Source organism: Cinclus cinclus, chromosome 3 (genome assembly GCF_963662255.1).
Source record: "Cinclus cinclus chromosome 3, bCinCin1.1, whole genome shotgun sequence".
Lineage (NCBI taxonomy): Eukaryota > Metazoa > Chordata > Aves > Passeriformes > Cinclidae > Cinclus > Cinclus cinclus.
This window is the reverse complement of record NC_085048.1, coordinates 763273-833173: the sequence shown is the minus strand read 5'-3', so window position 1 is coordinate 833173 and position 69901 is coordinate 763273. Positions and strand designations below refer to the sequence as shown.

The following is a 69901-nucleotide window of genomic DNA, read 5'->3' as shown; positions in this document are numbered from 1 at the left end:
TCCGCTGGCAACGGCGGCTGTGGCGCAGGGGACAGGAGAGTTGGCTTCCCCTGCACAGCCCACAGGGAGCACAGCTCTCAGTGCCACTGCAGACCCGGGATGGCAAACTGGAGTGCAGCAAAACACTCCGAAGTACAGGGGGCTGGCTGGGGGATTGCTCCTTTGAACGGCTCACCGGTGATGGCTGGTCCTGAGGGCAGGCCTGGTGGGCTTGGGGGTGCTCCCGGCTCTGGGCTCCCATGTAGCTGAGGAGCAGAGAAGCAAGCTGGCAAGCCCTGGTCACAGTGCTGAAGCTAGGAAAAAAAAAAAAACAGGAGGGGAACAAAAGAAAAAAAACCATAGGGCAAGAGGATTTCAGGTCAGACACGCTGTGCTGCATGGCCCCTGTGTTGGTCACCCCTGCTGGAAGGAAGAGCAGCCCCTGGCCCCAACCCCACACACAGTCCTGGGCCACCCTTCAGCGATCGTGATGTTCCTCAGTGGGCTGGGGGAGAAGGGGAGGGTGGAAACAGCGACAGCTCCAGACACAAACCAAAACCAAAACCAGCCTGGCTGTGGGATAAGGACCATCCCCAAGACAGGACTCCAGCACCTTGTAGAGCCCTTTCCCTGGGGCCCTCTGAAACTCTCCCCTGAGCAGCCTGAAGTCTGCTCACCTCAAGGCCAGGGCTGAAGGTTTGCAGGAACTTTTCCTCCTGCCACCAGAGATTTCAAGCTCAGTGGCTCCGTGATGGCCGTGGCTGAGATGACCACCAACGGTCAGGTGCCTAACGAGACCCTCTGTGGTAATGAGCAGCAGATGACGGAGGACACCCATCCAAGTCTATGTGTGTCCCTCTGTGTCTGTGTGTCTCTGTGGGCATCTGTGTCTGTGTGTGTCTGTGTTTGTGTGTCTGTGCGTGTGTCAGTGTGTCTGTCTGTGTGTCCCCATGCGTATCTCTGTGTCTCTGTGTTGTCTCTGGGATCCACGCTCATCTTCAGGGTTGATCCTGCAAACAGGAAAGCAGCACGCACATCCAGGCTGCTGGGAAGGAGACCCTGGCTCTTGTGCCATCCCAGGCCAGGCTCCAGCAGCCGGGTGGGAGCAAGCCCAGAGCCTCTGCCAGGAGGCCGGGGCCTCTGACAACACCTTCAGGAAGATCTCTTTTCTTCCTCCACAGCCATGGATTCGCAGGAGGACACACAAGAGGAGGATGCAAAGGCACAGCTCCTGGCAGAGGCGTTTCAGAAGGAAGGACTGGATGCTGAGTACTGGCTGCCCAAAGTGTCGCAGATCCACGGAATCGAGTGCAGAGAAGCCTTGCAACATCTGGAATATAAAGATTACCTCAAGCTGGAGTGTGAGGTACGGCACCCCTGGGAGAAAAAGGCGCTCCAGAAACTCCTGAAAATAACAGATGACAAAACAGCCTCTAAAGAGCAGCAGAAAGAGCGCTTGGAGAAGACAAAGCAAAGGCAAGAAGTGGCCAAACAAGTCCTGAAAGATCTGACAGAAATGCTCAACAGCCACAGCCAGGATGCACTGAGGGAGCAAGCAGAGGCTCTGTGGCGAGCCATGGAGATTCCCAAAGAGTTCTGGCCATCACCAAAGGAGCCCTTGGCGCAAATGCTGGAGAGCATCCATAAGAAGCTGGAGCAGCAGCAGGAGTTGTCAGCAGACAGGAGGGAGAACATCCCTGACACCGAGGTGCTGAGGCAGGCGTCAGGGGGACTGGCCCTGCAGGGCATCTACAGAACCAGCAGAGCTGGAGATGTGCTGGCAAGGCGAGAGCAGCTCCTCAGGGTTCCTGAGGAGTTCCAGCTTGCCGGGCCAGTGCAAGGATCGGTGCTTGAGAGGAAAGAGTTCTCCTCCTCTGCTGCAGAATCCACTTTCACCAAGTCCATGGAGCAGCTGGGGTTCAGCATGAGCGTTTCTTCCAAATTTTCATTCTGGGGGATTAATCTGGGACAGAATGTAAATCAGAGCAGTTCCTCGCAGTCCCAGGACACCCAACAGTCCCACTCTGAGCAGAGCTACTTCTGCACCACCAAGTACCAGTACATCCCCCTGGCCTCCTGCTACTTCCAAAGGCAACAGCTTCACCTCTCCGATGCGGCTCTGCGGGAGCTGCAAGACATGGAGCAGATTTTGGGCTTCACGAGGAAAGAAGACAACCCCATTTTTCTGAAGATGTGTGAGAGCTTCTTCAGCAGATTTGGATCCCACATAAACCAGGGTCCTCTCCACTTTGGGGGGATATTCTGGTGGAAGGCATACACAGAAGGATTCCGAGCCGAGCAGCGGGAGGAGGTGAAGCGACAAACGTCTCAAGCACTGAACAGCTTTGTCGGGGCCAGCTGGGGTGGCTTTGGGGCTAGTGTAGGAGGGACTGTGGATGTTTCCACGTCCACCTCACAAGCTTCTGTCCTGGGAAGAGCCGGAGAGAGTTCCCATACAGCCATTCAGCTCTACGTGGTCAACACAGGGGGCCCAGCAGACACAACTTCTCTTCCTCAGTGGAAAACGGGGCTCGTGTCTGATAACACAACGTGGTGCGTTATCGACCGCGGCTTTGAGCTGATCCCAGTGTGGGATGTCATCCTGTGCAATCACGGTGGGGATTTTAAGTCTGTTGGTCAGTTGAGCGGAGCCCTCAGGGATGCGTACAAAGCACTGACAAATCAGAGCGATGGCACCATTTTTGGAGAGGAACTGGGCAGTGCAGTGCAAGAGGCCAGAGATTTCATGGAGACTGTGAAGGCCTGGGAGGTGACGGTGGATGAAAAGAAGCTGCTTGTGCTGATGGAGCTCAAAGATGATCTGAATGCAAAAACCAAGAACCACAGCGTGTGGATCAACGTGTGCCTGTCACACAAAGCCCTGCAGGACTTCCTGGTGAACATCGTGCGGAGCTGCCAGGAGTCACCTCCAGAAAACACCACCTCTATCAAGGTAATGTTGAAAATCCTCCTGGATCCTCATATCTACGCTGTCAAGGACTTCCCTGAGGCTTCCTTTGTTATGCAATGGGTCTTCCGGACTGAGCACTCGCTTCCCAGACCTCCCAAAATCTCTGAGCTTGAAGGCCTGATCAAAACACTGCAGCAAATGAAGGAGCACATCTATGCTGTCACCTACGCACCAGAAAGCTCTGCTTCTGCTGTTCATGAAGCAAAGATGAAAGCCACCCTGACCAGCAGCCTTGCCATTTATTCCTTACTCCAGTCTCTCCAGGAACGGGCTGAGAAGGACCTGGAACTGTTGGTGCTCTTGATTGCCACCAGCACAGGGTACCAGGTGGAAAGCAGCAATTTTCAGTACCTCCTTGGACACCCAGAAATTCAGTACATGGCCAAAGAAATGAAAGAAGCACATGAGGAGTACACGAACCTGAAGGAGCAAGATGCTGACAGAGCTGAGGCCTCCCTTCTGCTGATGGGTCTGACTGTGACACCAGAAAGTCAAAAGCTGTCCCCTGAGCAGAAGAGGGAGCGTTTAGTATTCATGGAAGAACACATGAGAGACTTGTGGTCCACACAGATAAAGAACCTCCTCCAAAAGCACAGTGCAGGCACGGACTGGGAGATGCTGGAACGGGACTTGCATTCCTTGGTCAGTGCGTGCTTGGATGACAGATGGGATGAAGAGAAGATCCAGAACATACTCACAGACCTGGAAGACACTTTTCCAACACCTGAGCCACCCAGTCAGTCCCAGTCCATCTCTGACAGCAAAGCAAATGAAGCCATTGCAAACCAGGAGTTCCTCCAGTTGCTCAAGCGCCTTGGACTCAAAAGTCACTACCCAAGAAAAATGGGAATGGAAGATTTCCGCACCATCTGCAAGATAAACCTGAAGGACAGCCAGCCCAGCAAGGACAAGGAACTGCCATTATACTTCTTGCAAAAGCTGTTAACTGTGGATTACCAGGTGAGGTACCTGACTTGTTGGGAAGAGAACAACCCAGGCCTTGCACCCATGCCAGAAACCCAAGAGCAGAAGGACCAACAAACAGACTCCTTTGAAAATTTCCTTGATCATTTGATGGGAGCAGCCCCAGAACGTGCAAGCAGGGATGGCCATGTGCACCCCATGGACCTGCAGATGGCCATTTTCCACTGTGCCGACGACTTCCTGAGACAGTCCCTTGCAACCAAGCTGGCGTTCTGCCAACTGGCGCTGCCTCTGCTGCTGCCCAACCCGTGCACTTCACACATCGAGTTCCTGCTCTACGCCCTCAGCCAAATCCAAAGGAGCTGGAAAGAGGTGGACAGCTCAGGAATTCAGGCCCGAACAAAGAGTTACAACAACAAACTCATCTTCCAGGCACAGACACCCATCGTGTCCTTCATCCGCATCGGCAGCTCGGCCTCCTCTTCCAAGTCTCAGCTCCTGAACGCTCTGCTGAGCAAACGCAAACACGACACTTTCTTCCACCGCCACTGCAGAGGCAGCACCAGAGAGCGGTTGCTGATGGAAGGGGTGGTGGAGATCGCCTGGTACTGCCCCCGTGGAAGCCCTGATGACACCTTTGACTGCTGCGTGGCTTTCTGTAACCTGCATGGAGACGCCAGGGATCACGGAGCACAGCTGCAGTTCCTGCAGGACATATCTGCTGTCCACGTGGCTCTTGTGTCCGATTCAGAGCACATGGATAACAGGGGGAAAAAGCTTCTGCAGGACCTCTGGCAGTCACAAAGGCCGTTGGTTTGTCTTCTCACAGAAAAAGAGAACATTGCAACTGGACAATCCAGCAAAACCATAACAATAGGGATCAAGAACAGGAACGAAGCAGAAGTGATGGTCCAGCTGACCAAAATTATCAGGGATCTCCTGGAAGGGTCGAATCCACGTTTCAGCCTGGACGCCTGCGCAGATAAAGCTCGCCAGCACGGATTCGTGGTGGATGCAGATCAACCCGCGTGTGTGACAGCCAAAACCAAGGCAAAGGAGCTGGTGGACCTTCTGAAGAAAGAGAAGCTGTCTGAGATCAAATCCCAGCTGCTGCCACTACAAGGAAAACTGTGGTACCAGTGGTGCAAAAAGGACAAAGAACTCACTCGCTTGCAGGAGAAGGGGAACAAGAGCATTGAGCATCATCGCAGCCAAATTGAGAACGAGAAGAAAGCAATAAGAAGAAAGCAACTTAAGCAAGCTTTCCCTCTCAACCCGCTGATGAAATCATTCCTTGGCTTTCTCCAGGCCCAGACAGCAGATACCAAGAAATATTTCCTGCAGTGGATGAAGATCTTTATGGACGAGCTGTCCTGTGGTCGCCTTGAAGAACTGAAGAGAGACTATCACAAGTTATGGACTGAAATCCTGTCAGTAAAGAAAAGCAACAAAAAACCCAAAGCAAATGCTCCATTGCTGAGTCGCTTGGATGCTGTCTCTGATGAAATCAACGATTCATCCATCGGCCTGGAGCACCTCCTGAGAGAAGTAGGGCAGATTTATGAAGCTCTGGAATTGATGAACTCCAAGAAAGACAATTTTGCCAAACTGCCGGAAATTGCAGCCGAGATTATGGTTTCAGGCTATCCTGTGGAGCTGATGGATGGGGACGCTTCTTACCTGCCCCTGCGCTGGGTGGGAGCAATCTTTGACAGCTTGATTGAGAGGCTGGGGGACAAACGAGTGTTTGTGCTCTCCGTGCTCGGCATCCAGAGCACAGGCAAGTCCACCCTACTGAATGCCATGTTTGGTCTGCAGTTCAACGTCAGCGCGGGGAGATGCACCCGCGGAGCCTTCATGCAGCTCATCCCAGTGGGCCAGGAGCTGCAGCAAGACCTGGGCTTTGATTTTGTGATGGTGGTTGACACAGAGGGACTTCGTGCCATCGAGATGGTCAATAAGCAGTCCTTGAACCATGACAATGAGTTAGCCACCTTTGTCATTGGTGTTGGCAACTTGACCGTGATCAATATCTTTGGAGAAAATCCGTCAGAAATGCAAGATGTTCTCCAGATCGCCGTGCAGGCTTTCCTGAGGATGAAGAAAGTCAAACTTTCCCCAAGCTGCCTCTTTGTGCACCAAAATGTGGGAGAAGCAACTGCCAAGGAGCAGAACATGGAAGGACAAAGGCGTTTGCAACAAAAGCTGGATGAAATGACCGTGGTAGCTGCTCAGCAGGAGTTCTGTGACATCTCCTCCTTCAGTGACGTCATTGGCTTTGATGTGAACACCCACATTCATTACTTTGCTCACCTGTGGGAAGGAAACCCCCCGATGGCACCACCCAACCCCACCTACAGCCAGAACGTCCAGCAACTGAAGAGCAAAATCCTCCAGGCTGCCGAGCAGCAGTCGCAGCGCAGCATTTTGACGCTCTCGAGCCTGAAAGATCGTATTGGTGACCTCTGGAATGCTTTGGTGAATGAAAACTTTGTTTTCAGCTTCAAGAATTCCCTGGAGATTGCTGCGTACAGGAAACTGGAAAGTGCCTTCAGTCAGTGGACCTGGAGGCTGCGGAGTCACTTCTTAGATGTACAGATGAGACTGAACAACAAAATTCGGAATGGAGACTTGCAGCATGTCACCAGAGAACACCTTAACGGGCTGGTGAAAGAGACAAGTGATGCCATTGAGAAAGAAATGGAAAAGTATTTCAGGGAAGACAAAGACCATGAGACACTGGTCCAGTGGAAATCAAGCACAGAGCTGAAGCTGAAAGAACTCAAAGAGACTCTTCTTCATGAAACGAAAAAGAAATGTGAGAATCTTACTGAGCTACAGAAGGAGCAGAATAAACTGGATTCAAGGAAATTGGAATATGAAGCTGAGCTCCTGAAAAGGAGTAGGGAGCTGGCTGTGACTCTGAAAGGGAAGAGCCTCAGTGACAGAGAACTGAAGGACAACTTTACTCATGTCTGGAACAACTGGATTGCTGAAGTGTCCCGTGCCGCTCGTCCGCCGGAGCGGGTGGATATTGATGCGGAAATCGAAGATGTCCTTCTAGAGCACTTTAAGGAGCCAGGTTTCCATGCACAGATCAGATCATTTCCCAAAGGCAGAGGATTTTCTTTTGACATGGAGAAACACATCACAAAGAAAAAGTATTTACGCTTTTTCCCAGATATCAGGAGCATTTGCGATGATGATGTGATCAACTTTCAGCACATCACAGACAACATCATAGCATGTGTGAAGGCAAACATTGATAAGAAGGAACAGGAGAAACGGGATTACAGTCGAAATTTCATTCATGAAATACTCAATGAAGTGCAGAAAGGTGTGAACTCTATCCCCAGCAATGCAAAATGTACTTTTAACAGAGAGTACAGCATGGATTTGTCTCTGTATCTGTGCAAAATGGCAGCAGAAAGGTTTAAATCCATGCACAAAGCATTCCAAAAGGCAAATGACCCAGTCGTGTACCTGAGCAACAAGAGAGAAGATTTCTTCCAATGTTTCCAGATTTCCTGCCAAGGAGCCACTTCAATCACAACTTTTACTGTTTTCCTTTGTGACAAGATTGAACCAGCTCTTCGCCGGGCAGTCTTTGAGAGGACGGCTAAAGCCATTTCTGCGGACATGAAGAGCAAATTCCCAGATTTCAGGGGCAGCAGAGCTGACCTGGAAGTTTGCATCCTGAGATACCTGGCAGAACAAGAAAATTTTGAGGATTTCAAACAGTACCTTAAGTTTCCAAAACAGTTTTTTCAGAGTTACATTGAGAGAAAAGTTAAGAGTTATTGTTTAGATGGGAGTAAGCGGCTGGGGATGTTTTTCAATTCCTCCCTTGAATCTCTCTATGGAAACATCCTGTCAGCTGTTTCTGTATCAACCCAAATTGTCAAGGACAATGTAGACAGAGAAGACAAAATCTCTTTTTGGCTGGATAAATTTTGTAGTGAGCTGGCAGAGATGATCTACTTGCCCAGAAGTGACCTGAAGGGCATCGAGCACCAGGAGGTCACAGACATTGAGTTCCTGAGCAGCGCCATGGCAAAAGCTCTGGATGACCTGAGGGACAGGCTCCTGAAAGAATTGGCTGATGCTGACATGAACTCATTTTCAAAGCAGCCTCACACCATCCTGGCGGAGCATTTTTCAGGGTGCTGGGAGCAGTGTCCTTTTTGTGGGGCTGTCTGCACAAACACCATGTGGAATCACGATGGAGACCATCAGCTGGTCTTCCATCGCCCAGAAGCTTTGACAGGATTCAAATGGTATGGGACAAACAACCTGGTCATTGATATTTGTTCCAGTCTTGTTGCAAGTGACTGCCGATTCAAATTTCCTGGTGGCTCGTGGTTCCCTTACAAAACATACCGGGATGCAGGACCTCCTGTTTCCACTTGGAGAATTCTTCCCGATTCATCCATGCAGGCCTACTGGAAATGGTTTGTGTCTCGTTTCAGGACACAGCTGGAAGCTATGTACAATAAGAAATTTGAGGGTAAAGGAGAAATCCCTGAGGCGTGGCACAGAATTACCAAGTGGGAAGCACTGGCCGAGCTGGACAGGCGTTAGGCCACATCCATGGGAAGGAAGAATCACAGCAGCTTTGCAGTTTAGGAGAACTTTGTACCAGGCTCTCCACAACATGCAGTTGCAATGACAACGCTGTCAAGCCCAATGAAGACAATGGTATCCAATTGTTCCCAAATCTGGTGAAATAAGGCACATTACTGCAGCCATCGCTCTGCAATTCCCTCACTTCATGAGAAAGCCAGAATCCTCCTGCCTTCTTGCCATAAAAATTTCCCTCTGCTTTGTCCTAGAGCCAAACCAAACCCCTCCTTTGGGTGATCAGCCTGGTGGCCAAACCTGAGCCCAAGGGCCAGGGCAAGGGCAAAGGCAGCACTCAAAGCACTCCTTGGCTCAGCTGCTGTGAGACAAGAAGGGGCTGGTGGAGTGTGAAAACATTGGGCTCTCTGAGTCCCTCAGAGAGAGAACTGTGTGCAGGAATTTAATTAAACTTTTTAGAGATGATAAAGTACATTAATTTTAAAATTAAATTTCTTAATAAAAATGAATTTCTTAAATAAAATTTCCTAATAAAGCCACAGAGACATAAAATAGAGGTGCCAGCTTTAGTTTTAAGTAAGCAGAAATAGTATTAAGTTGCATAGATATGAAGTAAATTATAAATCTTAGTTTTAAGTAAGTAAAAGTATGCTTTAAGTGCCTTGAACAGCAAAAGGCTTAGAATCTGATGTAAAATCCAAGTTTCTAAAGAAGTTTCAGTGAGAGCTCAAAACCATAGTTTTAGACATAATAAAAACATAGTAAGAATACTACTTACATTTTTCACATAGAACAGATAGGCTACATGTGTAAATTACACGTAAACTTTATTGTTATAGAACCATAATTCTAATAGGTTTAGAAGAAATGCTTTGTGTTTTTAGCTCATTGGGTAATTTGTCAATAAAAACCCGTGCACTGGGGAGGGGCGCGCTCTCTCTCTTCCTCCACCATCTTCATCATCACTACCACCACATAAAAGAAGAGGAAGAAGAGGAGAAGAAGAAAGACCAGGGAGCTTTTCCCTCTACTCAGGACTTGGTACCAGACTGCAGTTTCTGCCTCTGCTTGAGACTCTGTACCAGGTCGTAGCTTCTGCCTCTACCCAGGATTCTGTACCAGAGAACTGCTGCTCCTGCCTCTGCCCAGGACTTTGTACCAGAGAGCTGCTTCTATTCAGGACTCTGTGCTGAAAGCTTTAACACGGACTTTACAGCTTCAGACTCTTGCATTTGACACCGATGTGCTCCTGTAATCAACAACTTCGCAGCAACCAACGGCTGCTCTGCTCTTTTGAAGACACAAACCCGTAATCCCAACAAGGGACAGTGCCCCCAGAAGCAGTTTTCCTGCAGCAAGGTGCTGTCCTGCTCGGAGAAAGGGCTGCGGGACCTCTGCAAGCTGGGCTGCTTGGCTTTTGGGTGTCACCCTTCCCTTACTCACTGCAGCCTCCTGGATCAACTGAGGCTGTTCTCCAGCCGGAGCTGTTGTGCCTCCGGGCTCAGGAAAGCAGTGACCCGACTGGCCTGGGGCTCAGGCAGTGCTTTCACTCCCTGTCTCGGGGGTGCTGTGTCTCTGCCCAGGGCAGCTGCTCCTGCTCAGGTGCCTGGGGCTGCTGCCCTTCCTCCAGGCCTCATCCCCGGCAGGAGCTGCTCCTGCCCTTGGCCTCGCTGTTGAGCAAAAGCCTTTGGAATGCCCCGCGTGGAGAATCCCGTGTGCCAGCACCTTCCTCAGCAGCCCTCGGGGCAGGGCTGGTGCTGTCCGGGCAGGCTGGTGGCACTGGAGCCGTGCTCTGGAGAAGGTGGCGGGAGGGGCTTGGGCTGTGCAGGTGCTGCAACCCCGCTGGCAATGGGAGAGGAGGAGGCAAAGCTCCTGGAGAGCTGGCTGAAGGGCTGCTTCAGCCTCATCCCCTGCAGGCTCTGCTGATAAAGGAGTTGGTTTGGACCGTGCTGCTCTGCGTCTCCTTTGTGTTCAGGGCAGCCACAGCTGGGGCTGACTCGAGCTCTGTTATAGGTACCTAGTATAGTATTGGCTTTTTGCAAATATTAAAATGAATGCTGTATGCATCATGTTGGAAAACTTCGCCGTATGAATATAGATGCTTTTAGTTATTAACAAAATTCAGAAATAGTAGTGTGATAAATATATTTTTCTTGGACTACAGCATGGTGATGTAAAAAGCTTTTGATCATGTAACTAACTCAGAGAATAGTAAAAAGGTAATCAGGAAGCTCTTGGATTATCCTATCTGGATGAAGGTAGCCAGAACTCCAGGGAAGGAATTTATTGATCAGGCAGTAGGTGACAGGGATGGCGCCACAAAAAACTTCGATTTACAGGTTGGTGGGGATGATTTTGAATAACGCATAAAGGGCTATGAATATGCAGCATGCTGATGTAGTTAATGAAGTGTGAATGGAAATGGAAATCTGATCACTATGTAAAAATCCCTTCCTCAGTTTTCCCAAAACTGTTATTGAGGACCATATCAGTTTATGGGGCCCACTTTAGGGATTATAACAGTTTAAACAAAAGCTCTCTTCATCTTTGAAAGTGGAGATCTTTCTTCTTGTTCTTGTTCTTCTTGGTCTTCTTGTTCTTGTTCTTCTTGTTCTTCTTGTTCTTCTTGTTGTTGCTCTTGTTGTTGTTGTTCTTGTTGTTGTTCTTGTTGCTCTTCTTCTTCTTCTTCTTCTTCTTCTTCCTTCTTCTCCCTTCTTCTTTCTTCTTCTTCTTCCCCCGCCCAGGGAGCAGCAGGGATCCTCATCTCCTCTTTATTCAAACTTATGGGGTCACAGCCATTTCAACATCTGCTTCCTTTAGCAGCAATGCCTCTGCTCATATCTACAGTTAAAACATTCACCCACCCTATAAATATCTTTATGTGTTTAGAGAAACAAGAGTCTCTTCTCTATAGCATAAAAAAAAATTTCCATCCACAACTCTCCTCTTTCCCCAGTCTGGGACGTGACATTTCCTTTTGTCTGACCTCGGTGTTTTCCTGTTTCTGTTCATCTTCATCTTGGTCCTTTTCTTTCACTCAGGAGAGAGAACAAAATGTCTGCAAGCCTCATTTTGGTCAGTCAAAGAGTTCATCTCTTACCTGGGACTGCAGACGGTCATGTGTTCTCTTCCAGGTGGTGGCCAGAGCTGTTTAGGATGAAGAGTCTTTCAAGGCCAGCTTGGGGCTGGACTAGGATTGTAAGGGCCCAACCAGAAAGCTCTGGTGGGTTTTCTGGCTCAACGGCTGTTTTCCGGTGTTTGCTACATTCAATTCTGGCCATGGCCTGGTGGTCTTCCCTTCCCCTGCCAAGCAGGCAAAGGAGTGGGCTTCCCTTCCCTGTGGCTATGGCGGTCGTTGGTTGAAAACGGGTCCCGGCGTTTTTCTGAGCCCTGTGTCGGAGATCCCACCCGCCCCTGCCGGGCCACGCAGAGTGACCCAGGCTGGTGTTGCCTTCTGAGAGGCCAGAAAGGAAAGAGAGCTTTCCCAGGGATTTTCGTCTGTACGCGTACGTTTCACATTGGCGCGTTCAAAAACTTTCTCATTGGTGTAACAAAGTGTCAGCATTAAAAATCCGACACTGATTGGTTCTTGTCGGGTCCAGAGGAGGCTGCTTAGGTCTGGGCAGGGAAAGATTTCAGGAAATTTTCACAAACCACCACAGTATGACGGCTCAAAGGATGAATTGCCTCAAATAGCAACTCAGGAAGTCCCATACATGGCTACTAAATTAGCTACATTATAAATGAATATGGTCGAACCTTGTACTGGTTTGGAAAGCAAAACCAGTGAGACTTCAAGTCAGTAATACAATTTTTAATAGGGAAGAGGAAAAAAAAAGAAGAAAAAAAAAAACAAAATACATGCAATAATAAAAATAAAACCACTGACAGAGTCAGAATACAACCTGATACCCTGTCAGTCAGGGTGCTGGTGCAGTTTTCCTCCAAAGGGTCCAGCGATGATGTGGATAAGAACCTGGTTCTTCCTCTGGAATCCAGTGGAGAAAGGCTGCTTTTGGCGTTCTAAACCTCAGTTTTTTATCTAGGTAGGAAAGGCTTGGCTCATCCTCCTGGCTGGAGCATCTCCCAATGGGATGATGTAATCTTATCAGTTCTACAGTAGGACTCAATGGCCCATTAACAGAAGATACTTCCCACAGAGATAAGGATGATCACCCTTATCAGTGATGGCCCATCAACAGAAGACATTTCCCACAGAGATAAGGATGATCACACTTCTCAGATGGTAATAGAATATGTATGTTGTATTGTAAACCAGGACATAATCCACCCCTTATTCTATTACCATCTACATTATACCCAAACCAATACCCTATATATTTACATATAATACAGAATGAAACCCTACACACAGTTCTCTCTTAAAATAAGGTTTCCTTGCGGTACACAGTGGGTTTCTCCATCTTTCTGCATTACCCACCAAGTGTAACCAGGTCCTTGAGCAAAAACAATCCCACTGATTGGTTTGCCTTTGCCTGTGGTGGGATTGATCCAAACAGTCTTTCCTAAAATACCTTTCATGTGTACCACAGGGATTTTGTCTCCATCCACTGTGTGCAGGGGTTCAGATTGGGCAGGACCGGCTCGATTGATGGACCCTCTGGTGTTGACCATCCAGGTGGCTTTTGCCAAGTTCATTTCCCAATTTCTGAAGGTTCCCCCACCGAGTGCCTTCAGGGTAGTTTTAAGGAGTCCATTGCACCGTTCAACTTTCCCGGCAGCTGGTGCGTGGTAAGGGATATGATATATCCATTCAATACCATGTTCTCTGGCCCAGGTGTTGATAAGGCTGTTCTTGAAATGGGTTCCGTTGTCTGACTCAATTCTTTCGGGGGTACCATGCCTCCAAAGGACTTGTTTTTCTAGGCCCAAGATGGTGTTGCGGGCAGTAGCATGAGGCACAGGGTAGGTTTCCAACCATCCTGTGGTTGCTTCCACCATGGTCAGTACGTAGCGCTTGCCTTGGCGGGTTTGGGGAAGGGTGATGTAGTCAATTTGCCAGGCTTCCCCATACCTGTACTTTGACCATCGTCCACCGTACCACAGAGGCTTCACCCGCTTGGCCTGTTTGATTGTGGCACAGGTCTCACAGTTCTGGATGACCTGTGAGATGCTGTCCATAGTAAGGTCCACCCCTCGGTCACGGGCCCATCGGTATGTTGCATCTCTCCCCTGATGACCAGAGGCATCATGGGCCCAACGAGCTAGGAATAATTCTCCCTTGTGCTGCCAGTCTAGATCCACTTGTGATATTTTTACCTTGGCAGCTCGGTCCACCTGCTCGTTGTTGTGATGCTCTTCATTAGCTCGACTCTTAGGTACATGCGCATCCACATGTCGAACCTTCACGGTTAGCTTCTTTACTCGGGTGGCAATGTCCTGCCAAATCTCAGCAGCCCAGATGGGTTTCCCTCTGCGCTGCCAGTTGGCCTTTTTCCAGCGATCCAACCATCCCCACAGAGCATTAGCTACCATCCATGAGTCAGTGTAGAGATAGAGCTTTGACCACTTCTCCCGTTCGGCAATATCTAAAGCCAGCTGGATGGCTTTTAACTCTGCAACCTGACTCGATCCACCTTGTCCCTCGGTAGCTTGTGCAACTTGTCGTGTGGGGCTCCATACTGCAGCTTTCCATTTTCGGTTAGTGCCTACAACTCGGCAGGAACCATCAGTGAAGAGGGCATATCGTCTTTCAGTCTCCGGTAGCTCATTGTATGGTGGGGCTTCCTCGGCACGTGCCACTTGCTCCTCCTCTTCAGAAGATAACCCAAAAGTCTCACCTTCCGGCCAGTTTGTAATTATTTCCAGAATCCCAGGGCGATTCGGATTTCCAATACGGGCGCGCTGAGTGAGGAGGGCAATCCATTTGCTCCATGTAGTGTCAGTGGCATGATGTGTGGAAGGAACCTTTCCCTTGAACATCCAGCCCAGTACCGGTAGTCGAGGTGCTAGAAGCAGCTGTGTTTCAGTGCCAATTACTTCAGAGGCTGCTTGAACTCCTTCATAGGCAGCCAAAATTTCTTTCTCTGTGGGAGTGTAGTTGTTTTCAGACCCTTTGTAGCTTCTGCTCCAGAATCCCAGTGGTCGACCCCGAGTCTCACCAGGTACCTTCTGCCAAAGGCTCCAGGATAGACCATGATTTCCAGCTGCAGAGTAGAGCACGTTCTTTACCTCTGGTCCTGTCCTGACTGGACCAAGGGCTACCGCATGAGCGATCTCTTGCTTGATCTGGGTGAAGGCTTGCTGTTGTTCAGGGCCCCAGTGGAAATCATTCTTCTTGCGGGTAACCAGGTAGAGAGGGCTCACAATCTGGCTGTACTCAGGGATGTGCATTCTCCAAAAGCCTATGGCACCTAGGAAAGCTTGTGTTTCCTTCTTGTTGGTTGGTGGAGACATAGCGGTGATCTTGTTAATTACCTCTGTTGGGATCTGACGACGTCCATCTTGCCATTTGACTCCTAGAAACTGAATTTCCTGAGCTGGTCCCTTTACCTTACTTTGCTTAATGGCAAAACCAGCCTTCAGCAGAATCTGAATAATCTTCTCTCCTTTCTCGAAGACTTCCCCTGCTGTGCTCCCCCATACAATGATGTCATCGATATACTGTAGATGTTCAGGAGCCTCACCCTTTTCCAGTGCAGCCTGGATCAGTCCATGGCAGATGGTGGGACTGTGTTTCCACCCCTGGGGCAGTCGGTTCCAGGTGTACTGCACCCCCCTCCAGGTGAAAGCAAACTGAGGCCTGCACTCTGCTGCCAGAGGAATGGAGAAAAATGCATTGGCAATGTCAATGGTGGCGTACCACTTTGCTGCCTTGGACTCCAGCTCGTACTGGAGTTCCAGCATATCTGGCACGGCAGCGCTCAGCGGTGGAGTCACTTCATTCAATGCACGATAGTCCACAGTCAATCTCCATTCTCCATCAGACTTGCGCACAGGCCAGATGGGGCTGTTGAAGGGTGAGTGGGTTTTGCTGACCACCCCTTGGCTTTCCAGTTTACGAATCATCTCATGGATGGGAGTCACAGAGTCTCTGTCGGTACGGTATTGCCGACGGTGTACTGTTGTTGTGGCGATTGGTACCTGTTGCTCTTCAACTCTCAATAGTCCCACAGCAGAGGGGTCATCTGAGAGACCAGGTAAGGTATTCAGTTTTCTGATGTCTTCTGTCTCTACAGAAGCTATCCCAAAAGCCCAGCGATATCCCTTTGGGTCTTTGAAATACCCATTTCGAAGATAGTCTATGCCGAGGATGCATGGGGCCTCTGGGCCAGTCACGATGGGGTGTTTCTGCCACCCTTTCCCAGTTAAACTCACTTCGGCCTCTACTACAGTCAGCTGCTGGGATCCTCCTGTTACCCCAGAAATAGAGATTGACTCTTCTCCTACATACCTTGATGGCATCAGGGTACATTGGGCGCCGGTGTCAACCAAAGCCTTATGTTTTTGTGGGTCGGATGTGCCAGGCCATCGGATCCACACAGTCCAGTAGATCCGATTGTCCCTCTCCTCTACCTGGCTAGAGGCAGGGCTCCTCTATTCCTGGTCTTGGTACACGTTGCTCTCTTCCTGTAGATAGGTTCTTGAGGTCCCTTCAAGAGGATCAGTCATATCATCGTTCTGATACTGTTTGGAGTTCTGTGCACGAGAGACTGGAGCAGCGTTGACTCTAGGTGAGCTTCTTATGTTCGGTGTCCCTCTTTTCAGTTCACGTACCCGGGCTGCTAAGGAGGAGGTGGGTTTTCTATCCCACTTCCTCATGTCTTCTCCATGCTCCTGAAGGAAAAACCAAAGGTTACCTCGTGGAGTGTGTCCTTTCTCCCTGGCTGGGAAACGCCGGCTCCTAATGGCAGAGACTCTTGTTGGTTCTGGTGAGATCTGGTAGTTTTCTGCCTTAAGTTCTTTTTTTAGCTTCTGATGGCCCTCTTCAATCAAGCTCCGGACTTGCTCAACCAGCCTTGTTTCCACGGTTGAGACATGGGTACGAAATGGGGCAGTGACAGTGTCCTCATAAATTCTTAGTTTATTGGCCAAGACGCCTACCATGTCCTCACCTTCCCTCCATTGCAGTGTTGCCAGGTAACGGGAGTATATCTCTGGTCCAAGCCGTGCGAATCTCAACCACATCTGTGAGGTGCACCGGACACAGTCTGGGCTCTTAGGAAATCTCTCATCTTCTGAGAAAATGATCTCCAGCACAGCCAATTCCCTCAGGCATCGGATACCTTGTTCCATTGTGCTCCATTTTCCTTGGTGCACCTGGAGATCTTCTTTACAAAGGTATCTGTCCTTCACACTTGTCAACAGTCGCCGCCAGAGGCTGAGGGTTTCTTGGGTTTTCCCGATCCCCTGGTCAATGACCACATCCCGGGACAGAGATCCCAGTTGCCTGGCCTCACTTCCATCCAGAACTGTGTCATTGGCTGCAGCGTCCCAGATGCGGAGCAGCCAGGTCAGGATGGACTCGTTTGCCTGGCGGGTGAATTCCCTCCGCAGGTCACGCAGCTCACCCAGGGATAGAGAGCGAGTGATGATTTCTGGCTCTGTCTCTTCTGCTGGGTGCGAAGGTCCTGCCACGTCCTCATCAGTGACTATGCGAACTGATTTGCTCTTTGATTTCTTCTTCTGAACGGGGGCAACTGCTACTGGTCTGGGCTGTTCTGGTTCGGTGACAATTTGTGTGGAGATGCTGGTGGCACTTTTGGTTCCTTCTTCCTGGATAAAAGTCTGTGTAGAGACGGATGCTGTTGCTTTTCTTTTGGCTCTTTTCTCCTTTGTGACAGTCTGTGCAGACATGGACGCAGTAGATTTGTTTCTTTTTTCCTCTTCCTCAAGAATACGCTGCACTATACCATGTAGTGTTTTGTTTCTAAGCATGTTGCAGGCTGTGAAGGCTGTGCAGAGAAGACAAAGCAGAACTAACAACAATATTATGCTGTCCTTGGCATCCAGAGAGAACTCAACATTTCCAAAAACTGCTGTGCCATGCCTGAAAGATTGGAAAAAATCATCCTTTTCCCCTCCCCCCAGGGGCTGGGTGCGATTGTTGAGACCCCAGATGTAGCAGCCTAGACTAGGACAAACAAACAAAGTTGAGTATATATTCCGAATGATGTTCATTGCCTCAGAGGTTATCATGCAATAGACATAATAGACCAATAAAGCAATTTTTATACCATACCCTGGTCTACACAGGAGCATTACAACCGGCAGATAGTTCCCCATGTGCGGAAAAATATAGAGAGTAAGATATAAAACCCACGTAAGCATGTTGAGAATCATGGTGAATAGGTGGCTGGCAAAATTCAAAATTGTAATGCTGACTTTTTTCTCAGTACCTTCGTGCCCCACGTTGGGCGCCAATAAATGTACTGGTTTGGAAAGCAAAACCAGTGAGACTTCAAGTCAGTAATACAATTTTTAATAGGGAAGAGGAAAAAAAAAGAAGAAAAAAAAAACAAAATACATGCAATAATAAAAATAAAACCACTGACAGAGTCAGAATACAACCTGATACCCTGTCAGTCAGGGTGCTGGTGCAGTTTTCCTCCAAAGGGTCCAGCGATGATGTGGATAAGAACCTGGTTCTTCCTCTGGAATCCAGTGGAGAAAGGCTGCTTTTGGCGTTCTAAACCTCAGTTTTTTATCTAGGTAGGAAAGGCTTGGCTCATCCTCCTGGCTGGAGCATCTCCCAATGGGATGATGTAATCTTATCAGTTCTACAGTAGGACTCAATGGCCCATTAACAGAAGATACTTCCCACAGAGATAAGGATGATCACCCTTATCAGTGATGGCCCATCAACAGAAGACATTTCCCACAGAGATAAGGATGATCACACTTCTCAGATGGTAATAGAATATGTATGTTGTATTGTAAACCAGGACAAACCTCTAAGTAGTCAGAGAACAAGTGTGCTGGGAGAGTCTCCCTCAGTGGAGGTGATCACATTTTATTGTCAAATAAATAGACTGAAGGGTATTGGGGATTTAGAGTCTTCCCGACTGCAGGAGACAACCGAGATCCCCGGTTTCTTACACAGGGAGCAGCTTACAGGGCTGGAGGACCAAATTCCCTGGAAAGGGCAAATGCCCTTGTGGCATCAGGAACTACTGATCAAATAGCAAAGAATGTGCAAAAAGCTGCCTTTTTGCAAATGATGCATGACCGAGAATTAAAACTTGGACATGAATCTCCCAAGGTGATACCAGTAGATCCGAAAAAAAAAGCCATCCATTGTCAGAGGACTTCCAGAGTCCCTAAAGCATGTGGGTGTTCAGCTCCAAGGTCAGACTGTAAACCTCACAAATAAGGAAAGAGCTGCTGCCACGCCAGAAGGGGCCATAACCCCTGATCGTAGTCACAGAGAGTGTAAAATCTGGGCCTGGAGAGAAGTGGCAGAAGAATTAATTAATTACGGCATAAAATACAGTCCATTGCTTCCCAGTAAAATTGATTCCAAATCAGTTTTGTGATGGATGTGAATGGAAAACTCCAATGCCCCTGACAATAGCCAAAAACGTGATGTTTTCCCCCAGATGGATTTCTGGTTTACAAAAGGGGATCCTGAAAACACTTATGGATGGTCAGCCTAGTGATAGCCTGCAGTTATTGGTGAAGGGGTGGCTGAAAAAGGAGATACCACCCAAAGTTTGCCCCACTGCGGCTCCTCCCTTAGAAGATCCACAAAAAGAGAAGACATGGGGAAACCCTGTTCTTCATCGCCAGTAGGTGAGCCAGGGGATGAAGGGTGGCTTTTTATCAGAAGGCTCATGAAAAACTCACAAGCAGATTTACTAATCACTTGTGCTATTGGTCCCAGTAAAGTCTCCACAATCTTTTTCACAGATACTGGGGCACAAGTGTCCACCCTCGAAGTCAAAGACGCGTCCTCCTGGCGTGTGGTACCCTTGTGTAAGGATATATTTGTAGGGGATGCTTTGGGGGCACCCACAACCCCAAATGACAGCTGAAGTGAAATGTCGGTTACTGGGGAAGACAAAGCAATTTAAACCCTAAAGGCTTTTTGTCCTGAACGTTAACATGGGACACATGTAGTTGTTGGGAACACCCCTCAAAAGGCTGGAAAAATCAAGATGAGCACTAGAGCTCACACCTAATTAACCAACACAGAATTCCTATCAGCTGTTTCCCAATCCAAGGTGCTTTATTAAGTACAGAACCCAAAATCTCCATTCTTGATTTTAAAGATAAAACCTATTGTAAAGAAGCGAAGTACTCAGCTCCCCTGGGAATGGCCTGGGGGTGCTCCAATGGAAAATTTTATTCCCAGTTATCTCTGGAACCAGACAATGTTGGACTGAGGTGTAGAGTCAGAATCCCCTCCCTCTGCCCCAAGCACATCTTCAGTTTTGCAGAAGCATCCAAAAGACACAATTATTGTACTGTCCCTTCCTCAGAAGCAACACAAAGACCAAAATGGCAAATTCTGAATTATTATACCACTTGATAAACAGTAGCACTGCTTGAAAACATTTTCACCCTTTTGGTTACTCTGAAAAGGAATCTGTTTGCATAAGAAAATATTATTTGGCAAATACATTTGCCAAGCAACTGGACACGGCATGTGTTTGGAGAGCTAAACACCCCTGTCCATCAGGGTGCCAAATGGACATTTGAGGTGGTTTGGGTTTGCTAATCTGAGTTTCTTGGCCAAAACACCGATCAAATGTAGTGGGTTTAGTGCTGGCTAAACACTAGTGCACCTACCAGAAATGATTTCTTCATTTTCTGCTGTGAGATATGGATTAGGAGGAGGAGGGCAAAAGAGGCTCAAAACTTTGAAGGGTATAAAGAAAGCTTTATTAATAGAATTAAAAGAAAAGTTATAAGAAAATTAAAATAAACCTCTTTTACACTTCTCCCCCCATACTCTCTCTCTCTCTCTCTTTTTCTTTTTTTTTTTTTTTTACTGACAACATAAAGAGATAAAACCTGGTCCTTTTAGTCAGTTTACTACCTCTAAAATAATTTTTCTTTAGTCTACTTAGAGAGAGGATTTTTTTCTTGCCATGCTATGGAGACTTCTCCACAGGAAGCAAACAGTTCTACTGTGGCTTCAATGTCAGAGCAAATTAGCCACCTGGGAAAAGGAAAATCTGTTTTCAGTGTGAAAATCTTTCTTATGCCTTGCAGCTTTCTTAAAGCTGCTTTTATGGGCTGTGTCAACTTACTGGGTACTATTTTAAGGATGAGGTGTTTTAGCATAAAAACAAAACTTCTCCTCTTTTATCTCTGGGAACAGAGGGTTTTTTTCCTTCTATTTCTGGGGAAAAGTTCTTAATTTATCTTATATCTCTATGTTTAAGATTTTTAGTGGATTATAGCTTTTTAGTATTTAGATGCTCTAGCACAAATGCCCTCTTCTCATGGGCTGTGGGTCAATGCTGTATCCTCCTATGCAGTTTATTTATTATAGGGGGAAAAAATGAAGTCTGATATATCAAAAATATATCTTCACCATAGCCTCACAAAATAATTTTAGCCTAAGGAATCTCCTCAATCCTCTCCTATTTAGAATTTGACTCCTTCTTTATTGACTTTAGTGTCTCAAGTTGTTTTCTTTATGTGTCTTTACTCTTTCTTTTTTCCTGATTCAGGAGAGAATTGGTGTTCATAGGTTCATTTGCTCTCAAGCTTAACGGAAACAGTTTTTATAGAGTTCTGTGGTGCTGAGAAAGTTGACTTTATCCAGATTCTGCACTGGGGAAATCACTCACTGTGCCTCTCTCACCAACACCATACAAACTGTGATGGTCACCAGCTCTACTCATCGCTTTTCTTCACGCAGAGCACCAAAATAACAAAAAAAGCTCCTGATGCCATTTTTGTCCTTCTGTTTGCAGCATGGCTGGCTAAAAGCAGCTGAACAGAGCTCAGTGTGAGCCGTGCCGAGGCAGCCACGGCCGCACGTCGCTGTCGCGGTCGCGCCGATTTTTGAACAGGCAGTCCCAGCCACGTGGCCGCTCCCTGTTGTATCCCAGGAGGTGGTAGGGGAGACACCCTGGGAGGAAATGGCCCTTCAAAGATTTGGAGGAATGTTCTCCCACAATCCTTTGTAGTTATATGCCAGTGTACCCAGTTATGTCATCCTTTTTCCACACCTCAGTTCTAGAATGTTCCCTGCTCCTGGTTTTTCACGGCGGGCTGTGGTGATCAGAGTGCCATGACCTTCCCAGAGAAGCTTCCTTAAAAGGATGTCCTGATGACACAGTCACATCTGCTGCTGCTGAGTGATTTCAACTCCATTTTGAGCAGCTGCTGCTGCTGGTGAAGAAAGGGGTGGGACCTTTCATAGGAAGTGCCACAGAGACCTTTATTCTTCTTCCACAAAGAGATCCAGGGGCAAACACTGACGAGTGAGGGCTGAGGGAACAGGGTTTATATAGGGAAAGCAGGGGGTGGGGTAGAGCAGCTGGGCCAATGATCTGAGGGTTCAGGGGTGGAACAAAGGGATAAGGCCAATGGGGTATAAAGTATCTGCATACAACTGAACAGCATTGTGGGAGAGACTTTCTCCTGCCGTAACCACAAGAGGACCCACCTAAGGGTTACCTCTTCAGAGGAGCATTACAAGCTTTTCACCTTGGGGGCTTTCCCTCCAGGGAAGAGTCACAACCTCTGTCGGGTCCTGTGCCTCCACATTGGTTCTCCTTTTGGTCCCTGTTCCCAGTTACTCCTCCCCTAGATCCCAGTTGGTTGTTACCCCACAGTCCCACCCTGCCCTGCCCCTGTTCCCTCAGCTCATTTGCCCTCAGATCTGAGCACTGTTCAGTGTATAATCCTGGACCCTCCTTCGTTCTGTGTTCTTTGTCCCCAGTTCCCTTCTGTGTGAGATCAATAAACTCCACAGGAATACCATACAAAGAGCCCCTCTCGTTTTTTTGTCAGCCCTCAAAGACCATCCCGGTGTCTGAGCACCTGGTGCACAGAGCCATCCCTTTCCCGTGGAGACACCACTCTCAGGAAGGCGGTGGCCCTGGCAGCTCCTGCCGTGCTTCCGCACCTCCCGAACCGGGCCAGCACTGGCCACTCCCGGCACTGGCCCCGGCCACATGATTGCTCGTGGCATTGGGACAGACCCAGCGGCATGGCCTGGTGGTGGCAGAAATCTCAGTCGTGCCGCACCTCGCTGAGCCAAGCCAACCTGGCCACATGGGCTGAGCCAACCTGGCCACACTGGCCACTCAGGGCCAGCCCAAGCCCAGCCAGTTACCTCTTCAAAGGCCAGAACCTAAGAAGGAGTTTTTTCCCGGGCTTTGCTCCTTTTTACATGTACTTTTCCGCAGAGGCGCGTTCAACTCTTTTAAGTGGTTTAACTGAGAGTCAATCTTCAAACCTAGCTAACTGATTAGCTCTTCAAAACTAGCCAGTTAATTGTCTCCAGCAGGTCCCCACAGGGAACCAGACCTCCCCCCAGGTGGACACCATACTTCATTAAAACACAAGAACATTATAAAACAGATCAGCTCTAGATGTGTTGCCGTCGAAAGAACAAGGTGTGTGTGGAACGTTACGACTGCCTGAAGCAGAATGCTGTAAAATTATTGTCAATGCCCCGTCCTCCATGGAGGAGGCAAGAGCTAAAATGAGAGAAATAAGTGATCAGATGGGAGAATTGTTTCAATCTAGGCAGCCACAAAACCAGTTTGATGGATTTACCCAGCTCTCCCCCCCAACCCCAGCAGAACAAAACAAAACAAAACAAAAAGTTCAAGGGAAAAGAGCAAAACAGCTGACCGTGTGGGAAGAAAGACCGAAATAGTGCCTGGCTCTGTTTTGGGCAAGGAAGAAAACTTCATGCAGCAGCTCAGGGAAAAAAAAAAACCAGATGGGAACCTGGTGAAGCTCTTATGCTGGTCTCCTCCTCAGAGCAGACAAAGCTAGTGGATTCAGGGTCCTTTCTCTTCCTGGTTCAGCTTTTTTTGAGGTCTGGGGCCAGGCAGAACAGCTCCTGCAGGTTCTGTTGAATATCTCCCATTGATTCTCTGATCTCAGATGAAAATTAAGCCATTCAAGAAAAAAAAGCACATTTTTCCTGCCGAAGGGTTGGTGCTGCAACCTCTTCAAGGCCCAGGAAAGAGAAAAAAATAAACTTCTTGCTTCAGCCTACAGAAAACCAAGCCAGCTAAGCAACAGAGCAATGCAGTCCACAGGACACCCGAGCACACCCAGGACTGAGGCTTTGAACCAAGACTACACAAAAGCTCCTGATGCCTTGGAGTGGCTGCCTGGAACAGAGGCTAGGCAAGATTCAGAAAATCAGAGCAGGTATTTATTACACAGGGACACCTTGGGCAGTCAGAAGCCCCCCAGAGGCGACCCCCCAAGGTGACCTCCCTGCCCCCACGTGAGCCAGCACCGCTCCCTGCTGGCCATGCCTGGAACTGCACCAAAGGGGAAAGGGCTGGCGGGTGAGGAAAGGCTGGCAGTGGGGCTGCGTGGGAGTTTTTTGGGGTTTTGTTGTTGCTGTTGTCTGTCTTGTTATAGCTATCTATATTTATATCTAATCTAATCTGTCTGTATATATCTATATCTAATCTATATCTATATCAGATCTATCTGTATCTCTATATCTATATCTATGTCAATAGCTCTATCTCTGTATCTCTAGCTCTGTATCTATCGATATATCTATATATCTATATATCTGTATAACTGTATCTATATATCTATATCTATATCTAATCTATATCAGATCTATCTGTATCTATACATGTATATCTATATGTATATGTATCTATATATGTATATCTATATCTATATCTAATTTATCTGTATCTATATATCCATATATCCATATATCTATATATCTATATATCTATATATCTATATATCTATATATCTATATCTATATCAATATATCTATATCTACCTCTATATCTATCTATATCAAATCTATTTGTATATATCTACATCTACATACCTATATATCCACATATCTATATATCTACATATCTATATATCTATATGTCTATATATCTATATCTTTGTATCTCTATCTCTTTCTATATATCTCTATCTATATCTATACATCTCCTAGTAAAGAACATGCATTCCTTTTCCCACATTTTTGCCTAGAAGCCCAGTAATTTCAAAGTTATAATAATTTGGAGGGAGGGGAGTCATCTTTCCGTTCCAGGAAGGTTCTCACTTTCCTTTTACCTGTCTGTAAAACCAGGATGCTCTCTCTTTCCAGCTTCAAGGCAGCGCTCTCCTGTAGTTCAAGCTGAACAAAATCGTCCAGGTTCCTGCCCTTGCTCCTTTTCCCCTGGTAACACCACGGCATCTTTAGGTACCACACCACCACCCTTCTGCTGTACCGGATGGTGGCACAGTGAGAAATAAATCAACATACGATACTTCATCCCATTTTCCTGCCCAGTAACAAAACAACATTAATTATGCTAAGGTGCTCTATATCAAAATACCATTCTTTGGCAATATTTCTCCATTGTTAAACTCATAGATTGGCCACCAATGGTTACAGAACTCAACCAATTGTTTTCTTGTCAAGGAGAAGACCCATCCCCTTTCCCCAGTGTTTCAATATACAGCCGAAAGGGAACTTCTTAGGATTCCTGATTTAGATTCGATTCTTAGGTTCCGAGAGGGTGGGAGCAGCTCCGGGAAGGTGGGAGCAGCCCCGGGAATGTGGGAACAGCTCCGGGAAGGTGGGAACAGCCCAAGGAAGGTGGGAGCAGCCCAGGGAAGGTGGGAGCAGCTCCGGGAAGGTGGGAGCAGCCCAGGGAAGGTGGGAACAGCCCAGGGAAGGTGGGAACAGCCCCGGGAAGGTGGGAACAGCCCAGGGAAGGTGGGAACAGCCCCGGGAAGGTGGGAGCAGTTCCGGGAAGGTGGGAGCAGCTCCGGGAAGGTGGGAATAGCCCAGGGAAGGTGGGAACAGCCCCGGGAAGGTGGGTACAGCCTCGGGAAGGTGGGAGCAGCCCCGGGAAGGTGGGTACAGCTCCGGGAAGGTGGGAACAGCCCCGGGAAGGTGGGAGCAGTTCCGGGAAGGTGGGAGCAGCCCGCGCCGCCGGCACCCGGTGCGCTCCCGAAACCTATTGTCATTAGCAATCCCTTAATTCCATTACACCTACCGCAGCAATCCTCTTAGGGGAAGCTGTGGAGAGGCTGAGGAAGGAGGAGGCATCGCTTAAATACACCTAGGCTTTATCCCGGGGTGGAAGCGCACGGCCCAGGACACCGGGGACTGCTCAAGGTTCGCCACCAGCCTGCAGCCTCCTCCGCTGCTCTTGGGACAGCTCCAGCCGCACCCGCAGTCACTGCTGTCACTGCTGTCACCCGTGTCCCTCGAGTCCCTCGTGCTGCTCTGAGGGTCCCCAGCCCAGCTGCTCCTCCACATCCTGCAGACGAGTTCCAGGGCTGGAGCCCCTCTGCTCTGGAGCCAGGCTGGGAAAGCTGGGGGTGCTCACCTGGAGAGGAGAAGGATCCAGGGAGAGCTCCGAGCCCCTGGCAGGGCCTGAAGGGGCCCCAGGAGAGCTGGAGAGGGACTGGGGACAAGGCATGGAGGGACAGGACACAGGGAATGGCTCCCACTGCCACAGGGCAGGGCTGGATGGGATACTGGGAATTAGGAATTGTTCCCTGGCAGGGTGGGCAGGCCCTGGAATTCCACAGGGTGGAATTCCCAGAGCAGCTGTGGCTGCCCCTGCATCCCTGGCAGTGCCCAAGGCCAGGCTGGACAATGGGGTTGGAGCAGCAGGAAGTTGTCCCTGCCCATGGAATGAGCATCCCTTGAACATCCCTTCCCACCCAAATCACTCTTGCTGAATCCATCTCTGCCCACTGCCCTCCAGCCCATTCCCTGCTCCAGCTTTTCCTCCTCACCACAGCAGAAAGAAGAGACAAACACCAGTAAAAGGTGTGGAAAATTTTATTATTTTTTGAACTTTATTTGTTTTCTGTTTGGCTTAAACACAATAAATATTTCAGCAGTAGCATTGAACAGACTGGAATTCATACCCACTGCAGTACCTGAACCCCCAGACTCTGGGAAAGCCATCGGGGTCCCTGGGACCACAGCACCTCATTATGGGCCACTGCCAGCATCAGTGTCCCCTTGAGCTCAAGGGACAGGGGCAGGGCAGTGTCCCTGCTGGCAGGGACGGATGGGGGCAGATTCTGAGGTCTCCAACCAGCTCTGACCAAACGGGCTCTGTGGGTGCTGTGGGCTGAGGTGAATCACCCCGAGAACTTCTGCTCCTGGGGCAGGGATGGCCCAGCCACTTCCCTGGAGACCAGCCCAGGGACTTCTCCAGCCAGGTCTGAGCACACCTGGATGGGCCAGAGGGTCTTTTCCATAAGCAAAGAGGTCAGTGTGGCTGCCATTGTCACCAAGGAATCACTGGTGGTGGAAAAGCCCTCTGAGCCCATCGAGTCCAACCATCCCCAGCACCGCCAAGGCCAAAGTGCTGCCCCACGTCCCCAAGTGCCACATCCACAGGGCTTTGAACTCCCTCCAGGGATGGGGACTCCAACCCTGCCCTGGACAGCTATGCCAGGGATGGAGAACCCCTTCCAGGCAGGAATTGTTCCCAATATCCAAGCTGAGCCTGCCCTGGCCCAGCCTGAGGCCATTTCCTCTGTCCTGTCTTTTATCCCACCAAGAGCAGCCTCTCTGTCACCTCAGCCACTGCTTTGACACAGCTCAGAGGTAGAGATGGGCAAAATCAGGAGGAGCCAAGGCTGGTTTCCAAAAGCATCCCTTCCCCAGGGGCTTTCCAGCTCTATCTGAAGCAGGCATGGATGCTCTGGGAGGCGAAGAGTCCAGGGGCCTCACTGGAGCTGAGATCAATCCAGCCCTGAGTCCCAGCTGCAGATCCTTGACGGGCCAGGAGGTGACACTAGGCCAGCTCTATTTAAAGATATTCCCGGAGCCTCGGGAGCTCCCACTTCCTGTACACTGCTCCCGGTCCTGGAAAAGCCTTGGAGCAGGTGGATGATGGTTATGAGGAGAGGTGGCTGCCAAACCTCACCGTGAGCAACCAGGGGCTCCAGGAGAGCTGGAGAGGGACTGGGGACAAGGCATGGAGGGACAGGACACAGGGAATGGCTCCCACTGCCACAGGGCAGGGCTGGATGGGATACTGGGAATTAGGAATTGTTCCCTGGCAGGGTGGGCAGGCCCTGGAATTCCACAGGGTGGAATTCCCAGAGCAGCTGTGGCTGCCCCTGGATCCCTGGAAGGGTCCCAGGTTTGGAGCAACCTGAACAAAACATTATCCCTGGAAAAAGAGACAACACAGATCAGCTCTTGGGCACCAGGCAGGAGGAGTGAGGAGCCAGGACCTGCCCTCTCCCTCCCCAGGAGCACACCCCAGGGGAAGGACAGAGCCCAGCCAGTGACCACCAGCACACAACAGCCCCCTCAGGGATGTGACCCAGCAACACTTCAATTCTTAAAACCTAAACCCATGGTGAGAAAGAGAAGGCTTTTTTCTCAGCTGCCATACAGTGTACGGTCTCTTGTTTCTTATTCCCTTCACAGAATCCAGGAGCAGAAATCACTGGATTTCTAAGAGCCCAAGGAGCAGCCCCCTCCCCTCCCCAGCAGCTGCCTGGGCACTGGGATGGGCTCTGCTCCATCCCTGTCCCACCAGGTACAAACCCCAGCGCTGATTTAAGGAGATTTTTTCTATTTTCAAGGTGCAATAAATGTAAGGCACCAAAGAGCCAGAAATCCCTCAAGATAAAACCTGTGCAGAGGAAGCAGTTCCAGTTTTGGAGAGGGATGTTTTTCCTATACACCAACACAAGACAGCTCCTCCCAGCCTCAGCAGCATCCCAGTCCTCTGGAGCCAGTCATGCCCATGGGAAGTGCCAAGTTTGGGACCCCAGAGTTCAGCTGGAAGCCTGAGGGAACAGCTCAGTTCTTTCCTGCTTGGGCAAACACAAAACTAGACAGAAAATCATCCAACATCCACATTTTTTAGTGTTGCCAGCCCAGCTCTGCTATCTGAACAAGTCCCACAGGAAGCTGTGTCCCAGCTGAAGAATCCCTCTGACTCCTGTGCGAGCAGAACTTAAATTTATCTCCATAATTCTATTTCATGAAGTAGCAGGAGTCAAAAACTCAGGTGCAGCCTGAGTCATTTGTCCATGGAGGGTGTTTTTTGTTTTTTTTTTTTTTTTTGCTGTACAACATCAGTAAAATGGATTGGAGGAAGCTACTTTATTAAATAAACTCCGAAAACCATCCGCCCCCTCTCCCAGCCCCAGGGACATGTGAGCACACGGAGAACTGGAGCCTCCCACGATGGATGGCAGCCCTGGGAAGGACCCAGTTTGCTCCTCACAGGCTGTACCGTGACCAGGGGCTGCCCAGGGGCTGACCAAGCAACCCCTGAACTCACAACCTCCACCTCAAGGGTTTCCAGTCTCCTCGTCGGCGTGACAGCGATTCCAATTTCCAAAAGAACATTAAATAGCAGTTACACCTTGAGGGCTCCCAGAGCAGAAGGAGATTGCTCTGACCAAGCTGTGATGCCCCACGTTGCACAACAAACTCAGTGTCTGCAGGACTTTGTTCCCATGGTAGTTCCACCTGCACGATCAGCTGTGCTTGTTCGCTTCCGGATGCAGCCTTTCCAGAGCCTGGCTTTAAGCTACACTCTTCATTCAAGCACAAGTCTTCATTGAATCAAGCCAACAGGAAAGAAAATCAGCATTCAGTCTTCACCACCCCACTCGAACTCAATTATAAAAACAAATTAAAAAACCAAATCAACGCAAACGCATCTTTGACAAGTGGACAGTAAACAAAGAGATGAGACACGCGGGTGCTGGGGACAAAGGGAGGGAGATCTGGAAAGGTTCCCAGCCCTGGGAGCACCCCAGGACCAACACGGGGCTTCAGGTGCTTCTCCCAGTGGTGGAGCTGCAGTTGGGAAGGGCCGGGCTGTTCCTGGCTGTGGAAAAGGGGCTCAGGCAGCAGGAAAGGACCCATTGAGCCAACCCACAACAGCAAATCCATGCTGGTAGGAATGGGGAGAGCTTGGATCTGTAGCCTCAGCCACTTTTCACAGCCCAGACCCCATTCCCAGACTGGGAACACACACGGACACACAGGAACACGTTGAGATGTGGCCCCAGGTACCACTCAACATGCAGAAGCCACATTCCCACTCCTTTGGGAAACTGAGCCCTGATTTTCCAAACCTCACTATTAGGACTGAACTACAAGTTTTGAGTGTCTTGCCTTTTTTTCCCCCCTTTTAGGGAAAAAAAATAATTAAAAAAAAAAAGACAACAAAGGTGCTAGTATTTGCCCAAAAGCAGGAAGGCAGGACTGAATGTGGGAGAACTGTCACCATCTGCTCCCAAAGTACCAGCCCAGCACAGGGGCTGTCCAGACAGCAGGACTGGGGACAGCCAGGGACCACTCCAGGATGTCCCCCTGCCCTTGGAGCAATCTGCTGTGTTGGTTTTGGTGTCAGGCCAAGGTGCTTTGCTCAGGTAAAGCATTTGCAACCCCAAGCAGCTTTCCCTGAGCAAGGGCCGGAATCAGAGGCTTCTCTGGGAACATTCAGCTGGTCTAAGGTACAGTAACAGCGACCTGAAAAGGCTCCTCCTCCTCCAGCTCCACCCAAAACCCGAAGCTTGCAGGGATGGAAGAGCAGCAGGAGCCGCCCCGGCCCAGCCCCGCCCCGGCTGCAGCGGGTCCCGCGTGTCCTTGGCCCTGTCCAGAGGATACTTTGATCTGTGGTGATGGCGGAAGTATTTACAGGTATTTGCAGCAGGTATTTACAGTCCTTCTGCAGCCCGCAGGCCGATTTTCTCCTCCTCTGCTCCCAGTCAGTCCGGAGTGGGTTTCCGTAGGGAAAAGGGCCGGATGTTAAAGTGTCTGCTCAGCTGGCTCACCTGGGGACCAGGAAAATACGGGATTGGGTTATCCCGGGTGCCTGGGGGTTATCCCGGATCCCAGGGGGGCTATCCCGGATCCCAGGCATGAGCAGCAGAGCAGGCAGAGGCCCAGACCTGCTCCCTCTTCCCACCAAGCCCTTGCCCTCCACTCTCCCCACAGCCTGTGTCCTGCCCAGCCCTGTCCCTGTCCCCATTCCTGTCCCCAGGCACTGGCTCCACAGGGAGCAGCCCTGCTGCCTTCCCAACCTTCCCAAACAAGAACCTGGTCTCTCTGGGAGTGGGCTCACCCTCCATTCTTGCCCTCTGCAGGGGCAGGAGTTGGGAATGCTGAGCCCAGGCCTGCAGGATTTTACCCTCCTCCTTTATTATTCTGTTTAAATTAATTTGATCATCTCAGAGATCTATATGAAATATTCCTGAATCCATTCAAAGTGGGAGCTGGATCATTTATTTCCTGCAAAAGGAGGCCGAGCTTGACACAGTCATGGCAGAGGCTTTAATTCCTAATTATTCTTCCTAAACTCAGAGCAGTTTGGGATTATGACCCAATCCCAAAGCCTTTACAGGCTCTTCAGCTCAAAGTGCCTTTCCTCCTGGAAGAGGAGCTGGCACAGATGGGCCCTTGGGAAGCCAGAGAGAGGGAAAGAGGGAGCAGAGAGGAGCAGAGCACTGGGAATCTCCCAGACGATTACACCACCCGCTCAGCCCCATCTCCAGCTGTGATTCCAAGACCAAATTTATTTAAGCTTCTTAGCAATTCAAATCCGCCTTGCACAGAAGCCTCATTACACTAATTGGAAAGACAAGGCAACCTGGCTATTACTCCTTGGCTGTAATTACAGCTGGGATTCGGCTCCACAGGCTCTGGGGTAGAACTGGGGCTCCCAGGGGAAGGGGCTGCCCAGGGAGGGTGTCCCCACTTCAGCTGGGTCCCTTGTCCTCCATCCTCAGTAGCTTCCCAGGATATTCCCAGCAGGACTCTGAGCTTCTCCAGGTTTGTTCTCTCTGTTAATCAAAACTCAGGGAGCCAGGCAGAGCATGAGGAGGAAAAGAATCCCTGGATCTGTGCACAGCCCTTGCAGCAGGGGAGGCCCTGGAACTGCTGTGTTCCCACTTTCCTCAGCAGGAAAATTCCCACTCCAGCCTGGCTCTCCCAGCATTTTGGAGACCTCAGTGGGAGATTCAGAGCCCCTGGCAGGGCCTGAAGGGGCTCCAGGAGAGCTGGAGAGGGACTGGGGACAAGGCATGGAGGGACAGGACACAGGGAATGGCTCCCACTGCCACAGGGCAGGGCTGGATGGGATACTGGGAGTTAGGAATTGTTCCCTGGCAGGGTGGGCAGGCCCTGGAATTCCACAGGGTGGAATTCCCAGAGCAGCTGTGGCTACCCCTGGATCCCTGGCAGTGCCCAAGGCCAGGCTGGATATTGGGGTTGGAGCAGCCTGGGACACTGGGAGGTGTCCCTGCCATGGCACTGGATGAGCTTTCACACCCATCCCAAACCAAACTATTCCAGGATTTTGTGCCTGGTTCCCAACTCTGACACACCCCAGGGGAAGGACAGCCCCTTTCACATCCTGTGCAGTCCCTTTCAACCCCCTGCAACCTTCCCAATCCTCTCACAAGGAATCCAGCCCAAACTCCACAGGCCCAGCCAGCAGCACTCCCAGCCACAGCCCAGCCCGGGAGCTGCCACTTACCACGACCACTCCGTAGTGGATGTGTGCCAGGGTGAGGAAGGCTGTCAGCAGGTACAGCAGGAACGTTTCACTGCCAGGGGCCAGCCCGGACACCACCAGCAGCAGCACGGCAGCGATGGGGAGCAGCATCCAGTTGAGGGGCTGGCACCGTGTGCTGCTCATCTGGCACACGATCAGCTGGCACTGAGGGGACAGGGACACAGCCTGAGCCTGCTGTGGGCTCTGGGAGCCACAGCTCCTTGTCCCCAGAGCAGAGGGGATGGTCACTGCTGTGATATGTCACACTGTCCCCTGTGCTGGCACTGCTGGGACACCTCCAGTGCTGGGGGCAGCTCTGGGCCCCTCCTGACAGGAGAGCCCTGGAGGGGCTGGAGCGTGTCCAGGGAAGGGAACGGAGCTGGGGAAGGGGCTGGAGCCCCAGGAGAGGCTGAGGGAGCTGGGAAAGGGGCTGAGCCTGGGGAAAAGGAGGCTCAGGGGGGACCTTGTGGCTCTGCACAACTCCCTGACAGGAGGGGACAGCCAGGGGGAGTCGGGCTCTGCTCCAGGGAACAGGGACAGGACAAGGGGAAATGGCCTCAGGCTGGGCCAGGGCAGGCTCAGCTTGGACAGCAGCAGGAATTTCTCCATGGAAAGGGTTGTTAAACATTGGGAAAGGCCCAGGGCAGTGGTGGGGTCCCATCCCTGGAGGGATTTAAAAACCCTCTGGATGTGGCACCCAGGGACCTTGGCAGTGCTGGGGACAGTTGGACTTGGTGATCTCGGAGGGCTCTTCCAACCTTAACAATCCCATGATTCTACCACTATGCAACTAAATGAAATTTTGACCAAAAAATTTAGTCCTCCCATTTTAAGTTTATCCCCAAAAGGAGGCAGGAACTCCTTTCCCATCAGTACTTTGCTGCTCACAGACACATGTGAAAACTCCATTTAAGCAATTCTCCAGTTTCTCAAGCATAAAGCAGAAGCTCTTACAGAGATGTTGGCAAAGGCTGTTCCAACCATGAAATAGAAGAGCCTGGGCTGGACCTCCAGGATGTCACTGGGGGACAGGAAGATCCAGGTGGTGCAGAGCAGGAACAGCAACACCGGGGACACCAGGGGCAGCAGGATTTCATATGCAGAGTGGTGCTTCAAGGTGTTATTTTTATAGGCCCTGAAACACAAGCAAAGAAATGAAAATACATGGAATCACTGAGAAATCCCTGGTGCTGCCTGCAGTTAAGTGCCTGAAGGGGCTCCAGGAGAGCTGGAGAGGGCCTGGGGACAAGGCATGGAGGGACAGGACACAGGGAATGGCTCCCACTGCCACAGGGCAGGGCTGGATGGGATACTGGGAATTAGGAATTGTTCCCTGGCAGGGTGGGCAGGCCCTGGAATTCCACAGGGTGGAATTCCCAGAGCAGCTGTGGCTGCCCCTGCATCCCTGGCAGTGCCCAAGGCCAGGCTGGACATTGGGGCTGGAGCAGCCTGGGACAGTGGGAGGTGTCCCTGCCATGGCAGGGGTGGCACTGGATGAACTTTCAGGCCCCTTCCCACCCAAACCCTCCTTGGATTCTACAAACTCACTTGTAAAAGTTGTAGAGGCTCATGGGCAGGGTCACAGTGAGGGCACAGACTGGAAGAGAAAAGGGCCACGTTAGTGCCCCCGGGCAGAGGGGACACCCCATGCACCCCCAACAGGAGGCTTGGCTGGGTTCTAATTTAAGTTCCCTGCACCAAAAATAGCTCAGAGGGTGTCCCAGGAATAGCTCAGCACATCTGGAAGTAGCTGCTCCCAGGTCTGGCCCAAGAGCTGTAATTAAAAGTTAAAGTCTGCTGTAAGTTGATGACATTTCCATTTGAAAGGGATGCATTAAGGAGCTCGTTTTGTCTTTGTACAGTGACAAAGCTTAATTATAACACAACTCTAATGAGCCATGAGTGCACACTCCTCAAATGACATGGCTGGGCACAAGGGTTTTCACAACAAAGGCAATTTGCTGTTTCTCTGGTTGTGTACAAACATTTCCAGTGGCCACACTGCCAAGAAGTTGACATGTAACTGGATAAAGAACCCAAAGAACTGAAAAACCCTGACCTCAATCAGAACCACCAACACCATCCATGACATTCTAACACAACTCCTTCCCTGTTTATCCAGCAGAAGGTGTGTGAACAGAGCTGGAAATACTCCTGCTTTAACAAGCCAGCTCCTCTCCCCTGTGTGGAAATTGAGCTCAGTTTCTCATATCGTAAAAGCACATCCATTATTCATGTAAAGTCACACAGCTGTCAAAGGAAAGCTGGCAACATCCACCCGACAGAAGTGCAACAAGTACATGGAACACACCAATTAACTCAAAATTAAGCAATTACAAAGAACACCTGAAGGGACACAGAAAATAAACTGAGTAGAACTTATGAATTAATGGCACTGAACAACATCAGCTCAGCTCTATCCTTTGCAGCTATTTTGACTGACCACAGGAGAGCAAGGCTGGGCCTTTATTTCAATTTTAGGATGATGATGATGATGATGATGATGATGATGTAATGTTCAGGTGGGTGGATGGAGGGCAGGATCCCCAAACAGCAGAGCTCCCACCCACCTCTGTGGCTGCAACCTCCCTCCCACACAGTGTTTGGGCTCTGGGGTGAGAGGGAGCCTCAGAGCAGCAAAACAAAAGTGTCCTGACCCCCAAAAACCAGCCCAAGGCTGGGGAGGCTCCACTGAGAGCCAGGTCCCACCACCCCCTGCACATTGGGCTCTATCCCCTGGAAACTCTGGGTTTATCACACTGCTTTTGTCCCCAGGCTCTCACTGAAGACAAACTAAGCTTCTCTGGAGTGAAGTCAGAGCAGTTCTCCAAAATAACTCTGCAGGAGACAACCCTGTTTTGAAATGCTGGGAAAGGGCAGGCTGTGAGAACACCCTCAATTAGTCACTTCAACAACAGCCCGGGGCAGCAAACAGAGCAGTGTTAGCAGGTCATTAGCAGGGGGTTTGGGAAAAAGGTGCAGTTTAAAAGACAGGCTTCAACATGGAGTTTCTTACCAATAATCATTGCAGTGAATAGGTCTCTATATAAGAAATTAAACAGGAAAGGTGCATACCAAGCCTCAACTCCCACAAAGGCTGTCACTATGTAGACAATTGAAATGGTCTGAAAGAAAGCACAGGACAAGCAGGGGTGAGAAATGTGGTGTGCAAGTCTGGCAGCACCTGGTTGGCAGCACCTGCGTGTGCCAGGCAGCTCCAGGGAAAGGCAGCTCTAAGCTATGACATGTTCAGTCCTACCCAGCAGCAGGAAAGGAGAAAAATAAAACAAATCCATAAATATCCCACGTTACCAGGTGTAGGAAGTGTGAGTGAGTTGGATTGAAAGGGGCCTGTCCCCTGTGCTGGCACTGCTGGGACACCTCCAGTGCTGGGGGCAGCCCTGGGCCCCTCCTGACAGGAGAGCCCTGGAGGGGCTGGAGCGTGTCCAGGGAAGGGAACGGAGCTGGGGAAGGGGCTGGAGCCCCAGGAGAGGCTGAGGGAGCTGGGAAAGGGACTGAGCCTGGGGAAAAGGAGGCTCAGGGGGGACCTTGTGGCTCTGCACAACTCCCTGACAGGAGGGGACAGCCAGGGGGGGTCGGGCTCTGCTCCAGGGAACAGGGACAGGACAAGGGGAAATGGCCTCAGGCTGGGCCAGGGCAGGCTCAGCTTGGACAGCAGCAGGAATTTCTCCATGGAAAGGGTGCTCAGGCCTTGGCAGGGGCTGCCCAGGGAGGGGGGTGAAGTCACATCCTTGGAGGAATAAAAAAACCACGTGGAAGTGGCACCTGGGGACATGGGCCAGTGTTGGCCTTGGCAGTGCTGAGGACATGGCTGGACTCGATGCTCTCAGAGTTTTTCCAACCTCAATGATTCCATGACAATCCATGAAATTCCATGAGATATGACTAGGAGCTGCAGGAGGGATGCCCTGGCACAGCCTTGAACTCTCGAGGTGACCAAAGCACAGGTTTTACACAAGCTGCAGTGACCCTGGAGGGGTCAGCCAGGGACTCTTCCTTATCCATCTGCTGCTGGATTACAGGGAGAAGCTCACCAGGGCTATTTCAGCTTCAACAGTCCCCTGAAGCTGGATGGAACATGCTGCTCTGCCCTCCACCCCTGCCTTTCTCCAGCAGGCAGCTCAAAGACCTCAGTTAAGCAACATTTTGGGAGAAAGGATCACAGTACAGTCAGGGACCAGAGCTCTGGTCTCCTTTTAGTAGGAGAGACGATTATTCCAATTAATACAGCTGCATTAATTGAACTCTCCTTCCAACTTGTTGCATTTCCCTCCCAGCATCTGACAAGCCAGAAGATAAATAAAGGGACATAAGATAATGAGTTCTAAGGAAGAAGCTTTTTTACAGTGAGGGTGGTTGCCCAGAGAAGCTGTGGCTCCCCCATCCCTGGAAGTGTCCGAGGCCAGGCTGGACAAAGCTTGGAGCAACCTGGGCTGGAGGAAGGCACTGCCAGCAAATCCAGGTGAGCTGCCTCATCCCCAGGTCCCAGTTCTTTTCAGGAAGAGCTTCCTGAAGAGAATTCCTTAAGGAGATATGGACACACCAAGAATGAACACGCCAAGGGGTTCATCACCATCAGTCTCAACACTCACTGCCCAGGGACCATGCTCTGGAGGGGCACCTCCCCAGGAGGAATCTTTGCTGTGGGAACAGCAATTAACAAGCCAATTACCTCTGCTGAATTTTTGACCCACATCCTGGTAGTGCCAAAAGGCATCCCAAACTTCCAGGCTTCACTTTACCCACGCTGGTACCATGTAAGGAACTACATAAAGCAACAATTCCAGTGGGTAAAACACGCAGGAACCAGGCAGAGAGGAGAGCCAGTGTCCATCCTTCAAACCATGTTTGTCCCGGAGAGTCCATCTCCATGGACCGATTCCGTGATTCCCAAGGCTTTGGATCCACACAACACCCCTCAGTGGGCAGCACTGCACCCCTGAGAGCTTCTCAGGTGCGTACTCACCACCTGGCTGACGTCATATCCCCAGGGCAGGAAGAGAATCCCTGTGTTATACTTCTCCCAGTGGGAGAGGATGAAGGAAAACAAGACCACCCAGAGCAGGAGGTAGAGGACGAAGACGCTGACGCCGGTGGAACCCCGGCCGAAGGTGGAGTACACGGTGACCACGAAGTACACGCAGGCCCAGCTGTCCAGGCCGTGGTCAAAGAGCTCTCCCAGGGGTGTGCTGGAGTTGGTCCTGCGTGCCTGCTTCCCATCAACACCGTCTGGGAAAAGGGGGAGAAACATGGGAGCTTTCCTGGACATTCCACACAAAGCAATGGGCCAGGGAATGGCAGATTTCCCCACCTCCGTCCTCGATCAAGGAGTGGGCTTCCTACCCCCTGCTCCATGGGAGGCTGAAAAATGCAACAGTCTGATGAGATGGTATTTATTTCTTGGTGTTTCGTTTTTATCTCCTTAAAGCAGCCTCTTCCTGTGTCTAAAGAAAGGTCCAAGAGAGATCCAGAGGGACTTGGGATGAGGGACTAGAGGGGCAGGACACAGGGAATGGCTTCCCACTGGGAAAAGGGAAATTTAGGTGGGATATTGGGAAGGAATTCTTGGCTGTGAGGGTGGGCAGGCCCTGGCACAGGGTGCCCAGAGAAGCTGTGGCTGCCCCTGGAACCCTGGAAGTGTCCAAGGCCAGGTTGGATAGAGGTTGGAACAGCCTGGCATAGTGGGAGGTGTCCCCACCCATAGCAGGGTGTAGAACTAGAGGATTTTGCAGGTCCTTTCCCACCCCAAACCATTCTGGGATTCTCTGATTATTTAGACCCAAGACAGAGTTTCACAGTTCATCCCAAAGTCAGTTCCAGTATCCTCCTCTCCCATCAGATGCTCTGGGATAATTTCCTTTCCACATTGCAAAGCAGCTCCCAGAAACTGCTCCTGGCAAGAGCACAGAATCCAGCACCCCCCGTGGGCTCAGAGAGGGGGTAACCCTGAAAACCACAATCACAGCATGAGGGGGTGACCCTGAAAACTCTTACCTAACGTGTAGGCCATGAAGTTGAGGAGCCCCACCACGATCCACACACCGTTTGGAACGTGCTGGTGATCAGGAGCTGCAGGGATCAGACAGACCCTTGTTAGGACAGCTCAGGATGTGCTTGCAGAGGGTTTATTATAGCCCAAGAGGCACAGCCACGAGGACTCAAACAGTGAATCTGGGATGCGAGCTCTGCAGGATGTGATGGCAGAGCTGCCCCACAACACCCAGGTCAGTGAGGACTTTGCCTTCCAGGGTGTATTTGTTCCCAGCTCCCCAAAATCAGGGGATCTGAGAACTGGGGCCAGTTCTGTAGTGCTGCTGCAGGCCATGGAAGTGTGTGCAGAGGACACTCCTCAGCCACTTGCTCACAGAGCGTCAAGTGGAGCCTCTTTGATGTGGCAACTCCCTGCCCCCGCAGGAACACGCCAGGATTCCCCGCCCAGTCTCCAGTCCCATCCTGCCAATGGAAACCGAGTTCTTCCCTAATAGCACCTCCACCTCCTCCAGCATGGCTCAGGCAGTGAGCCAGCAGAGCTGGCTGCAATCAGAGAGCCCAAGGGGGCACTGAGAAGGGCAGGGAGAGGCACGGATCATCCTTGTGTACCAGGATCTCCTGGGGCAACAAAGATCCTGTGAAATGCCACCTCCTGTTTCCTAAGGGCAGCAGGATGGTGCCTTTCCAGCAGCAAGGGGAGGGAGGGCATCACTGCAAAGCCATCCAAGGAGGAGGGAAAAGCACAAAATTCACCGGCACCAGGAACAGTTCTCTCTCCAAGCAGGACACGCAAAACATGCACGTGAAAAGGGTTATGAGCTTCTCCATCCTTCCAAAGCAAATTTTTGAGAGGCTGGGAAAGTTGGGGATGTCCAGCCTGGAGAAGAGAAGGCTCCAGGGAGATCTTAGAGCCCCTGGCAGGGCCTGAAGGGGCTCCAGGAGAGCTGGAGAGGGACTGGGGACAAGGCATGGAGGGACAGGACACAGGGAATGGCTCCCACTGCCACAGGGCAGGGCTAGATGGGATACTGGGAATTAGGAATTGTTCCCTGGCAGGGTGGGCAGGCCCTGGAATTCCACAGGGTGGAATTCCCAGAGCAGCTGTGGCTGCCCCTGCATCCCTGGCAGTGCCCAAAGCCAGGTTGGACATTGGGGCTGGAGCAGCCTGGGACAGTGGGAGGTGTCCCTGCCGTGGCAGGAGCTGGCACTGGGTGGGATTCGAGGTTCCTTCAGCCCAAACTATTCTGGGATTCCATGATTCTGGATGTCTGATGTCCTAGGGGTTTTCACCTTGAGCTTGTCTTCTTGTGGCTCATGGACCATACCAGCCCAAATCCTGGCCAACAGCCACGGATACCACCCGAGCCTTCAACAGCCCTGACTTGTCTACCAATAAAGGCCATCCCAAGAAACCAGGATTTTTGCCATGTAACTGTGTTTTGATGATGGGTCCAGCTTAGAAGAGCTACACAAACTCTCCTGAGCAACCTAAAGCAGACCTGGCAGGGTCGAAGGGAGAGATAAAACAAGGAGAAGCTCCTGAGAATGATCACACTAATTAATCCTTTCCCTGGAACTCCTCCATGTGCAAAGGGACACAAGTGAACCATTGGACTCACAGACAGATGAACATGGGCACTGTTAGAAAGTTTAAAGCTGTGAATAGTGAAGCTCAGAAAGCAGATTTGGCCTTGTTAGTCTGATGTGGTGGTGGTTTTGCCAAGAAGGGAATGAGCTGGGATGTGAAAAACCTGCTGATTTCAGGGAAGCAGCACTTCCTAACATTTTCCTGTTACATTTTCAAACAAGGGCACTGGGTTGTTTGCTCTGCAGGCATAGCCAATTCCAACCCAATATTCCAGCTGTTTCCTCCTCCCTCTCCAGCCCACTGCCAGCCAGGAGCACCTTTCCCAGGCAGCCAGAGGGAAGGTGTCACACCCAGACAAGTCCCTGTCACAAAACTCAGCGAGTTCAAACCCCTCCTCTGTCCCAGTCACTTTGGGAAGGCCCAGACCCAGGGGCCTCACCAAGGAGCACTGGAATTCCCAGCAGAGGAGGTGACAGATTTCCCACCTGACCAGGAACATGCAGCCTTACCAGAAGCATAAAAGTCAGGGTCGAAGTATGCCATGAGGAAGAAGTTGAAGACAAGCAGCAGGAAGCCAGAAAACGTTATCAAATTTGGGGCCAGCCAGGTAGGGAAGATCTATGGGAAAGCAGCAAAAGAACAGATGAACTCATTAAAACATGAACTGAGGAGCAGGAACTGCTCCAGGCACTGTCTGGGTGTTAGACAACACTACCAGGAGCAGCCAGAGCATCCCAGGGCAGCAGGAAGCGTGGGGCTGGGATTCAGGAATTCAGGGATCTGGGGCAGGCTGCAGGCAGCCCCTCACTCGTTAGTGGCACCACAAACGAAGCAGCTGATGGTGTTACAGAGGTGAGCTGGGCTGTGCTCAGGGTGGGGGACAGGGACTCACCTTCACCACGGCATTCCAGAAGGGATGCATGACATACAGGGACAGGGGGTTGCTGTCCACGGCGCTGTACTGGGAAAGGGAAACAAAACCCAACAGTTAGGGAAGGCTCCAGCAACTCCCAGAAAATGCCAGAGATCTGGAACCTTGTGAGCCTCATCCTGTGTGGAACCCCCAGGGGACTCCTGATGTACCCCCCACCAGTCCTGCACCCTTTGGAAATGCCAATCCAACTCTCTGAGTGGACACAGGCAAAGAGTAAGATGCTGATCATTCCAACTGTTCTGCTCCCCTGGATGAGGAGAAATGCTGTGGGTCCTATCCCCCAACAGTGTCACCTGCTCTGTGTGACCCCTCTGCTCCCTTGCTGGTCCCAGTCTCCATCCCTACTCCCAGCCCATTGAGCATGATGTGTCTCAGAGGACCCCTCTCCACTGAGGAGCTGAGATTTCACCAGAGGCAGCTTAGGGAACGGGGAGGCAGAGCTCTTACCCCTCATCCCATCAACTTCTACAACATTTGAGGTGCACATAGCATGTTTGTGGTGAGAGAAATAAAAGCAGAAACAAAGTCAAAGATCTAGATGAGGCATGAAACAACTTCCAGGAAGAAAGTTAAAATTTGACATCATTTGGCTCTGGAGAGCAGCATGAGCTGTTATCTGTTCTCACAGCCCCTTCCAAACACAGATTACCCTGGCTAAAGTCCTCTTCTCCCAGGAACACTTTGATAAGAATCCCAAGAACAATTCCATAGGCTACCAAACTCCTGGGCTCACATGCTCGGTGCTGGGCTGGGCAGAACCTGCTGTTCACCCACCTGTTTGGGACAACACCCCCAGCTCCAGCACAGGCATCTGCCCCAAACCCATCCCAACCACAGAATCCCAGAGTGGTTTGGGTGGGAAGGGACCTTCCAAAAACTCTAGTGCCACCTCCTGCCATGGCAGGGACACCTCCCACTGTCCCAGGCTGCTCCAGCCCCAATGTCCAGCCTGGCCTTGGGCACTGCCAGGGATCCAGGGGCAGCCACAGCTGCTCTGGGAATTCCACCCTATGGAATTCCAGGGCCTGCCCACCCTGCCAGGGAACAATTCCTAATTCCCAGTATCCCATCCAGCCCTGCCCTGTGGCAGTGGGAGCCATTCCCTGTGTCCTGTCCCTCCATGCCTTGTCCCCAGTCCCTCTCCAGCTCTCCTGGAGCCCCTTCAGGCCCTGCCAGGGGCTCGGAGCTCTCCCTGGATCCTTCTCTCCAGGTGAGCACCCCCAGCTCTCCCAGCCTGGCTCCAGAGCAGAGGGACTCCAGACCTGGAGCAGCTCCAGGGCCTCCTCTGGACTCATCCCAACAGGTACCAAATTTGGTTTGGTTGGTAAAAGGAAACCCCTCAGCAAAGAGCAGCTCCAGGTGTCCCCCCAGCCCCTGTCACTGCACCCATGGACTGCTCCAGCCTGTTCCTCTCCTTATCTGCATAGACCACATTTCCCTGGAAACAGAGAAGTGGTGGGAAAGGGCAAAGCAGCACCATTCCCCCTCCCCCAAGACAGGCACCAGGACCAAGAAGTGGCACTAGGTCTCACTGTGGTTCCATCTCACAGCATTTGTTCCCACCTGGTTGAATCCCATCCCTGGCAAAGATTTCTGTACCCCCTGCCAGCCCTTCCCTGCACTCCCTTGCAGGGTCAGTCCATCTCCCTGGGATTCAGCCCCAGAGGTTGTGTCCCCACACCAGCAAGGCCACAGGAGCTGCAGAGCAAGAAAGAAGCAACAAACCCCGAAGCCGTACGGAGGCAACTCTAAGCCGCAAGTAATTTCCATCTCAGCTTAATGCAATTTTGGGGGGCAGAATTCCAAATGCTTTACAAGATAATAGGATTTGAAGCAGCAGTTAGGGGAGGAGGAGAGACTGATTTAATCTCATTATCCCCAAAACAGCCTGGAACAAGAGAACAGATGCAAGGCTTGGAGTGAGACAGAAGCGCTCTGGAGCCTCCGTGCCCGTGCTCGGAAGGTATCTCGGGGAAGTTTCATGGCTTGGGAAGTTTTTTTCTCTCCCTGCAAGGACTGGAGACAATATTCAATAATATTCCCCACAGCCACACATGTTCCCACCTTGCTTGCAGAACCCAAAGACCTGGGAAAAGCTGTTTCTTGGAGAAAGGGCGGCTGCTGTGCAGAGGTTTGCTGATACAACCATGGAATCATGGCATATCCTGAATATTCATGAAAATTCATTGGTTGGAAGGGACCCACAGGGACCATGGAGTCCAACTGCTGTCCCTGCACAAACCCCCAACAATCCCACCCTGTGCATCCCTGGGAGTGTTATCCAAACTCCCCTGGAGCTCTGGGGCTGTGCCCGCTCCCTGGGGAGCGTGGGCAGTGCCAGGGGGAAGAACCTTTCCCTGAGATCCACCCCGAATCCCCTGACACAGCTCCAGCAGTTCCTTTGGGTCCTGTCCCTGTCACAGAGACCAGGGCTGCCCTCGGGAGGAAGGTGCTGACATCCAGGAGCTCTCCTCTCAGTCTCTTCTCCAGCTGAACAAGCCAAGTGCCCTCAGCTGCTGCTGGCATGGCCCCTCCAGACCCTTCCCCATGTCTGTGCCCCTCTGGATGCTCTCCCACAGCTTTAGGTCCTCCCTATGCCCCCCAGCTCCTGCCAGGCTCCAGCCAGGACACTTCTCTGTGTGCTGAGCAAGGCCAGCGATGCTGTGCCCACTCTGGGGTCACCCTGGGGCACAGGGACAGAACCAGGGCTGGCTCTGGGGACAGGCTGGCTGCCACCCTTGGGGACGGTGCTCTGGACAGCCAGGACACGGCTGCCTGCCCAGGACAGCTGCTCTCAGAATATCAATGAGCTGCCAGGCATCTTCAGGGACAGATCCCAGGAGTATCCTGGCCATTCCCAGCCTCCTCCAGCTGCTTTTCCTTGTCAGGGTCTTCCTTACAAATATTACTGAAGTTGTCCCCTCACTTCTACTGTGTTTGAGCCTGGCACTGGCTCCATCTTTCCCTCCCCTCATCCTCATCCTCACTGGAAATTAGTGACACCTTCTGCATTTTGTATCTCCACACACTGGTCTAGTGACTCACATCCCTCTCTAAGTTGTTCTTCTATCACAGTCAGTGATTCCCACCAGCCTGGACTCTGGATTTCTGACCCTTTTTCAGGGAAAGAAGGTTAAAGGAAAAGGAGAAGTGCCCAGAAGGAATTTCATACACCCCAAATTCTCCTTCCCAAAGCAGGCAGGCATTTGTAAAAGGCCCTGCTCTGAAATAGCTCCATGTTCACAGACACAGCTTCTCCTCAGGGCTGCAGGGAGGAGCCAATCCAGCCCAGACAGCTCCCTTGGGATTTGGGTCAGAATTCCTTAGAGAAAGAACAAAACCAGCAGCAACAATCTTAGCACTGACACCACACAGGAGCCTCCTGTCCATGCCAGGATGGCTCCAGGGAGCCACAGGCACCCCAAGAGCTGGGGACAGGCCTGGTGGCTGTGGTGCCATCGCAGACGAGCTGGCTGGTGTCATTATGGGATTTACAGACACAAATGGCTTGTATGGCTTCAACCCAGCATTAATCTGCAACCAGGACGCCTCTGGGAGATCCAATTATGTGTCCAAATAGGAAAAAAAAATACAGATTTATAGCCCAGATTCTACTAATGGTCTTCCTGTCCCAGAAAAAAACAATTCTGCTTTGAAGTAATCTGGTTACCCAGAGCCAGCAGCAGACCAAGCACTGCCAGAGACTCCTGGAGTATCCCGAGTTGAGAGGGACCCACGTGGATCATCAAGTGCAGCCCCTGGGCCTGCAGAGGACATGCCAAGAACCCCACCATGTGCCCGGTGGGATTCACACCATCACCACTGTCTGGTGTTGGGCTGTGACACCCAGCTGGGCTGGGGCAGCACAGCACTGGTGGCACTAGTGTGAGGACAGCAAACCAAGATGGATTTGCACATCCCATAATGCTCACAGGGGCTCCAGGAAGGATCAGGGCACGCAGCAGAGCAGCTCCAGCAGGTCCACGAGGCTGCTCCCTACACAAAGAGGGCACAAGGCTAAGAAGCTTCTCCCCTCAGGCTCAAGATAAACCAGGAGGTAGAAAACTCAACCAATCCCAGCAAATGGAAGCGAGCAGAGCCGTGCCAGGAAAAACAAGGCACGTTTGCCCTATGCCCACCCTTGGCCAGCGTGTGAGGAGTCACCTCACCCTTTAATGGTACTGATTAACTCGAGCCCTATTTGTCTTTTCTAAGGTCACTTCTCAGCTGGCAGCAGAAGGGAGCATGTTGGCAGTGGAGAGCTGCACCCACCACATGAGCCCAGGGGTTTGGCTCCCACCAGGAAGCTGCAGGAAGGATGGGGATGTCCTGGGCTGTGTGCTCCTGGCTGCAGCTTCGGTGTTTCCTCTCCTCCTACCTGGGTTTCACTGGGCAGGTTTTTAGACAGCCAGCAATGAATGATGCTCCAAAATACAGCAAAAAGTCACATAATCACTGAGGGTGGAAAAGTCCTCTCCAAGCATTGAGTCCAACCATCCCCAGCACAGCCAAGGCCACCACTGGCCCATGTCCCCAAGTGCCACATCCACAGGGCTTTGAAATCCCTCCAGGGATGGAGACTTCAAACCTCCCTGGGCAGCTGTGCCAGGGCAGCACAGTCCTTTCCAGGCAGGAATTGTTCCCAATATCCAAGCTGAGCCTGCCCTGGCCCAGCCTGAGGCCATTTCCCCTTGTCCTGTCCCTGTTCCCTGGAGCAGAGCCCGACCCCCCCTGGCTGTCCCCTCCTGTCAGGGAGTTGTGCAGAGCCACAAGGTCCCCCCTGAGCCTCCTTTTCCCCAGGCTCAGCCCCTTTCCCAGCTCCCTCAGCCTCTCCTGGGGCTCCAGCCCCTTCCCCAGCTCCGTTCCCTTCCCTGGACACGCTCCAGCCCCTCCAGGGCTCTCTTGTTGGCAGGAACCCAGGACTGAACATGTGCAGGGTCCCAGCAAGGCCAGAGCCCCATTCCTCAATAAAGAACTGCCACACTGAGCAGAAGCCTCCCTCCTGCTCCTCAATCCCCACAGCACATGCTAATTCATTGGGAAAAACACATTCCTGCTCTGCCAACACACTGATACACACAGCCTTGGTTCACAGACACCAGCTGGGAGATTCATTAAATCCCACATTGCTTTGGGTTGAATGGACCTCAGAGTTCATCCAGTGCCACCCCCTGCCATGGGCAGGGACACTTCCCACTGTCCCAGGTCACTCCAAGCCCTGGTCAACCTGGCAACTTGCAGGGATGGAACAGCCACAGCTTCTCTGGGCACCCTGTGCCAGGTCCTTCCCACCCTCCCAGGGCAGAATCCAGTACAGTCTCTCTCTCCAGCACAGCAGTTCCAGGTGGGACACTCAGTAGGCTGTGGCTCTGTCCCAGCCCTGGAATCACCCCAGGGTGGGACAGAGCTGGGATTTGGCCCCACCACCCTGGTGCCAAGTCCTGACCCCATCCCGCTGTTGTGTTGGTGCAGGAGAAGTCATTTCCCCAGGGACACATCACGTGGAGCAACACTTGATGTTGATGGCAGGCTTTGGCAAGCAGCCTGCCAATTCCAGCTGCATCCAGGAGCTCTCTCTGTTTGGGAGCATCAAACATGCATGAATATGGGTCATTAGTGTGAGGTGATCAGCTGCACAGGGCTGGGAATGATGAACCCGCAGGGGTGCAGTCAGGAGAGGATCAGTGAACCTCTGGAGTGGCAATGGAGGGAGGAGAGCAGTGATTTGGGGGAGGAAGACTTGGGGAAGGGGGGAGAAAAGGCAGAGTCAAAAATGCAGGAACATGAAACTTGTTACAATAACGCTGGGACTGCCAGAAGAACTTCCTGTGTTGCCAGAACTGGTTTGGGCTTCAGAAAATAGAGGGAAGGAATTATTCCCTTTGAGGGTGGGCAGTCCCTGGCACAGGTTGGCCAGAGAAGCTGTGGCCGCCTCTGGATCCCTGGAAATGTCCAAGGCCAGGCTGGACAATGGGGTTGGAGCAACCAGGGATAATGGAAGGTGCCCTAGCCCCTGACAGAGGTTTGGAATTAAATGATCTTTAAGTCACTTTCCATCCAAAGCAGTCTGGGATTCAGTGGAAGAAAAGAGGATTTATTACAATCCTAGGAAAAGAAATAAAGTTGAACTTCCCTTCAAGGAAGTCACAAGCCCACACACATCAGGAGATGAATCCAGGTAAAGCAAGGCACTGCAAGGAAGGAGAGGCAATGCTACCCCCAAGTTTCAACAGAGCCTTTGTGAAGGGCACAAATAAAACCCTTCTTTCCAAAGCACATTTCTGCCTCTCTCTCATCCCGCCTCTCCACAGAGAAGAAATTCACAATTAACAGGAAAAACCCCACACTTGACATCCAGCTTTGTGCAAGATGTGAAGCAGGGTGAGTCAGGTCACTGACACAAACCCTTTTAACGTGGCCACTTGTGGAGCCAGCCACAGGAAGTGATACTTGAATTTCCACAATGCACTCCCAGCTCTCTTCCAAACCCTCTGCACAGCCAAAGACTTGCTGCTCATTAGCAATGAGTAACTTTTCTGGTGGAATTCTCTGTAGCCAAGATTCAGCAGACACCAATAAACATTGCAGCAAACTTTCAGTGCAATTAAGGAGCCCCAAAATGGGCTGACAAGCAGCCCACGCTCTGTTGAAGTGATGGCTCTGCACACCTTGCAACACCCAAGGCACGAGCTGGGACTCAGCTCTGCTTTGCATGCCAAGGAGACAGAATTTCCAGCACGTGGAAAAGCCACACAGGCTCATGGAAAAGCCACACAGCCTCCTCCAGCAGGCTGAGCACTGTCACCACTTCAACCACTCCTTCCTCTTCACAGGCCCATGGCTGCTCATCATGGCACTTCTGTGCCCAAATTAACAGCTGGGATTGGGAATGCAGCTTCCTGCTGCTCCACTGTGCTCACATCCATGAGAAAGGCACCTGCTTTTAGCAGATGTCCCCAGCCACCAGCTGGGAACAGCAACCTCCTGCTTTGGGCAGGCCTGAGGATGCAGGATGTGTGCAGCAGGCAGGTGGGCACAGCAGGAGTTGTGTGCTTCACCTGCACCACAAGGGAAGAGCCCAGAGGGCTCCTGCTGTGGGACAGGACAAGGAATCCAGGAAGAAGGACAGGACCTGGCTGTGTGTGCAGACACCTGAAATCCCCCAGTCCTGGGCTGATCCCCCATTGTGGGCAGCAGGAAAGGGGGGATTGTGCCCCTGTGCTCAGGTGAGGCCTCACCTGCAGAGCTGCCCCAGCCCTGGGGATTCCAACAGCAGCAGCAGCAGGAGCTGCTGGAGAGAGCCCAGAGGAGGCCCCGGAGCTGCTGCAGGGCTGGAGCCCCTCTGCTCTGGAGCCAGGCTGGGAGAGCTGGGGGTGCTCACCTGGAGAGGAGAAGGATCCAGGGAGAGCTCCGAGCCCCTGGCAGGGCCTGAAGGGGCTCCAGGAGAGCTGGAGAGGGACTGGGGACAAGGCATGGAGGGACAGGACACAGGGAATGGCTCCCACTGCCACAGGGCAGGGCTGGATGGGATACTGGGAATTAGGAATTGTTCCCTGGCAGGGTGGGCAGGCCCTGGAATTCCACAGGGTGGAATTCCCAGAGCAGCTGTGGCTGTCCCTGGACCCCTGAAAGTGTCCAGGGGAGGTATGGCAGCCAACACAGCCAAAAGCTGCCTGTCCCTGGGCCAGTCATTGTCTCATACAAAAACCCACAGAGGTCTGAAGGTCCTCCTGGAAACCCTGCAGGACCCACTGGGAACTGAGACTGCAGTAGGTCCTGACCACAAAGAACTTCATCATCACCACTGTGGCTAAAACAAGCGAGTTTGGGAAACCCCTACCAAAACATGATTCAATACGTTTGACACCCCATGGAGCAAAGGCCACTGCTCAGAAACCAGCAGCACTCCAGCAGCAATGTCAGGGTTGTTCTGGATGAAGAGATGTAAACACAGCCAGAGCAAGTCACGGGAGTAGCACCAGCTCATCACTCATCAAAACCTTCCAGCACGTCAGAAGTGTCTCTAGAAAGCTGCATAAATCCCTTCCTTCCCCTCATCTCATCGCTTAGCACAGGGGAAAAGCTCAGCCAAGGCTCGTGAGCTGAGTGGCTCCCAGTTAATCCATAAGCACTGCTGCTGTCTCCTCCAACCACGGCACTTTGCAGACCACGAGAGCTGCAAGGGACAAGCTGAGCTGGGCACTGGTTCAAAGCCCTGAATTTAACCACAGAAAAGGAGGAGACAGAAGAAAAACGCCTCTAACTTGGAAACTACAGAGTCAAGGAGGTGCTCAGCAGGTGCCAGGCAGCACCTTGGGAAGCTGTGAGTGATTAAAGGCAGACACACACCCGGCTGTCTCAGAGCAATTAAAAGAGCCCTTGGGGAAGGAGTTAAGTGATTCCAGAGCTAGGCTAAAAGGCTTCCCCTCCTTCTCCCCCTTCCTGCTAAGGAGAAGCCGAGCAGGCAGCCTGGGGGGAAGCACTGGCCTTTAATTAATCACTGTGGCCTCACAGCCACAGCCCAGCAGCAAAAACGCTTCCCTTGCTGCTTCCCTTGCTCCCAGTGTTGTTGTTCCATCGGCCCGAGCTGCCATCGGTGTTTCTGAACACCCTGCAGAGATCTCTTCAGGGCTCCCGTTTCCAGAGCAGCCTAGAGAATCCTAGAGGAACAGCTTCCAGCCATCTGCTTCCCAGCATCTGCAACCCTGCTCCCCGTGGTACTCCCAGTCTGGAGGCAATGGGATTTCTGGTTAAGGGACAGAGCACCCTCTTCTTCAGGGCACAGATGGGACAAGCAGCTGGGCTCCCACCTGGAAGAAGGGTGCAGAAAAGAGAAGAGTGCATCCAGAAGGAAAATGTTTTTCATAATAAATGGAAATCCCTGAAGCCAGATCCTTGGGTGCATTCAGTGGCCCAGGTCTCCAAGCTCTCCCTTTCCATCTAACGCTGGAAATGAGGAGTAGAGTTGTCTTCCTGGAAGAAAACCCTTTAAGAACTTCAATAATCAAATGCAGGAAGGATTTTCTACAGATGCACCCTGCCAATTACACGGATCAGAGGCCTATTTGCTGCTCCCCCACCCAGGATTCCCACCATCCAAATGGATGCAGTATTTTACTTTCCCCTCCTCAGAGTGTCAGCTCTAATAAACAGCATTTCAGAGACCACCTTTAGGTCCCTTAAGGCCACCACCAGCTCCTGCTCAGACACAAGAACACAGAATGGAAGTGTTTCAGGGTTTTTGGAGCAGCAGCTTTGCTATAAAACGTCCTTCCCAAGCCTCATTTGAGTTTCTTCTTGCTGAACTCATGCTGGTTCCAGAAGCTTCTGGGGTGAGCCACCAGCCTGGTCCACCTTTGGACTCAAACATGACAGATGTCACCACCTTCCCTCTCCATTCCTCCCGGGCCTCAGGTAAGGAGTGGCATTCCCACCTCCTCCTTCGCTGGCATTTGCCCCAGATCAAGATCCCTGAGGATAAGATCCCAGGAATGACTGAGTCCCATATGGCATCATGACAAAACCTTGTACTTGCAGAGAAAACCAGGGGAGCAGACACTCACATGTAGCCAGAGCCTCCTGCACAATCCTTGTCACTCAATCACCTTCCCTGCTCCTGTGGGACCTGGATCAAAGAGCCACACATGGATCACACAGCCCCAAGAATAGTGGGAATAGTCATCAGTGACTCCATCACCACCAGAGACACCGGTAGAGGACAGGATCCCTCGAGGTACAGCTGGACAACACGGAATCACAAGCAGCTCAGACAAGGCTGGGTGGGAAAAGGCTACAGGGAAGGCCGGGCATGTGACTGGAATAGGGAGAGACTGGGACAAACCACCAGAGATGGCTGAAACTGCCAAGCACACGTCAAGCTGCAGAGCTGTGTCCTCACTTAGAATCATCAAATCTCAGACTGGTTTGGGTGTGAAGGACATCAAAGTTCATCCAGTGCCACCCCTGCCACGGCAGGGACACCTCTCCCTGTCCCAGGCTGCTCCAGCCCCAATGTCCAGCCTGGCCTTGGGCACTGCCAGGGATGCAGGGGCAGCCACACCTGCTCTGGGAATTCCACCCTGTGGAATTCCAGGGCCTGCCCACCCTGCCAGGGAACAATTCCTAATTCCCAGTATCCCATCCAGCCCTGCCCTGTGGCAGTGGAAGCCATTCCCTGTGTCCTGTCCCTCCATGCCTTGTCCCCAGTCCCTCTCGAGCAGAGGAAGCAAATCAGAACAGACACCTCTGTGAACACCCCCGAGAGCCCCATTTCCCCATCTCCCATCCCTTCACAGAAGGGGGTTGCCCAGAAGCTGGCCAAAAGGCCGCCTGCAGACATTTGTTAACAACCTGACCTCTGGCACCCAACTCCAAGTTTCCACTCAGAAATAGCAGAAAAAGCTGCCTGGCTGCAGCTTTCATGGCAGGGAACATCCCACACCTTTACAGTGACAGAGCCTTGGGGTCTGGCAGAGGACATTCAACACCCGACCAGAGCAGGGTGCCTGGATTGCTTTTCCCTCGGGATGTGGACACACAGATCCTGCTCCACGGCCCCAAAACAAGCACTGGAGTTTGGATATGGACATCTCCAGCCTGCCAGGAGCAGCCACCACCCGCCCCAGGCTGAGGAGTCACAAGTGCTGGAGCAGACAGAGCTGGCATTTGTCCGGCCTCAGGGGAAGCCTCAGCCCCTGCCAGGCAGGGCTGGGACTCATCAGCTACAGAGCAGGGATTTGGTTCTTCCCTGGCTCCAGAGGGATATTTCCTACACCCAAAGGATTCCCTGATGCAGGAGCGTTACAGGCACAGAATCCCAGGATCACTGAGGTTGGAAAAGCCCTCCCAGTCCATCCAGTCCCAGCTGTGGCTGATCCCCTCCTTGTCCCCAGCCCAGAGCACTCAGTGCCACATCCAGGAATTCCTTGCACACCTCCCGGGATGGGCACTGCAAAGCTCCCTGGGCAGCCCCTGCCAAGGCCTGAGCACCCTTTCCATGGAGAAATTCCTGCTGCTGTCCAAGCTGAGCCTGCCCTGGCCCAGCCTGAGGCCATTTCCCCTTGTCCTGTCCCTGTTCCCTGGAGCAGAGCCCGACCCCCCCTGGCTGTCCCCTCCTGTCAGGGAGTTGTGCAGAGCCACAAGGTCCCCCCTGAGCCTCCTTTTCCCCAGGCTCAGCCCCTTTCCCAGCTCCCTCAGCCTCTCCTGGGGCTCCAGCCCCTTCCCCAGCTCCGTTCCCTTCCCTGGACACGCTCCAGCCCCTCCAGGGCTCTCCTGTCAGGAGGGGCCCAGAGCTGCCCCCAGCACTGGAGGTGTCCCAGCAGTGCCAGCACAGGGGACAGGCACTGCCCTGGCCCTGCTGCCACCCCAGAGCTGGCACAGCCCAGGGGTCACTGGCCTCTTGCCCACCTGGGCACACCTGGGCTTGAGTCCAGCTGCTGGCACCAACACCCCCAGGAAATCATCTCCAGCACCATTAAACCCTGACACCCTCTCTGCCAGCGCTCCACCTTGTGCTGCACAGCTCCCTCGGGCTCAGGAGCTCCTCAGTGCCCCTTCAAGAGCATCCAGAGCACTGTTCCCTCTCTGTCTCTGCCAGCCAGGGACAGCAGGAGCACACTCCTGCCTCGCCCCCAGCCAGCAGGAATGTGCACACTGCAAACTGAAACCATCTGGACTCCTGGCTCCATGGCAGGAGTGACCCAGCCAGGGCTGGAGAAGGCTGTGGATCATCCTGCATGAAGTTCCTCAGCTCCAGGGACACCAGCTCCTCTCCAAGTCCCCTCCCCTGGGACACACTGCCTCCTCCACAATCCCCCAAATCCACTTGCTCTTCTCCAAATCGATGGTGTGTGGCCAGAGAGCTTCTGCCAGGCACAGCCAACCCCTGGCACAGGCTGCCCAGAGAAGGTGCGGCTGCCACATCCCTAGAAATGTTCCATTCCAGGTTGGACTGGACTTGGAGCAATCTGGGATAGTGCAAGACATCCCTGCCCATGGCAGGGGGTGGCACTGGATGGGCTTTGAACTCCCTTCCAACCCCATTTGTGACTCTGACAAGGTAACCCAGCTTTGGAAGCTGCAAAGGGCAGAGCATGCCAAGCCTAAATCAAGGCTGGAATACGTGACCCAGTACTGAGATTTGTGCTGGATCAGCCACTTTCCCAAGGCTAAAATAGCCAAGAACAAAGCTCCCCAAGGAAACAAGACACGGAGGAAGCAAGGAAGGCAGCAGGGCAGAGACAGGAGCGGGGCACAGATGGTGCTCTTGGAGCACCAAGTGAACCCACCCATTCCTGTCACTGTCTCTACTGACTCAGTAACACCACAGGCTCTGGAGCAAAGCTCCTCCTGTCCTCGGGACACAGCTCAATCAGAGCCCTGCTCCCACATTCCATTCCCAAAGCAAGGCCAGGAGCACCCCACCAGTGCTGGGACAGGGAGCAGCTGATGCTTTCTGCGCTGCGCGGGACCTTCCTCCTCACCCCGGCTGCCTTTCAGGGTTCTGCTCCCAGATTTAACTGCAGCAGCATGCACAGGTGGCTGAGAGGGACAGCAACACGACAACACGACAAGAAACGAGCTGAACATCCAACATTCTCCCTCTTGGAGCAGAAGAATTGTCTTTGCAGGAACCGAACCAGTCCCTCTGGGAGGCCTGGCTCACAGCTGAGTGTTTTGATTAACTTTCTGCAGCACCCACACACACACCCAGCCGTTCACTGCCTCTCTAAACACATGGAAATTTTCCTGATGAATCCCCACACAGCCAGCCTTCCACAGGGAATCTCGTGCACCCTGACACATCCTTTAAGTCACTCTCCCAAGTTCATTTCTCTCAGCCTCACCAGGGTGCAAGAGGAGTGTGAGCAAGCCCCACAGACAGCTCCAGCAGAAGCTTTGCTCCCTGAAGGCCTCAGAAGTGTCCTGATTTCCCACACTTTTAACTGACACCCCACGAGCCACCCTGGAAGGACGATGGGAATGTGGGCCCACATGATAGATCCCACAAGAGCAAAGTAAAGATGAGGTGAAGCCTTTTTACTTCACTGCTGGTGTGGGAGAATAAGTAAATATGGAAAACACCCTCCTCTCCACATAAACACAGGATCCAGCATATCCTCACATGAAAGATGTCGCCTACTTTGGCCCAAAATCAGCCCCTGGGGATTTAAATGCCACAGCAGAGCCTGCTGGCACTTCCAGAACTTCCTTCCAAGGTTCCCAGTGCTTCGAACAAGACACAGGAACGACGTGGGTCCCATGGGTGTGACTGCACGGAGCAGCCACGGGGCAGGAGCACGGCAGTCCTGAGCTCCATGGGGGCAGTTCCTGGGCCAGCCCTACTCCCAGGCAACCCAGAGCCCCCTCTGCACTCCCTTCATGGAGGGGACAGCTCCAAAACTCGCTGGGTGTGGGGGCAGGTCACCACTGCCTACCTGGACCCCAGCCCAGGAGAAGCTCCCAGTCACACCCTGATCATCCCAGCAAGGAGGGGTCCCACGTCACACACAGTCCCATCTTCACCACACTGGTCCTCGCTGCACCCACAGCCCCCCAAACGCCGGCTCTGACTCACTGCAATCTCTCTGCCACAAAACACCGAGTCCCTTTCCAGTCCCCCAGCCTACAAACCTCGGGTCTCACTGCAGCCATCCCCCCCAAACCCTGTGCTTCCCTACAGCCACTCCCAAACCGGGCTCTTGGCGCAGAGCTCTCCCTCCCCTGAAACCCCTGTGTCTCACTGGAGCCTCACCCCAAAACCCAGGTTTCCCTGCAACACCCTGTCCGCAGATTCCAGGCTCCCCTGCAGCCCCCTGCCGCCATCCCAGCCCTCACTGCAGCACCATCCCCCGTCCCCAAACCCCTCTGTGTGTGTCACTGCAAACCCACCAAATCCTGGGGCTTACTGCACCTCCCACCCGTTCCAAACCCGGGTTCTGGGTCTCACCGCAGTCCCCGCAAACCCCAAAACCCCAGATCTCACTGCACACCCTCCCAAAACTCGGACCGCCCTACAGTACCCCCTCGCTCCCTTTAAATCCCGGGTTTCACTGCGGCTCCTCCCTACACCCCAAATCCCGGGACTCCCTTCACATCCCCTCCCCACACTCAGGGTCATCCTACAGCCCCCCCTAAGATCCCACCCCGGCCCCCAGGCCTTGCCGGAGCCTCCCTTTCTCCATGCACCCCAACCTCTCCCGGCAGGCCCGGCCGCCCCTCAGCGCTCCCCTCACGGCGCCAGGCCCCGAGCACGGCCCCCGTCAGCGCCGCTACCTTGTACTTGCTGAAGCCGGCGAGCTGCTCGGGGCTCACGTACTCCATGGCGGCGCTCCCGCTGTTCCCGCTGCCGACGTTCGCAGTGCTGCCGGCTCTCCCGGTGCCGCTATTCCCGCTGTTCCCGCTGTTCCCGATCCCGCTGTTCCCGGTCCCGTTCCCGCTGTTCCCGGCGCCGCCGCCGCCGCATCGGCCCACCCGGCGTGGCCGTGACGTCACCGCGCCCCGCCCCGCCGCGACGGCGCCGCCTAGCGGCCGGGAGGGCCCCGCGCGTGAGGGGAGCGAAAAAAGCGGAGGGGAAAGGGGAAAAAAAAAAAATCCCCAAAAAACAGATCTTAGCCTTGCCCTGGGTCAGCGTGCAGCGATTCCCCGTGTCCTGGCACTCCAGCTCTGTTAAGAAGTGTCTCTGCGTCTCTCCTGGATCTCCTTTAGGTAGCAGGAAGGGCTCAAAGGTATCCCCGCACCATTCTCATCTCCCCAGATCCTCATGGATTCCGTGTGGGAAGAGATCCTAAAGCTCATCCAGTTCCACCCCCGGCCATGGGCAGGGACTCCTTCCACTGTCCCAGGCTGCTCCAAGTCCCGTCCAACCTGGCCTGGGACGCTGCCAAGGATGGGGCAGCAGCCGCTGATCCATCAAAGCATGACGCCAAAGGGTGCCAGACACTGGAAAAGGTCGATCAAACTCCTTCATTTTTTTATCTTTTGCCGCCAAAGTTCTGCGTAATTTTGACTCCCTGAGAATATCTGCTCGGTATTTCTCCTGTGAGCCAACCCAGAGTAAAGGAACCTCAGTTTAGCCCCCTTATATTTAAATGTTCTGGGGTTTTACCCAGAGTGACTGCACCCCTAATTCCCAACTGCTGCAGCCTGGCAGAGCTGCTGCATCCCGGTGTCGCTGGAAAGCACAGCATCCAAGAATTGTTGAGGTTGGAAAAGAACTTTAAGCTATTTGTGCTCCTCCCCACAGCAGGATCTGCAAGGAAGGAAGCGCCAGACGATCCCACTGAGGGAGATTTTGGCCAAGGAGTCCTGGCAGAGACAGGGAAAGGTGCAGAGAAGAGTCCGGATGAGCTGGAGAGGGAGCTGGGACAGCTGGCACAGGTGAGGGAGCAGGTGAGGGAGCCTGCAGCCTCCTGATACCCCAGCCCTGCCTGAGGCCATCCCCCCTTGCTGCACTGGGTCCTCTCCACTGCACCCAGTTGTGGCACTGGGTTCCCCCAGTCACTCCAGTAGGTGCACTGGGACATTCTCCATGCGGCCCAGGAGGTGACGCCATGGCCAGGGGCACCTCCACTCCCAGTCTGGCTGGGGAAACCGGCCCAAATCCCCTCCCAGCCCAGGTGTCCCCAGTCCCTGGCACTCAGCCCTTGCAGCACGTGTTCATATGGAGCAGCTCTGGCTCCTGTCCCTGGCTCTGGCTCTGCTTGGCCGTTTGGGGCCGTTCCCCTTTCGTCCTGCAGGTTCCCAGCTGAGCAGCACCAGAGCACAGAACCTGGCTGGGATCAACCTCCTCAGCCCTCCTTGTGTGTGACGGGCCAGGCTTGGTTCCCAGCGCTGCCTCCCCTGGCTCCTGCCACTGACACTGGTTTCCCTGGATGTTGCGGTTTGGGGTTTGCTGCCCTCTCTGCTGTCCCTGCAGACGGTGAAGCCACTGGTGGAGCAGAGACCCTGAATGGAGCAGAGCCTCTGCTGCCACATCCCCTCCCCCAGTGCCACCTCCCTGTCCCCTGCCTGTCTGCAGCACACAGAGCTTGTGAAAAAACAGGTTCACTTTCCAGGCACATTTTAAAAGGTTTAATAAAAGACAGTAAGAGACAAATAATAAAGCAAAAGAATATACGGCCGGGTGCCTTTAGCCAAGGGCACGCACTAACTCAGAAAACACTTCATTAACTACATCAGCATGCTGCATATTCATAGCCCTTTATGCATTATTCAAAATCATCCCCACCAACCTGTAAATCGAAGTTTTTTGTGGCGCCATCCCTGTCACCTACTGCCTGATCAATAAATTCCTTCCCTGGAGTTCTGGTTACCTTCATCCAGATAGGATAATCCAAGAGCTTCCTGATTACCTTTTTACTATTCTCTGAGTTAGTTACATGATCAAAAGCTTTTTACATCACCATGCTGTAGTCCAAGAAAAATATATTTATCACACTACTATTTCTGAATTTTGTTAATAACTAAAAGCATCTATATTCATACGGCGAAGTTTTCCAACATGATGCATACAGCATTCATTTTAATATTTGCAAAAAGCCAATACTATACTAGGTACCTATAACAGAGCTCGAGTCAGCCCCAGCTGTGGCTGCCCTGAACACAAAGGAGACGCAGAGCAGCACGGTCCAAACCAACTCCTTTATCAGCAGAGCCTGCAGGGGATGAGGCTGAAGCAGCCCTTCAGCCAGCTCTCCAGGAGCTTTGCCTCCTCCTCTCCCATTGCCAGCGGGGTTGCAGCACCTGCACAGCCCAAGCCCCTCCCGCCACCTTCTCCAGAGCACGGCTCCAGTGCCACCAGCCTGCCCGGACAGCACCAGCCCTGCCCCGAGGGCTGCTGAGGAAGGTGCTGGCACACGGGATTCTCCACGCGGGGCATTCCAAAGGCTTTTGCTCAACAGCGAGGCCAAGGGCAGGAGCAGCTCCTGCCGGGGATGAGGGCTGGAGGAAGGGCAGCAGCCCCAGGCACCTGAGCAGGAGCAGCTGCCCTGGGCAGAGACACAGCACCCCCGAGACAGGGAGTGAAAGCACTGCCTGAGCCCCAGGCCAGTCGGGTCACTGCTTTCCTGAGCCCGGAGGCACAACAGCTCCGGCTGGAGAACAGCCTCAGTTGATCCAGGAGGCTGCAGTGAGTAAGGGAAGGGTGACACCCAAAAGCCAAGCAGCCCAGCGTGCAGAGGTCCCGCAGCCCTTTCTCCGAGCAGGACAGCACCTTGCTGCAGGAAAACTGCTTCTGGGGGCACTGTCCCTTGTTGGGATTACGGGTTTGTGTCTTCAAAAGAGCAGAGCAGCCGTTGGTTGCTGCGAAGTTGTTGATTACAGGAGCACATCGGTGTCAAATGCAAGAGTCTGAAGCTGTAAAGTCCGTGTTAAAGCTTTCAGCACAGAGTCCTGAATAGAAGCAGCTCTCTGGTACAAAGTCCTGGGCAGAGGCAGGAGCAGCAGTTCTCTGGTACAGAATCCTGGGTAGAGGCAGAAGCTACGACCTGGTACAGAGTCTCAAGCAGAGGCAGAAACTGCAGTCTGGTACCAAGTCCTGAGTAGAGGGAAAAGCTCCCTGGTCTTTCTTCTTCTCCTCTTCTTCCTCTTCTTTTATGTGGTGGTAGTGATGATGAAGATGGTGGAGGAAGAGAGAGAGCGAGCCCCTCCCCAGTGCACGGGTTTTTATTGACAAATTACCCAATGAGCTAAAAACACAAAGCATTTCTTCTAAACCTATTAGAATTATGGTTCTATAACAATAAAGTTTACGTGTAATTTACACATGTAGCCTATCTGTTCTATGTGAAAAATGTAAGTAGTATTCTTACTATGTTTTTATTATGTCTAAAACTATGGTTTTGAGCTCTCACTGAAACTTCTTTAGAAACTTGGATTTTACATCAGATTCTAAGCCTTTTGCTGTTCAAGGCACTTAAAGCATACTTTTACTTACTTAAAACTAAGATTTATAATTTACTTCATATCTATGCAACTTAATACTATTTCTGCTTACTTAAAACTAAAGCTGGCACCTCTATTTTATGTCTCTGTGGCTTTATTAGGAAATTTTATTTAAGAAATTCATTTTTATTAAGAAATTTAATTTTAAAATTAATGTACTTTATCATCTCTAAAAAGTTTAATTAAATTCCTACACACAGTTCTCTCTCTGAGGGACTCAGAGAGCCCAATGTTTTCACACTCCACCAGCCCCTTCTTGTCTCACAGCAGCTGAGCCAAGGAGTGCTTTGAGTGCTGCCTTTGCCCTTGCCCTGGCCCTTGGGCTCAGGTTTGGCCACCAGGCTGATCACCCAAAGGAGGGGTTTGGTTTGGCTCTAGGACAAAGCAGAGGGAAATTTTTATGGCAAGAAGGCAGGAGGATTCTGGCTTTCTCATGAAGTGAGGGAATTGCAGAGCGATGGCTGCAGTAATGTGCCTTATTTCACCAGATTTGGGAACAATTGGATACCATTGTCTTCATTGGGCTTGACAGCGTTGTCATTGCAACTGCATGTTGTGGAGAGCCTGGTACAAAGTTCTCCTAAACTGCAAAGCTGCTGTGGTTCTTCCTTCCCATGGATGTGGCCTAACGCCTGTCCAGCTCGGCCAGTGCTTCCCACTTGGTAATTCTGTGCCACGCCTCAGGGATTTCTCCTTTACCCTCAAATTTCTTATTGTACATAGCTTCCAGCTGTGTCCTGAAACGAGACACAAACCATTTCCAGTAGGCCTGCATGGATGAATCGGGAAGAATTCTCCAAGTGGAAACAGGAGGTCCTGCATCCCGGTATGTTTTGTAAGGGAACCATGAGCCACCAGGAAATTTGAATCGGCAGTCACTTGCAACAAGACTGGAACAAATATCAATGACCAGGTTGTTTGTCCCATACCATTTGAATCCTGTCAAAGCTTCTGGGCGATGGAAGACCAGCTGATGGTCTCCATCGTGATTCCACATGGTGTTTGTGCAGACAGCCCCACAAAAAGGACACTGCTCCCAGCACCCTGAAAAATGCTCCGCCAGGATGGTGTGAGGCTGCTTTGAAAATGAGTTCATGTCAGCATCAGCCAATTCTTTCAGGAGCCTGTCCCTCAGGTCATCCAGAGCTTTTGCCATGGCGCTGCTCAGGAACTCAATGTCTGTGACCTCCTGGTGCTCGATGCCCTTCAGGTCACTTCTGGGCAAGTAGATCATCTCTGCCAGCTCACTACAAAATTTATCCAGCCAAAAAGAGATTTTGTCTTCTCTGTCTACATTGTCCTTGACAATTTGGGTTGATACAGAAACAGCTGACAGGATGTTTCCATAGAGAGATTCAAGGGAGGAATTGAAAAACATCCCCAGCCGCTTACTCCCATCTAAACAATAACTCTTAACTTTTCTCTCAATGTAACTCTGAAAAAACTGTTTTGGAAACTTAAGGTACTGTTTGAAATCCTCAAAATTTTCTTGTTCTGCCAGGTATCTCAGGATGCAAACTTCCAGGTCAGCTCTGCTGCCCCTGAAATCTGGGAATTTGCTCTTCATGTCCGCAGAAATGGCTTTAGCCGTCCTCTCAAAGACTGCCCGGCGAAGAGCTGGTTCAATCTTGTCACAAAGGAAAACAGTAAAAGTTGTGATTGAAGTGGCTCCTTGGCAGGAAATCTGGAAACATTGGAAGAAATCTTCTCTCTTGTTGCTCAGGTACACGACTGGGTCATTTGCCTTTTGGAATGCTTTGTGCATGGATTTAAACCTTTCTGCTGCCATTTTGCACAGATACAGAGACAAATCCATGCTGTACTCTCTGTTAAAAGTACATTTTGCATTGCTGGGGATAGAGTTCACACCTTTCTGCACTTCATTGAGTATTTCATGAATGAAATTTCGACTGTAATCCCGTTTCTCCTGTTCCTTCTTATCAATGTTTGCCTTCACACATGCTATGATGTTGTCTGTGATGTGCTGAAAGTTGATCACATCATCATCGCAAATGCTCCTGATATCTGGGAAAAAGCGTAAATACTTTTTCTTTGTGATGTGTTTCTCCATGTCAAAAGAAAATCCTCTGCCTTTGGGAAATGATCTGATCTGTGCATGGAAACCTGGCTCCTTAAAGTGCTCTAGAAGGACATCTTCGATTTCCGCATCAATATCCACCCGCTCCGGCGGACGAGCGGCACGGGACACTTCAGCAATCCAATTGTTCCAGACATGAGTAAAGTTGTCCTTCAGTTCTCTGTCACTGAGGCTCTTCCCTTTCAGAGTCACAGCCAGCTCCCTACTCCTTTTCAGGAGCTCAGCTTCATATTCCAATTTCCTTGAATCCAGTTTATTCTGCTCCTTCTGTAGCTCAGTAAGATTCTCACATTTCTTTTTCGTTTCATGAAGAAGAGTCTCTTTGAGTTCTTTCAGCTTCAGCTCTGTGCTTGATTTCCACTGGACCAGTGTCTCATGGTCTTTGTCTTCCCTGAAATACTTTTCCATTTCTTTCTCAATGGCATCACTTGTCTCTTTCACCAGCCCGTTAAGGTGTTCTCTGGTGACATGCTGCAAGTCTCCATTCCGAATTTTGTTGTTCAGTCTCATCTGTACATCTAAGAAGTGACTCCGCAGCCTCCAGGTCCACTGACTGAAGGCACTTTCCAGTTTCCTGTACGCAGCAATCTCCAGGGAATTCTTGAAGCTGAAAACAAAGTTTTCATTCACCAAAGCATTCCAGAGGTCACCAATACGATCTTTCAGGCTCGAGAGCGTCAAAATGCTGCGCTGCGACTGCTGCTCGGCAGCCTGGAGGATTTTGCTCTTCAGTTGCTGGACGTTCTGGCTGTAGGTGGGGTTGGGTGGTGCCATCGGGGGGTTTCCTTCCCACAGGTGAGCAAAGTAATGAATGTGGGTGTTCACATCAAAGCCAATGACGTCACTGAAGGAGGAGATGTCACAGAACTCCTGCTGAGCAGCTACCACGGTCATTTCATCCAGCTTTTGTTGCAAACGCCTTTGTCCTTCCATGTTCTGCTCCTTGGCAGTTGCTTCTCCCACATTTTGGTGCACAAAGAGGCAGCTTGGGGAAAGTTTGACTTTCTTCATCCTCAGGAAAGCCTGCACGGCGATCTGGAGAACATCTTGCATTTCTGACGGATTTTCTCCAAAGATATTGATCACGGTCAAGTTGCCAACACCAATGACAAAGGTGGCTAACTCATTGTCATGGTTCAAGGACTGCTTATTGACCATCTCGATGGCACGAAGTCCCTCTGTGTCAACCACCATCACAAAATCAAAGCCCAGGTCTTGCTGCAGCTCCTGGCCCACTGGGATGAGCTGCATGAAGGCTCCGCGGGTGCATCTCCCCGCGCTGACGTTGAACTGCAGACCAAACATGGCATTCAGCAGGGTGGACTTGCCTGTGCTCTGGATGCCGAGCACGGAGAGCACAAACACTCGTTTGTCCCCCAGCCTCTCAATCAAGCTGTCAAAGATTGCTCCCACCCAGCGCAGGGGCAGGTAAGAAGCGTCCCCATCCATCAGCTCCACAGGATAGCCTGAAACCATAATCTCGGCTGCAATTTCCGGCAGTTTGGCAAAATTGTCTTTCTTGGAGTTCATCAATTCCAGAGCTTCATAAATCTGCCCTACTTCTCTCAGGAGGTGCTCCAGGCCGATGGATGAATCGTTGATTTCATCAGAGACAGCATCCAAGCGACTCAGCAATGGAGCATTTGCTTTGGGTTTTTTGTTGCTTTTCTTTACTGACAGGATTTCAGTCCATAACTTGTGATAGTCTCTCTTCAGTTCTTCAAGGCGACCACAGGACAGCTCGTCCATAAAGATCTTCATCCACTGCAGGAAATATTTCTTGGTATCTGCTGTCTGGGCCTGGAGAAAGCCAAGGAATGATTTCATCAGCGGGTTGAGAGGGAAAGCTTGCTTAAGTTGCTTTCTTCTTATTGCTTTCTTCTCGTTCTCAATTTGGCTGCGATGATGCTCAATGCTCTTGTTCCCCTTCTCCTGCAAGCGAGTGAGTTCTTTGTCCTTTTTGCACCACTGGTACCACAGTTTTCCTTGTAGTGGCAGCAGCTGGGATTTGATCTCAGACAGCTTCTCTTTCTTCAGAAGGTCCACCAGCTCCTTTGCCTTGGTTTTGGCTGTCACACACGCGGGTTGATCTGCATCCACCACGAATCCGTGCTGGCGAGCTTTATCTGCGCAGGCGTCCAGGCTGAAACGTGGATTCGACCCTTCCAGGAGATCCCTGATAATTTTGGTCAGCTGGACCATCACTTCTGCTTCGTTCCTGTTCTTGATCCCTATTGTTATGGTTTTGCTGGATTGTCCAGTTGCAATGTTCTCTTTTTCTGTGAGAAGACAAACCAACGGCCTTTGTGACTGCCAGAGGTCCTGCAGAAGCTTTTTCCCCCTGTTATCCATGTGCTCTGAATCGGACACAAGAGCCACGTGGACAGCAGATATGTCCTGCAGGAACTGCAGCTGTGCTCCGTGATCCCTGGCGTCTCCATGCAGGTTACAGAAAGCCACGCAGCAGTCAAAGGTGTCATCAGGGCTTCCACGGGGGCAGTACCAGGCGATCTCCACCACCCCTTCCATCAGCAACCGCTCTCTGGTGCTGCCTCTGCAGTGGCGGTGGAAGAAAGTGTCGTGTTTGCGTTTGCTCAGCAGAGCGTTCAGGAGCTGAGACTTGGAAGAGGAGGCCGAGCTGCCGATGCGGATGAAGGACACGATGGGTGTCTGTGCCTGGAAGATGAGTTTGTTGTTGTAACTCTTTGTTCGGGCCTGAATTCCTGAGCTGTCCACCTCTTTCCAGCTCCTTTGGATTTGGCTGAGGGCGTAGAGCAGGAACTCGATGTGTGAAGTGCACGGGTTGGGCAGCAGCAGAGGCAGTGCCAGTTGGCAGAACGCCAGCTTGGTTGCAAGGGACTGTCTCAGGAAGTCGTCGGCACAGTGGAAAATGGCCATCTGCAGGTCCATGGGGTGCACATGGCCATCCCTGCTTGCACGTTCTGGGGCTGCTCCCATCAAATGATCAAGGAAATTTTCAAAGGAGTCTGTTTGTTGGTCCTTCTGCTCTTGGGTTTCTGGCATGGGTGCAAGGCCTGGGTTGTTCTCTTCCCAACAAGTCAGGTACCTCACCTGGTAATCCACAGTTAACAGCTTTTGCAAGAAGTATAATGGCAGTTCCTTGTCCTTGCTGGGCTGGCTGTCCTTCAGGTTTATCTTGCAGATGGTGCGGAAATCTTCCATTCCCATTTTTCTTGGGTAGTGACTTTTGAGTCCAAGGCGCTTGAGCAACTGGAGGAACTCCTGGTTTGCAATGGCTTCATTTGCTTTGCTGTCAGAGATGGACTGGGACTGACTGGGTGGCTCAGGTGTTGGAAAAGTGTCTTCCAGGTCTGTGAGTATGTTCTGGATCTTCTCTTCATCCCATCTGTCATCCAAGCACGCACTGACCAAGGAATGCAAGTCCCGTTCCAGCATCTCCCAGTCCGTGCCTGCACTGTGCTTTTGGAGGAGGTTCTTTATCTGTGTGGACCACAAGTCTCTCATGTGTTCTTCCATGAATACTAAACGCTCCCTCTTCTGCTCAGGGGACAGCTTTTGACTTTCTGGTGTCACAGTCAGACCCATCAGCAGAAGGGAGGCCTCAGCTCTGTCAGCATCTTGCTCCTTCAGGTTCGTGTACTCCTCATGTGCTTCTTTCATTTCTTTGGCCATGTACTGAATTTCTGGGTGTCCAAGGAGGTACTGAAAATTGCTGCTTTCCACCTGGTACCCTGTGCTGGTGGCAATCAAGAGCACCAACAGTTCCAGGTCCTTCTCAGCCCGTTCCTGGAGAGACTGGAGTAAGGAATAAATGGCAAGGCTGCTGGTCAGGGTGGCTTTCATCTTTGCTTCATGAACAGCAGAAGCAGAGCTTTCTGGTGCGTAGGTGACAGCATAGATGTGCTCCTTCATTTGCTGCAGTGTTTTGATCAGGCCTTCAAGCTCAGAGATTTTGGGAGGTCTGGGAAGCGAGTGCTCAGTCCGGAAGACCCATTGCATAACAAAGGAAGCCTCAGGGAAGTCCTTGACAGCGTAGATATGAGGATCCAGGAGGATTTTCAACATTACCTTGATAGAGGTGGTGTTTTCTGGAGGTGACTCCTGGCAGCTCCGCACGATGTTCACCAGGAAGTCCTGCAGGGCTTTGTGTGACAGGCACACGTTGATCCACACGCTGTGGTTCTTGGTTTTTGCATTCAGATCATCTTTGAGCTCCATCAGCACAAGCAGCTTCTTTTCATCCACCGTCACCTCCCAGGCCTTCACAGTCTCCATGAAATCTCTGGCCTCTTGCACTGCACTGCCCAGTTCCTCTCCAAAAATGGTGCCATCGCTCTGATTTGTCAGTGCTTTGTACGCATCCCTGAGGGCTCCGCTCAACTGACCAACAGACTTAAAATCCCCACCGTGATTGCACAGGATGACATCCCACACTGGGATCAGCTCAAAGCCGCGGTCGATAACGCACCACGTTGTGTTATCAGACACGAGCCCCGTTTTCCACTGAGGAAGAGAAGTTGTGTCTGCTGGGCCCCCTGTGTTGACCACGTAGAGCTGAATGGCTGTATGGGAACTCTCTCCGGCTCTTCCCAGGACAGAAGCTTGTGAGGTGGACGTGGAAACATCCACAGTCCCTCCTACACTAGCCCCAAAGCCACCCCAGCTGGCCCCGACAAAGCTGTTCAGTGCTTGAGACGTTTGTCGCTTCACCTCCTCCCGCTGCTCGGCTCGGAATCCTTCTGTGTATGCCTTCCACCAGAATATCCCCCCAAAGTGGAGAGGACCCTGGTTTATGTGGGATCCAAATCTGCTGAAGAAGCTCTCACACATCTTCAGAAAAATGGGGTTGTCTTCTTTCCTCGTGAAGCCCAAAATCTGCTCCATGTCTTGCAGCTCCCGCAGAGCCGCATCGGAGAGGTGAAGCTGTTGCCTTTGGAAGTAGCAGGAGGCCAGGGGGATGTACTGGTACTTGGTGGTGCAGAAGTAGCTCTGCTCAGAGTGGGACTGTTGGGTGTCCTGGGACTGCGAGGAACTGCTCTGATTTACATTCTGTCCCAGATTAATCCCCCAGAATGAAAATTTGGAAGAAACGCTCATGCTGAACCCCAGCTGCTCCATGGACTTGGTGAAAGTGGATTCTGCAGCAGAGGAGGAGAACTCTTTCCTCTCAAGCACCGATCCTTGCACTGGCCCGGCAAGCTGGAACTCCTCAGGAACCCTGAGGAGCTGCTCTCGCCTTGCCAGCACATCTCCAGCTCTGCTGGTTCTGTAGATGCCCTGCAGGGCCAGTCCCCCTGACGCCTGCCTCAGCACCTCGGTGTCAGGGATGTTCTCCCTCCTGTCTGCTGACAACTCCTGCTGCTGCTCCAGCTTCTTATGGATGCTCTCCAGCATTTGCGCCAAGGGCTCCTTTGGTGATGGCCAGAACTCTTTGGGAATCTCCATGGCTCGCCACAGAGCCTCTGCTTGCTCCCTCAGTGCATCCTGGCTGTGGCTGTTGAGCATTTCTGTCAGATCTTTCAGGACTTGTTTGGCCACTTCTTGCCTTTGCTTTGTCTTCTCCAAGCGCTCTTTCTGCTGCTCTTTAGAGGCTGTTTTGTCATCTGTTATTTTCAGGAGTTTCTGGAGCGCCTTTTTCTCCCAGGGGTGCCGTACCTCACACTCCAGCTTGAGGTAATCTTTATATTCCAGATGTTGCAAGGCTTCTCTGCACTCGATTCCGTGGATCTGCGACACTTTGGGCAGCCAGTACTCAGCATCCAGTCCTTCCTTCTGAAACGCCTCTGCCAGGAGCTGTGCCTTTGCATCCTCCTCTTGTGTGTCCTCCTGCGAATCCATGGCTGTGGAGGAAGAAAAGAGATTTTCCTGAAGGTGTTGTCAGAGGCCCCGGCCTCCTGGCAGAGGCTCTGGGCTTGCTCCCACCCGGCTGCTGGAGCCTGGCCTGGGATGGCACAAGAGCCAGGGTCTCCTTCCCAGCAGCCTGGATGTGCGTGCTGCTTTCCTGTTTGCAGGATCAACCCTGAAGATGAGCGTGGATCCCAGAGACAACACAGAGACACAGAGATACGCATGGGGACACACAGACAGACACACTGACACACGCACAGACACACAAACACAGACACACACAGACACAGATGCCCACAGAGACACACAGACACAGAGGGACACACATAGACTTGGATGGGTGTCCTCCGTCATCTGCTGCTCATTACCACAGAGGGTCTCGTTAGGCACCTGACCGTTGGTGGTCATCTCAGCCACGGCCATCACGGAGCCACTGAGCTTGAAATCTCTGGTGGCAGGAGGAAAAGTTCCTGCAAACCTTCAGCCCTGGCCTTGAGGTGAGCAGACTTCAGGCTGCTCAGGGGAGAGTTTCAGAGGGCCCCAGGGAAAGGGCTCTACAAGGTGCTGGAGTCCTGTCTTGGGGATGGTCCTTATCCCACAGCCAGGCTGGTTTTGGTTTTGGTTTGTGTCTGGAGCTGTCGCTGTTTCCACCCTCCCCTTCTCCCCCAGCCCACTGAGGAACATCACGATCGCTGAAGGGTGGCCCAGGACTGTGTGTGGGGTTGGGGCCAGGGGCTGCTCTTCCTTCCAGCAGGGGTGACCAACACAGGGGCCATGCAGCACAGCGTGTCTGACCTGAAATCCTCTTGCCCTATGGTTTTTTTCTTTTGTTCCCCTCCTGTTTTTTTTTTTTTCCTAGCTTCAGCACTGTGACCAGGGCTTGCCAGCTTGCTTCTCTGCTCCTCAGCTACATGGGAGCCCAGAGCCGGGAGCACCCCCAAGCCCACCAGGCCTGCCCTCAGGACCAGCCATCACCGGTGAGCCGTTCAAAGGAGCAATCCCCCAGCCAGCCCCCTGTACTTCGGAGTGTTTTGCTGCACTCCAGTTTGCCATCCCGGGTCTGCAGTGGCACTGAGAGCTGTGCTCCCTGTGGGCTGTGCAGGGGAAGCCAACTCTCCTGTCCCCTGCGCCACAGCCGCCGTTGCCAGCGGAGAGGCGCCACAGCGCCCCCTGCAGGTGTGGAGGAATCATCGCACCCACCCTGCCCGGCCGGGAGCCAGCATTGCCCCTGCTGGCCGTGCCTGGAACTGCACGAAGGACAGCCACTATTCAGGTGAGAGACAAGGCAGGGATGGTGTAGGACATGGAAAGACAGAAACTTCCACAGATACTGAAGGGTTTGATTTGCAGCCTTGGAAGAAGCTTGGATTGATGTAAAAATAAAATTACACAGTAAGCAAAAAAAAAGTTATAAACTTATGTTCCTAGAGCTGTAGGTAAGAATATGCCTTAAGTAAATAAGAAACTGTATTGGATAAGATGGTGAAGGGTTTTGTAGTGTAGTAATGTAAGCGTATAGGGTAAGCTGGGAGTTAGCGCGTGTGTGTACATGTTATAGTAGCCCATTGGATAAAAAGTACACACAGTGCAGCAGAATTAAGTAAAGGTGATAGGCTGGAAAAACAAAATTAACTTCTTAATAACTTTCCATTGGATCAGAATGTTATCTAATGCCTTGTAACAAAGAAACTTGTGCTTATTTCGAGCTATGGCTAAATTCTTGCCCCTCTATTATCTCACAGCCTTTGAGGCTGTGACAACATAAAGTCCAGCCCAGTCAGCCACACCCTGAACCTGCCCCAGGCACCCTCGGCAGTCCCTGTCAGCTTCCCATTGCTGCAGGAGCAGGGAAAAAGCCCCATGCGACCGTGTCAGTGCCCGCAGAGGCACTAAGCACATTCAGGGCTGAACTCGGGATGCAGCTCCTCACTGGAAGCAAACGAGGGAAACAGCAGGGCTGGCAGGAGGACCTGCCCTGGGAATGCCTGCTCCCCGTTCCATGGGAACAGCCCCCCGAGAGCGTTTTCCGCAGCCCTGTCCCTTGGAAAGGGGCTCTGGGAACACCGACACCTCGATGGGGCTGTGCCAGGGACCAGAGCGCTCTGGGTGGCGACGCTCAGGCTGTGAGAGAGGAGAATGCCACCCTCCCTGCACGGGGAGGAAAAGGAAGAACCGACTCCGGGCCGGGGGACAGAGCAGGACGTGCCGTGCCTGCCCCTCATCCCCACGGAGCTGCCCTGCTCCCGAGGAGCGGCTCGGGGGCCGGGAACCCCCCCCCCGGCATCGTTGCCGAGGCTGCTGCCGTGCGGGGAGCGCAGCCATCCGGCCCCAGCTGTGAGCCCGGACCCCTCCCAGCTCAGCCCCCGCAGCGCACACGGCTCCCCGAGCTCCCCCAAAGCGGCTGCCAGCCAAGGCGGCTTCCTGCAGCCCAACGCTCGGAGCGCACCCCGCCCGCCCGCTGCCCTCAGAGCCCTCTTCCCCTGCCCTGCCGTCTCCGCAGCCGTGGCGAACGTACGGAGCAGGAGGCAGGAGAACAACCAGATCCCGCTCCCTGCTGCTCCCTGCTCCCAGCCCACAGCGCACCCCCAGGGCCCGACCTTCTCCCTCCGTGTCCCGCAGCTCCCGGGATGGGAGAAGTCCAGCACAGCCCCGGCTCTTCTGGAGGGTTCTGCTTTCTCTTTTATCTGGTGGGAAGTGGGAAGCAACCCCTACTTTCCTGCAAATCGGCTGTTTTCCTGTAAATCACATGCTTTCCTGCAGCAGTGTAAAAGCGACACTGATGATGCCTGGTTTGGGGTGAAAACTATTTTGGTGAGAGATGGGCTAGAGAATGTTGGAGGTCTTTTGCAACCCTAGCGATTCTATGATTCCATGAAGGGCAATAGAAGCAGATACCTTCTCCTTCTGTGTCCCGCAGCTCCTGTGATAAGAGAACTCCAGCACAGCTCCTCTTTATCCACCTCTGGCTCTTTTGGAGGGAGCTGCTTCTCCTTTTATGGGGGTGATGGGAGAGCAGCTTCTGCTTTCCTGTGAATCATATGTTTTCCTGTAAATCATGTTTTCCTGCAGCAGTGTGAAAGTGAAACTGCTGCTTGCCTGGCTTGGGGTGAAAATGATTTGGTGAGAGGTGAACTCGATGTTGGCAGTCAGCGTAGAATCCCTAATGATTCTGTGATTCCCTGAAAGGCAGCAGGAGCTGGGCAAAGCCTGGGGGTTTGACCGGTGAAATAGTCCTTGGAGAGGAAACCCCAGTTCTTCAGTGAGAAAAGCGCCCACAAAATACTGCCTTAGACCACAACACTCTGTTAAAACTAATGTTGTTCTGGTATTGAGAGCAACAACGGGATGAAGTGATGTTTGCTGAAATGCTTTTCTCTTTCAAGAAATCACCCTGAATGGCCAA

At 51.9% G+C, this 69901-nt stretch overlaps 3 protein-coding genes across 3 annotated transcripts in view; 1 reads left to right on the top strand and 2 right to left on the bottom strand.

The window, feature by feature from the left end:
* Positions 1-8455, top strand: part of LOC134041538 (interferon-induced very large GTPase 1-like) — a 10236-nt gene extending 1781 nt beyond the window's left edge. Inside the window, exon 2 of the mRNA XM_062488359.1 lies at positions 1161-8455. Within this exon, the coding sequence (XP_062344343.1) occupies positions 1163-8455 (7293 nt within the window). The 5' untranslated portion in view covers positions 1161-1162. The remainder of the gene's footprint in view (positions 1-1160) is intronic.
* Positions 8456-30307: 21852 nt separating this feature from the next.
* On the bottom strand, positions 30308-55064 carry SELENOI (selenoprotein I). The gene is made up of 10 exons (XM_062489579.1): positions 54903-55064; positions 40587-40655; positions 40204-40312; positions 38110-38184; positions 37082-37344; positions 35111-35219; positions 33643-33691; positions 33049-33229; positions 32077-32259; positions 30308-30373 (listed from the first exon to the last, which is right to left on the bottom strand). The coding sequence occupies exons 1-10, from the start codon at positions 54948-54950 to the stop codon at positions 30308-30310; spliced, it is 1152 nt and encodes a 383-aa protein (XP_062345563.1). The 5' UTR covers positions 54951-55064.
* A 4126-nt stretch (positions 55065-59190) lies between these two features.
* On the bottom strand, positions 59191-69427 carry LOC134041537 (interferon-induced very large GTPase 1-like). The gene is made up of 2 exons (XM_062488358.1): positions 69394-69427; positions 59191-66491 (listed from the first exon to the last, which is right to left on the bottom strand). Exon 2 carries the CDS (start codon positions 66487-66489, stop codon positions 59197-59199), a length of 7293 nt encoding a protein of 2430 aa, XP_062344342.1. The 5' UTR covers positions 66490-66491; positions 69394-69427; the 3' UTR covers positions 59191-59196.
* Positions 69428-69901: the final 474 nt, after the last annotated feature.

Excerpts from the sequence above, each read along its gene's own strand:
- SELENOI (XM_062489579.1), bottom strand. The coding sequence starts at position 54,950 with ATGGAGTACGTGAGCCCCGAGCAGCTCGCCGGCTTCAGCAAGTACAAG. Across the intron at positions 40,313-40,586 it reads TCTGGAATGCCGTGGTGAAG|ATCTTCCCTACCTGGCTGGC; the intron begins GTGAGTCCCTGT and ends GCTTTCCCATAG. Across the intron at positions 32,260-33,048 it reads CAGCCTTTGCCAACATCTCT|TGCCAGCTGATCGTGTGCCA; the intron begins GTAAGAGCTTCT and ends CTGTCCCCTCAG.
- LOC134041537 (XM_062488358.1), bottom strand. The coding sequence starts at position 66,489 with ATGGATTCGCAGGAGGACACACAAGAGGAGGATGCAAAGGCACAGCTC.